This window comes from Ailuropoda melanoleuca, chromosome 2 (genome assembly GCF_002007445.2).
Source record: "Ailuropoda melanoleuca isolate Jingjing chromosome 2, ASM200744v2, whole genome shotgun sequence".
In the NCBI taxonomy this organism is placed as follows: domain Eukaryota; kingdom Metazoa; phylum Chordata; class Mammalia; order Carnivora; family Ursidae; genus Ailuropoda; species Ailuropoda melanoleuca.
In genome coordinates, this window is record NC_048219.1 from 93,476,164 (window position 1) to 93,548,050 (window position 71,887).

At 45.1% G+C, this 71,887-nt stretch overlaps 1 protein-coding gene and 1 pseudogene across 1 annotated transcript; one reads left to right on the forward strand and one right to left on the reverse strand.

The window, feature by feature from the left end:
• Positions 1-20,888: 20,888 nt before the first annotated feature.
• On the reverse strand, positions 20,889-59,939 carry GYPC (glycophorin C (Gerbich blood group)). Its single transcript, XM_034654379.1, has 3 exons — positions 59,504-59,939; positions 22,542-22,598; positions 20,889-21,611 (listed from the first exon to the last, which is right to left on the reverse strand). Exons 1-3 carry the CDS (start codon positions 59,538-59,540, stop codon positions 21,415-21,417), a joined length of 291 nt encoding a protein of 96 aa, XP_034510270.1. The 5' UTR covers positions 59,541-59,939; the 3' UTR covers positions 20,889-21,414.
• LOC100476245 lies at positions 43,961-44,448 on the forward strand (annotated as a pseudogene).
• Positions 59,940-71,887: the final 11,948 nt, after the last annotated feature.

The following is a 71,887-nucleotide window of genomic DNA, read 5'->3' on the forward strand; positions in this document are numbered from 1 at the left end:
GCTCCATTTGAGTCACGTGCTTTGTCTGGATCAATCACCTGTGGCCAGAGGGTGACTCTGGTTGAACTCTGAAGATTCTATGTAAATTACAGGACATGGGGCTGGAGGGTGCCTGTTTTTAAAGAAGGGAGATGTGCTGGGCAACCAGGGTCTGGGACATTCCTGATAGTAAGAAGGAGACCCTGCCTATCATGACCTGGATATTTGTGTCCTCCCCAAATTCATATGTTAAAGCCATAAGCCCCAATGGGATGGTATCTGGAGATGGGGTCTTAGGGAGGAAATTAGGGTTAGATGAGGTTGTAGAGGAAGAAGGAGTTTCCCTCTCTCTTCCTAGGTTCGATAGCTGGGTCTATAAAATAAACTTACAACAGGCAGATTAATAAGAGAAAAGGTATACAAATATATTAATTTTTAATCTTATGTGCATGGGAGCATCACAGGAAAGGAAGTAAATACACAAAAAGTGGCAATACTTAAGAACTTATGTAGCATCTTAATAGGGAGTTGCGGGGAGGCTGGAAGTCACCTACAGGAAGATAAATGATTTTGAGGAAGGATGCACCTAAGGAAGGGCCCTTAGAGGAAGAGATGGGAGGTGTGAAGGTCTTTGACAAAGTCTCTCTGGCTGAGGTGTAGACTTCTAGTCTCCTTTCCTGTCATAAGAGTGGCAGTGCTTTCCCTGGCTCACACTGCCAATCCCCACCCCAGCCCCGGCCATGTACTACAACTGAGTTCCTTTTGAAGGAGGATCTATTCTTATATAGATAAAGAGCGTTCACAGAAAGCTTCTCCCTGCATTTCCTCTTATTCAAGTGCCTTCAGTTCAAAATAATTACTATAGCAACGTGGCCTGTTTTGGGGTGGCATGTCCTGAATTCCTTCAAGGTAGGGAGCGTGGGGCCCCTAGGATGGAGTTAATGCCCTTACAAGAAGAGATCAGAGCTTGCTCTCTTTCCTTTTCTTCGTCTCACTGTCCCCGTGTCCACCAGGTGAGGACACAGCCAGAACACAGCCATCTGTAAGCCAGAAAGCCTGTCTTTACCAGAACCTGTCCCTGCTGATACCCTGATCTCTGGTCTCTCAGCCTCCAGAGCTGTGACGTTTGAATGCATTTTTTTTAAAGAATCAAAATCTTTAATGTCTTTATTCAGTCCCCAAATTTATATTGCACAGTCTTTATTTTCTTCATATCATAAAGGCTGGGATTTGAAAAGCCAACCCAACTTCTTTTTTTTTTTAATTTTTTTTTTATTATATTATGTTAGTCACCATACAGTACAGCCACCCAGTGTGGGGTATTTTGTAAGAGCAGCCCAAGCTGACTAATACATGGCCCCGGGAAAACTAGACTTGCTAGGACACTCAGTTCTTCAACAGGAACTAACTGCTGAAAATACTCTTTCCTAATGTGAGGCCTTGCCACTTCTGGCTCTGCCATCTTGGGTGGGTTTTTGTTTTGTTTTATTTAGTTTCTGAATGTCAGAGCTTTAATTTCTCTAGTGAGGATAATTGTACTTAACTCCTTCCTCCTTACCTTTAATTCCCCTGGAGAACTAAATGAGATAATGCTATGGAGTACCCAGTATAGCTCTTAGCACATTAAATAGTAGCTTGCCCTTGCTCCTGTTATAATTATTACTGCCATGGCTTTTGTTGACATTTTTTTCTTTTGTCCTTATGTCTTGGGGGATGTTGCCAGCAAGCTGGGGTTTAGGTTCTATAAATTGTATCAAGGGCCACTGTAATCCACTTCTTTTGCCTTGTTTGCTAACTCATTATTACTTTGGAGGAAATGTGGTATTGGTCATTGTGCCAAAGGTCCCATAGCCCTTTGGGGAGATAGACAGAAGGGTATACAGAACTTGGTGGAATCATATTTGATAGTGAGGGTGTGCAGTGATTGACCAGTGTCAGGAGAAGTCTTGTTCACCTGCACTGCCAGAGTAAAGCTCATGCTGTCATTCAGCCCAGGTTGGCTGAGGCCCATCTTAATATTAAGTGGGAAGAAATAATGTTTCTTGGTCACATGTCAAGACTGCGACCTCTCATTTGAACCTATGCGTCCTGGTAGTTGTGCCCCCCCCCAGCCCACTCATGTCAAGGGCCCACCACCTGCCTTGAGAAGGCAAAGGCTGATGCACATGGGGAGTGTCCAGAGCCAAGCACCAGAAATGTCTGGGGAAGGAATTCCAAGTATGCTGAGGCCACCCTGGGAAGGGAGTGACAGTTTGGCTTTTACCTTAAAGAATGAGCAAGACAGTGATGGGGCATAAATGAGAGGGACTCAACCCCACATCACTGGGGCTCTTTAGTCTCTGGCCTGTGTCAGTTTAACACCACGCTCTGGCTTCTCAGCCCCAAACTGTCCATCTGTAATTCAGTTTGTGATGCTGAAGTTGGGACTCTGCAGATCCCAGTTCTGCTTTTGCCAGCTCCTGCTTGTTAGGGTCTGCCAATCAGGGTTGGGGCCAGGCTGCAGTAGGGAGAAGGGGCTCGCTCCTTGTTTCCTGTCAACACCCTGTGTCTGCTCCCCTTTCTAGAGAACATCTCCCAGAAGTGCTTGTAACAGAGCAGAGGCAATTCCTTCATGGGAAGCCACCATGGCCCGTGTGCAGTTTTCCACCATCCTCGTTATTCTCTTAGACTCACCATATGACAAACAGCACCCCTCCTTAGATCTGGGCCCCAGGTCCCTAGGGCTGTCCTGCAGGCTCAGAGACACCAGCACCAATGGCAGAAATTAGGTAGTTCAGATAAAGATGGAGATGCATGGAAACTATGTGTTCTTTAGTTCCTCAAAATCCAGCTTTCTCATGGAAGAGCAGTGTTAGTTCTGTCATAAATTACATTTCATGTATGAGTGGGTCTGCTTCTTGGCTCTCTCTTCATTTCCATTTGTCTCTTCCCCCTCCTGCACCAATACCTGATTGCCTAATTACTTGAAATTTATAATGATTCTTAGGATCTGATAGGATAAATCTTCTCACTTAATTTTTCTTCTTCAGGAATATATTGGTTATTCATACTCTTTGCTCTTCTTTCTAAACATTAGAAATAGCTGTTCAAGACACACAACCACAATACAGCACAACAAACACAAATCCTCACCACTTCTGTGTATTTTGATTGGAATGCATTGAAGACATAGCTAACTGGGATTTTTTTGATTGAAGAATAATTGACAGACAATATTGTATGAGTTTCAGATGTGTGACATAGTACATATTATGCATATTATTGACTATTCCCTATTCTGTACATTACATCCCTGTGTTCTATGTATTTTATAACTGGAAGATTATACTTAACCCCTTTCATCTATTTCATCCATAACCCACTCCTATCTTCTCTGGCAACCACTAGTTTGTTCTCTGCGTCTATGAGTCTGTTTCTGTTTTGTTTGTTTCTTTTGTTTTTTCGGTTCCACTTTTAAGTGAAATCCTATGGTGTTCAATGTAAGTGATACACGTGGTCTTTTACCTACTCCTAACCATAAGGAAACACTTTCAACTTGTCATTGTTATATATGACGTCTTTCTTTGTCTGATTTATTTCACTTAGCAAAGTGCCCATGGTTGTCACAAATGGCAGGATTAATAATGTCCCATTTTGTGTGTGTGTGTGTATACAACACATCTTCTTTATTAATTCATCTATCTATGGGCATTTAGGTTGCTACCATATCTTGGGTATTGTAAATAATGCTGATGAACATAGGGGTACATATGCTTTTTCAAATTAGTGTTTTCCTTTTCTTTGGATAAATTCCTAGCAGTGGAATTGCTGGACTGTAGGGTAGCTCTATTTTTAATTTTTTAAGGAATTTCCATACTGTTTTTCACAGTGGCTGCACCAGTTTACATTCTCAACAACAGTGCACGAGGGTTCCTTTTCTCCACATCCTCACCAACACTTGTTATTTTTTGCCTTTTTGATACTAGCCATTCCGACAGGTGAGGGGGTGGTATCTTATTGTGGTTTCGATTTGCATTTCTCTGATGGCGAGTGATGTTGAGCATCTTTTCATGTGTCTGTTGGCCATCTGGATGTTTTTTGTGGAAAATGTCTATTCAGCTCCTCTGCCTATTTTTTAATAGGATTGTTTGGTTTTTGATATTGTTATATGAATTATTTATACATTTTGGATGTTAACCCCTTATTGAATATGTCATTTGCAAATATCTTTTCCCATTTAGTAGGTTGCCTTTTTGTTTTGTTGCTGGTTTCCTTTACTGTGCAAAAGAATTTTAGTTTGGTGTAATCCCACTTGTTTGTATTTGTTGTCCTTGCCTGAAGAGACGGAACTGAAACATATCACAAAGATCCATGTCAAAGAGCTTGTTTCCTTCTAGAAGTTTTATGGTTTTGGGTTTTATATTTTAGTCTTTAAATAATTTTGAGTTTATTTTTGTATATGGCATAAGAAAGTGGTCCAGTTTCATTCTTTTGCATGCAGCTGACCAGTTTTCCCAGCACCATTTATTGAAGAGACTCTCTTTCCCCCATTGTGTATTCCTACATCCTGTGTCATAGATTAATTGACCATAAAGTGTGGGGTTATTTCTGGGCTCTCTATTCTGTTCTAATGATCTGTGGGTCTATTTTTGTACCATTAACATATTGTTTTGGTTACTCTAGTTTTCTAGTATCGTTTGAATTCCAAGAGTGTGATATCTCCAGCTTTGTTTTTCTTTCTCAGGATTGCTTTGGCTGTTTGAGATCTTTTGTGTTTCCACACAAATTTTAGGATTATTTGTTCTAGTTGTGTGAAAAGTGCCATTGGTAATTTGGTAGGGATTGCACTGAATTTGTAAATTGCTTTAGGTAGTAAGGACGTTTTGACAACATTAGTTCTTTCAGTCCATTAGCACAATATATATAACTGGGATTCTTTAATATCTTTTAATGCAGTTTCTAATTTTGTCCACATAGGTCATCTACATCCCCTGTTAGATTTATTCCTGTGAACTTTATATTCTTGAGATAATTTTGAATGATATTTACAAAAGTGTTATTTAAAAACATTTGTTGGTAGTCCATAGAGATGCAATTTAAAACACTGTGTATTCAGTAATCTTGCTAAACTCTCTCATTAATGCAATAATTTGGGTTTTGTATATGGACAATAAAATTATCTGCAAGTAATGACTGTTTTGGTTCTTCTCGGCCAATCTTTATAACATTTGTTTCCCTGCCTTTCTGTGCCACCTGGGAGCTCCAGTATGGTGTTCAATGTAAATAATACTTTACCTATTCCTAATCTGAAGAAAACACTTCTAAAAAATTATTTAAATTCAGTTTAATTAACATATGCTGTATTATTAGTTTCAGAGGTAGAATTCAGTGATTCATCAGTTGCATACAACACCCGGTTGCCCATTACTTCAAGCGCGCTCCTCAATGCCCATCACCCAGTTACCCCATCCCCCTAGTCACCCCCCCTCCAGCAACCCTCAGTGAGTTCCCTAGAGTTTAGAGTTTCTTATGGTTCGGCTCCCTCTGATTTCCTCTTATTTTATTTTTCCCTCCCTTCCCCTATGTTCACCTGTTTTGTTTCTTAAATTCCATCTTGTCACTATTATGTATGATGTTTGCATATCAGGTGAGGAATTTCCTTCTATTTCTGACTTGCTGAAGATTTTTATAATGAATATATGCTAAATGTTATCAAGTGCTTTTTCTGTATCTAGCAGATAAGTCCATGGTGTTTTCCCTTTGATATGTTAATGGATGATTTCCATTCACTGATTAAGTTAAAGTAACCACACATTCCTATAATAAGTCCAATGTTGTCATGACATAAGTTTTCTTATATATTGCTGGACTCATGTTGCTAATACACTTTTAAGGATTCTTCATATCTATATTCATAAAAAAACAGATGGCCTATAATTTTATTTTCTTATACTGTTGTGGTTGGATTTTGGTATTTAGTTTATGCTGACCTCAAAATGGGTCCATTGCATTTTCTCTGGAAGAGTCTGAGTAAAATTAGAATTGTCTGTCTTTTAGATATTTGGGATAGCTCTCAGTGGAACTCCATGACCAGGTAGTCTCTCTGTGGGGAAGTTTTAACTATTGGTCAGATTTTTTAAATGATCATAGGACCACTCAGAATTTCTGTTTTTTAATTTTTCTTGTATTAGTTAATTGTATTTTTCATGAATTTGCACATTTTATCTAAGTTTTCAATTTTAGTGGTATAATGCTCCTCATAATGTCCTTGCATTGCCTTTTTAATATCTGCAGCATTTAGAGTTATACTTTCTGTCTTATTCCTAAATTATTTATTTATGTCTTTTCTCATGTTTTTCTTGATTACTTGTGCCTAAAGTTTTAAAATTGGCCTTTTCAAAGAACCAGTCTTTGGCATTTCTTTCTTTCTTTCTTTCTTTCTTTCTTTCTTTCTTTCTTTCTTTCTTTCAAGCCAAGAGATGATAGTTTAATAACTAGCCCAATGAATCTAGCGCAAATTCTTTACCTTTTGAGACACAGTTTGTCAAATTAGAACACTAATGTCTAACACAAGAAGATGTCTTAAGAATTAGACAAAATGTATAATTTTTATACTTCTTACAGTGCTTGACAAATAAAATGCATTATTTCACAATTAATGGTTTCTGCTCCTGATTCATCCTCCCAAGTACATCTGCCATCCCCAGTGCCTTCCTTTTTTTTTTTTTTAATAATTTTTATTTTGTTATATTAGTCAGGAGGGCACATATTGCATGGTGCACTGGGTGTTATACGCAAATAGTGAATCATGGAACATTGCATCAGAAACCGGGGATGTACTGTATGGTGGCATTATCTTTCTCTCTATTGTATGTGCTTATTTTTTTCATTAATTTTTTCAATAAGCAAGAAGTGTTTTTATTCATTCTTTTTAAGTTTTTTTTATTCAGTTTTCATACAGTGCAACATTAGTTTCAGGTGTGCAACATAGTGATCCATCACTTTTGTACAACACCTGGTGCTCATCATGACACATGCACTCCTCAATCCTCAGCACTATTTCACCCATCCCCCACCCACCTCCCCTCTGGTAACCATCAGATTGGCTTTGTAGTTAACAGTCTGTTTCTTGGTTTGCCTCTCTCTCTTTTTTCCCTATGCTCATTTGTTTGGTTTCTTAAATTCCACATATGAGTGAAATCATATGGTATTTTTCTTTCTCTGACTGACCAAGTTCACTTGGCATAATACACTCCAGCTCCATCCATGTCATTGCAAATGGCAAGATTTCATTCTTTTTAATGACTGAATAATATTCCATTGTATATATACACATACTTCTTTATCCATTCATCTACTGATGGACACCTCCTGCGTCAAAGATTAATTGACCATAAAGTTGTGGGTTCATTTCCAGGTTTTCTATTCTGTTCCTTTGATCTATGTGTCTATTTTTGTGCCACTACCATATTATGTTGATGATTTTTCATTAATTTTTGTGTTTATCTTTAGTATACTCTTTCCATTTTCTTTAGGTATGTTTCATTGTTCTTTTTAAGACATATGTTTAACTCATTCAATTAATACCTTTCTTGTTCTTAATATGAATATCTAAGACTATAGATTTCCATCTATTTATCAAATTCGTATTTCATTACATTTTGATGTGCAGTTTTTTATTATCTTCCAGTTTGAAATGTTTTCTAATATCCATTGTGATTTCTTCTTTGACTTGTGCTACTCAGAAATATGTCATTGAATTTAGATACAGTAATTATCTTTATTATTAATTTCTTTTTTTTAACTTTTTTATTATGTTCAGTTAGTCAACATATAATGCATCATTAGTTTTTGATGTAGTGTTCAATGACTCATTTTTTATTCATTTCTAACTTAATTACAGGGGAGTTAGAGAATGTAGTTTGAAGATACCATGATACCCAGGCCTTTACAAGTACTTGAGACATTTGTTTTGTTTGCTTTGGGTCTTAATATGTGGACAACTTTGTAAATATTCCATGTAAACTTGAATAGAATGTGCATTTCTTAACTGTTGAATGCTATGAATATTGTCTATCTATCATCTATCTGATTATCTATCTATCATCTATCTATTATCTATCTACCTCTGTTATATCAAGATTTATGTGTTTTTCAAATCTTTTGTCTCTGGCTTTTTGTTTTTATTTTTTGCTTGTTTAATCTAGCTATTCCCAAGACGGTCGTGTCACTATCTCCTGAAATAATGCTGGATTTGTCTATGTCTTCTTGTAGTTCCATCAACTTTTGCCTTATATATTTAGAGACTATATTTTCAGATGCATACGAATTTTTAAGTGTTGTATGAGATTTTGGGGCAATCAGTTATTTACATTTTTTTTACTGTTTTATTTTTATCTTGTGTGTGTTTTTTTTTAATAATAATTTTTATTATGTTATGTTAGTCACCATACTGTATATCCTTAGTTTTTGATGTAGTGTTCCATGATTCATTATTTGTGTATAACACCCAGTGCACCATGCAATATGTGCCCTCCTTAATGTGTTGTTTATAGGTGTTTTCCTATTCTCTTTCGACAATCTTTTAGTGGAGAATTTAGTAAATTTACATGTATTTTATTTCTGATAGAACAGATTGATTTCCAATAACCTCCTTCGTGCTTTCTGTCTAATCTTTTCTGTGTTTTTTTTTGCTTTCCTTTGAATTGATTGCATATTTTTTCTTTTTCCATTTCCTTGCTTCCAGTTTAGAATTTATACATTTTATTTTTTTAAGAATTTATACATTTAATGTAATGTTACTTAATATGTATATTTAACTTATCAAAGTCAAAGTTTAATTAATGTTATTATCATTTTCCCAAGCAATGCAAGACCCAAGAACATTTTAACTTCTCTTTTTAAATATGGTGTTGATGTCCAGTATTTTAGTCAAACCATATTTCTAACTTCACAAGACATTGTCATTATTGTTTTATAAAGCATGTATTTGTTTAGATTTACTTATATATTTGTCACGTATTTTTGCTTATTATTTTATTTTGCATCTTATACTTTCCATCTGAGAATCTGTTCTCTGCCTTAATTTTTTTTAGGGGTGGGAGGGGCAGAGGGAGAGGGAGAGAGAGAATCCCAAGCAGGCTCCACCCTGGGATGGGGGCTGAATCTCAGGACCCTGAGATCATGACCTCAGCCAAAATCAAGGGCTGGATGTTTAATCAACTGAGCCACCCAGAGTCTGCCTGAATTATTTTAGAATGTCTTTTATAAGAGTTTCTTGTTCATCTGAAAATGTCTTTCTTTCATCATGTTCTTGAAGGGTAGTTTTGGTAAGTATCCAATTTTGACAGTTTTCTCTACTTTTTCTCTGAAAATATTATTTCAGTTTTCATGGCTGCCTTTTTTGTTCTGTTAAGAACTTATCTGTCAAATTAATTGTTGATCCTTTTGAATTTAATCTGTATTTTTCTATCATTATTTCTAATACATTCTTGTTATCTTCACTGTTTAGCAATTTCATTATGATGCTCCTAGTTGTAGGCTCCTTCTATTTTCCTTCTTGAGAATCCTTGGGATTCCTATATTCTGAAGATTGGTGACTTTTAATGATTCTGAAAAATTGCCTCTCTCTGTTTCTCTCCTCTCTTTCTAGAAATGTGATTAGATGTGTATTAGATCTCCTTACTGAATCCTTCATATATCTTTCATCTCTGAACCTCTTTTGCCATTTTTTTGGTATCTATTTTTCATTTCCTGGATAATTTTCACTCAGTACATTGTAGGTAATCCATTGCCTTCTGATTTTCTTGGTGTTGTTAAGACGTCATCTGTTAGCCCAATTGTTACTCCTTTGGAGGCAATCTTTTTTTCCCCCTGTTCTCTGTGGTTTCACTAGGATGTGTCAAGGTGTGAACTTACTTTTGCTTATCCTTCTTGGTTCTCAGAGGACCAGTTTTCTCTGGAAGGCTTTCTAAACTGTGTGTCTCCCTTTCTAGGTGGATACTTTCACTTTCTATTACCTGGCCAGATTCATCTCTAAGCCAATAAGCTGGTGCTTCTCTCCACCTCTATTCCTTTTCTGACTCCAAAGAAATGTTTTCCTTGCTTTTGAGGCTGCTTTCTCTCTTTTGGGCTTTACTTCATATTACTATCTGATGGCTCTAAAGAGGGAATTAACTTGTAGGGAATTAACTCTTGACTGGAGCCATTACTTCTTAAAGTATGTAAAAATAATATTAAAAATAAATTAAATGAACTTTCTATGCTACATGATCTTGGGGCCTTGATTTGCTTTGTCACTTAGTCTGAGAAAGGGATCCAGGCTAATATACTCTAGGTGTTTTTGTATTGGTGGATGCTAATGTATTAGGAAGTGAGTGTTAAGAAATTACCGAGCAAGATATGGTGAAACCCCTAGGGAACATATTTGCATGCTGTTAACTCCTGTTCTGGAGATAAATATTCTTCTCAATTTAGGATTTTAAAAAATAGTGATAATTTCCATGACTTTGGCTTGTGCTAGGGGAAGAGTCCATCTTGCCCATCTGTCATGACACTAAAAGTATTTTAGTATTTCTAAGTTTCAAATCTGATTAGGCCTCTCCCTGCTCAGAGTCCTCCAGCAGGTCCCACCGATTATTGAGCAAAATGTGCACTTTGGAGCTTGACCCCCAAGGCTATTAATGAGCATCCTTTTAGGACTCTGGGCACACCATATCCATTTCTGCCTATCACCCACCTCTTTCTGAGATTCTCTTTTGTTAATTCAAATGGTGATAACTCAGTAATTCCTACTTATTCTTTCAGACTGACAAGCGAGTTCTTCCTCCAGGAACCTTTGTCTGACCAATTTCTCTCTTCCCTTCTACCCCTTCTTATGCCTTCCCCTTGCTTCTCTCCCCCATCCCACTCTCCTGGGTCACGTATGGAAACATCCTAGGATCTCCTCTGTCTCTGTATTTAGTAAGCTGTGTTGACATTTTTGAGTTCCTTTCTATCACCATCTGTCTTTGTGAACTCCCTCATTCATCCCTGTAGACCAAGAGTACACATAGGAGAAGGCACATAGAAGGTTCTCTGTACATGCTCTGTGACTCAGAATGAAGGCATGTTCTCCCACCACGGTATATAAGTGGTGCTCTGCCCACTCAGGGCTCCAGGGTTTTGTTTTGCCATGACCATTGAACAAAGTTTCCTGACTTAGCTCCTAGGCAACGTCATCTTCAGCGTTTTCCATTATTCTGAGAATTGAGTGTTGCATTCGGGTAGAATGTTTCAAGGCAGTACCTTTCCCTCCTACAGTGCCCCTCCCATGCAGACATCCCTGGGAAAGCAGGGATATCCTGAAAGAACAGATACCTTGTGGGGTATCTCTGAGAATCTATTTGCCTGGTCCTTAGGAGTTTGATTGGGAAAACGCTTACATCGGTTGGATTAATTGCCAGTTCAGTGGATAGAGATGCTGGCTTGGCTGGGTCAGGTTTGCAGATGAGCCCACTCACTTCATGCCAGACAGAGAGGGTATCTAAGCTAGAGCAATTCTCCTGCAGGCTCACAAGCCCCATGTTCCCAGAAACTCAGTGCAGCTCTTTCATTTCAGAATCAGCACTTTCTGAAAAACTGTGTGGTGATAAAGTACATGGGCTGAAGCCTGGGTTCAATTCCTTGTTCTCTGCCATGTCATGCTATGCAATCTGGATGACCTTCCTAATGTCCCTGTATCTTGGTTTCCTCACCTGTAAACTGGAGTCCTACCTCAAAGGACTGTTGTGAAGATTAAATGAGGTAATGGATCATACCTAGTATACACTCAGTGATTAGGAAACTTAGAAAGGTTAGTCATAGCTCAGTTCCAGTGCATTGTGTTTTATCCAGCAAGTCCTTACCCCATCCCTCCTTGGTGTCCCCATCTGTTCAATGAGAGAGCTGGGCTGTATAACGTCATCAGTGCCTTCTAGCAGCAGGAGCCCCAATTGTCTTCCATTTGCTAGCTCTGTGCCCAGTGCTACCAAGCATGGATGGTATGTTCATGGAATAGTGTGGCTGGGCATTGGTCTAAATCACTTTTCATATGGCCTTGTTTGTGGAATGGACAATACTCTTGCATTGTTTCTCTGTTGGGCTGTAAAGACTACACCTTCTGGGGAGATAACCTTCACTAGGGGAATTCATACAGGTGTTTGTAGCCTTGGGCCTCAGGGAGGAGGGTGGGCTATAGAATGCTCTGAATTTTACAGCAGAGCCAATTCTTGGGTGAGGTTCATTTAATTTATATTGCTTTTTTCCTGATTATGTATTTTTTGTGGAAGACTTGGAAAAGTTCTTGATAGGGAGGAAATAGCAGAAAATGATGACTCAGACCTATTACTGTCTGCTGCAGAACCCCTGCTTCTCCGGAGGAGCTGAGCTCCTCTGCAATTGCTGGGACAGAGAGGGAGATGTTTGGTTTGCCGTCTCTCAGCGTGATCACAATGCCACAGTGTGGACCCCTTGACAGGAGATACACAGCAGGGTAAGGGAACCTGTGAAGGTGCCATACCCTGAGGGTGGAGAGGGAACAGGCCACAGTGAAGCTCTGGTCTCAGCCTCCCAAGGGTGAGGAGTCTCAGAAAAGCTTCCTTGAGAGAAAAACTTCTCTCAATGGTCTTAGCACCCCTGAGTGGTGACTGTTAATGTGCAGATGGGCTTTCCAACCTTCTCTGTGCACTTTAGCCTGCGTGATTTTGCACTGGGTGTATCATGTATTTTAATGTTTTTCACTTAACATTATATCACAAGCATTTCCTGAACTTATTAACAATTCTCTGTAACATTTTATTGCTTCAAAATATCTAATTGCAAGTCCATATCATAATTTTCTTAACATTCCCCTAATGATAAATACTTAAGCAGTTTTATATTTTCCTTACTGTAAATAGAGCTATTATGGGCACTATTTAACTGAAATCCTGGTCTGCCTTTCAGGATACTTTCTCAGGATAGATTTCTAGAGGTAGAATTTCAGGGTCAAAGAATGTGAACATTTATGAGATTCTTGACACACTGCCAAAGGGACTGCCAAGACTGCTGCTGCCAGCGTGTGCCCATTGCACCCTTAGTGGCTTTGGGTAAGCTTCTTTTAGATAATCTCTGCCTTAATTAATAAAATAAAATGGATATACATATTTCTTTGATTAGTAATTCAGCAGCACATTTTTTCCTCTCAGAATCATTTTTCAATGGCAGGTGATTAATAATAAGTGGGATAAACAAGTTACAGAACTTCCTTTTACCTCCCTGGGGGGAAGCTGCTGTTAGCTGCCAAGAATTTCAATTCAGGCTGGCTGTTGAAACTCTCTAGCTTTTTTATTTTGAAAATGGAACATGTCTGTGTGTGGGGGGTAACCCTTCATATAAGCAACCTAAACACATTTTTGGCATGGTACATTTCAACAGGGTATTGAAAAGGACCTAAAGAATCGTGGTAGAGGCTTACCAGCCACCACACATTAGCACCTGTCTCAGCACCAGCTAATTCTGACAGCTCCATGAGGAGGGGAGGCTAGGACTTCTCTCCCATTTTTACTAATGAGGAAATGAAGGCTCAAAAAGGCAAGCCTCCTGACTCTGTTCCATGTCAATTCCCAGGAACGAACTCATCTTCCTCAGCTAGTGAAAAGCAACTGCAAGATGCCAACAATTAGCAATTAGCAATATCTGCCAGGGACACAGGGAGTGGGAGGACTTCACAAGTGCCCATTACTGCCCAGGTGCTTAGTACTGCCAGGTATCAGTATTACCCAGATGCTGCTATGGCATAGTTGCTAGTATGGCACAGGTGTTGGTATTTACAAAATATGTGGAGCCCACCCCCTGTGGAGTCTCCAAGACCCCATTTTCCCTCTCCTAGGGAAATTAGAAGGCTGAACATAAGTATACGGATTGGTTTTTGTGACCTTGTCTGGCACATGTCTAAGTTATTCTGCCTGACTTCAAGCATAGCCTCGTTTCTGTATCATAGTCCTATGCAGGCCAGAATGGAGTTCTGACCTAAGAAAGGTTTCAGAGCTGAGCCTTTGTAAAGTAATGAAGTCAGAAATGTCTTCCTTCTCTTTCCCCCTGTCTCTGTCCCACCCTGCACCACACAAACATGTCTCAGCACTTCATTCTGCTCTCCTATTTCCAGGCGTTCACGTCCTAAATCTCTAGTCAGAGATGGGATGAACAGAGGCTTACGATTCCCTCTGTTTTCCTCGTGCCTGGAAGGATGTGTGTGGCAGAGGGGTTTGCAATGCTTCATCCTAAAGAATAAAATTTGAATGGTGGAATTTCTGACTTACTTGGAGTTAGAAGTTAGGGTAGAATGCCTTCCCAGGGCATCTCAAATGCCATATGGGTAGGCTTTAAGAGGTAGCCTTTCTGAATCCCTTGTTTTCCCCCTGAGGTTGTAGTCAGGTATTTTTTGTCCCAGAGGACTTCAGATGTGACTATAGAATGCTGAAGGCTTTGGTTCATTCTGGGCAGATTTTAGTGACAAAGGCTGATGAACAGTCTACATCCACAAACCCAACAAATCTAGTATGAACATCCCTTCCAGGGGCTGTAATGTTCTATATGCATGGTATCCCATAACCAGTGCAGAGTCAGGTGAATTCACAATTGTGTCAAAAGAGGTTTTTGCTTCCATCCCAAGGGATCTGTTACAAGGTGCTTTTCCCTATTTAGGCCTCAACAATTTCTAGGCCATCTTTCTCCCCAGAGTATACCTCTAATTCATCTTCAACACGGAGTATCCGTGTGATTTGCAAACTGGACAGCTGTGCCTCATTCCCTCTTGTAAGTCCCTCCAAAGGCTCTCCACCACCTGTAAGGTAACATCCAGGCTCCACAGCATGACAGCCAGGCCCCTCATTTCCTGGTTCTTTGTAGCCTCATACTTCATGACTTCTGCAAAAACTACATGCCCCAGGAATAGCAGCACACTGAAAGTTTCTGGACTCGCCTTTATTTCTCTGCATTTCTCACCCTTCTGACTGGCAGACTCCTTCAGAACCAGGCTCAGAGTCCCTTCCTCAAGAATGCTTCCCCAGCGTCCCTTAGGCTCTTCAGTATTCTACTGTGGACCCTGTGCAACTTGAGCTGTTTTAATACATTTCCTATTGTGATGAGTGTCCTCCAGAGCAGTGACGGGGCCTTGCTCACCCTGTCTCTGGCACTGTGCCTACCACTTGGGATAAACTCGGAGAACATTCGTGGACTGAATGAAGGTATATCACTGCGTAGATGCTGAGGTCTGGATGGTCACCATCATTTTGTCCTAATTTCTCCACTTGTCACCTTTAGAGGACAATGTCCGATGAACAGCAGCTGTGAACTAAATGGTCCTCCCCTGCAGGAAGGGGTGGTCTGCCCTTGGGGCATCTAAGGGGGCCCACAGAGTGCTTTATCTTCAGAGAGCTGAATGTAGAACTCTTTCTTACTTTTTGACTTGGAGAGAAAAAGAAGAAGAATTTCAGCTATTTGAAAAATAAAAGGTGGCCAAAGTGTTTGGTTTAAAGTTAATGACTGGATGGGAGTTCTGCCTATCTTAAGCATCCTAGGAGATCTATAATGTTGGCCAGAGAGACCTCTTGATCACTGGATGACCTTAAAAATAGAAGCTGGAGAATTCCATCTAGCCACATCGTCAGGGCTCTAGATTTATGAGTTCACCCATGAACTGAGACATTCCCATAGTGTATACCTCTATTTGTTTCTGCGACAGTAAACCAATAAAACCCGGAAAACCTGCAGCCATATCTCTCAGGGATTAGCAAAAGCATGGAGAAAAGTTTTCTCCTTTAAACTCCCTCATGTGCCTTAGAAGCAGAATATGCTTTTTGGTTGGCTGGTGACAAGGTAGAGATACTATAATGAGCTCTGAACCCAGCTACTTAGCACATTGCTAGTGTTTAACGTATGTGCACACTTACTCAACAAGTATTGAGCACTCACAGGCACCAGGCACTGTTAGCGGACAATGCTCCGTGGGTCTCTCAAATGTCTCACATCTTGTGAGGAGTGAAGTGGTTGTTCTGGGCTATGTTTGCAAGGATATTTGCATAGCAAGCAGCTTTGGAATGTGGAGGTAGTGCCTTTCTCCAGAGCAGAGGGTCAAGCATGCTTACTGCCCATCAAAAAAGACTCTGGTTCTCTCAGCTCAGGGCTCTTCTGGAACTCAACCTACCTTGTCGGCAAATGTCCATCAGGGACCATCCCATGTGGGGCTAGGGGACAAGGAGTGCTGACACAAGTATGTTGATGTTCATGCCCTAGCTGTGAGCCATAAATCCTCTGTCCTGTGTCTTCTGTCAGCATCCATGGAACAGTTACAGACTTGGCTTACCTCACAAGCAGGTAAAATCTCAGTGCCCTCATAGTTCCTGACCAGCTTATATCCTCATTGAATTTCATATTCAAAATACCCTAAAATTAAAATATTTTAATCTTCATTTTGTGGATTAGAACTGAAGTGGAGAAGTTAACTCTTCCTAGGTCACAGAGCTAGTTAGTGCTAGAGGGGAGATTTTTGCTCAACTCTGTCCAGTTCCAGAACTACATCTTTCCATAACATGTTGGCTTGATTGCAGATGTGAAAGTGCCTGTAGTTCTATGTGTGGCACTGCCCCCCACCCCCACCCTCCCAACCCCTTGTCTCCTAAATCACTTCTGCTGCAATAATGATAAAAAAGCTCAGGCAAAGAGTGGAAAAGAATTGAGCAGTATCTCCTCCAAAGGAACATAAACAAGATACCATCAGGAGTGGCTTCCACTGAAGAAGTTCTCTGATATTTACATAAGAGTTGGCTCAAAGCTCAACCTACTGCCCTTGCTTCTGGTGAGTGGATGAGATCCATTTCCCCATAGGCAGGATGGGCTGAGTTATGTGAATTTCAGACAAAACAATGTGTAGCTGGAGTAATGGGCGTGCTCCAGCATGACAGATGTCTCAAGCCCTTTGGCAGGGTCCAAATCTTGATAAGCCTGTAGAAGCCCTGTTGTACCTTTCTGTGGTGCATTTTCACCTGTGCCCTGTTTAATTTGATCATTGCCTTATCTTTATGATAGTGACCTGCTCCTCCAGTGGCTCCATATGGTCTGTGGCACAAAGCCTCATTTCTTAGCCTGGGGCCCAAGATCCTCTGTGGTCCAGCCCTAGTCTACTGTGGGGCCAAACCAAGCTTCCCTTCCCATCTGAAGGCTTCCTAATCCATCCTGTACCTTAGGTGGAACCAGCCTCTCCTTCCATGGTGTTCACAGTTATCTGTATTCCTTCTCTCACAGCATTTGTGACACTTTAGGGCTGTATACATTGACATGTTCATCTTCTCCACCAAGTCATGAGCCCTTGAGGCAAGGCCTGCTCTATCTAGCTATGCCGCCCATGTTGTGGATTGTAGCTATATGCTCACACACACACACACACCCACACACACACACACACACACACATGCTCTCTATCTCTGGGTTTGAAATTTCGTCATTAAATACCCTTATTTGGGGTTAAACACTTTTTAAAAGCACAAGTCATCCCAGGAGTAGTACAGATGTTTCATGGATGTTTTGACATCATGTAACCTACCTGATTGTTTTCCTCTTTGATAAGAGTAACCTGGCTGGCAAGATTTGTGGGTACTAGCACATGAATGAGGTATGATCAACATGAAAGCACTTGCTGTCTTTATCTTGCTAATCATCCTGCAGAGGGTCAACAGTTCAGGACTCCACTTAGTCACTGACTCCCACCACTGAGAGCTGCCTCTGTCTCAGGCCAGCCCTTGCCAGGGATGGGGATATTGGCATAAGAGCCCAGGTCATTGCTGGTAGAGGTGTGGCCTGGGGTGCTCTGACCCCAGCACTGGATCATTTCAGGGCCCCTGAGTCCTGGTGCCTGCTCTGCTCCCATGAAGAGCTCTCGCTAATTTGCCTCAGCCTGCAGAAGGAAGTATCCTCCTCTCTCTAGGCTGCTGGTCAGATAGGCCTGTGTTCCAATGCTCCCATGGCCATTCTAATGTGTGACCTCCAGTGATCACTCCAAGCTTTCTGAGCCTCAGTTTCTACAGGGCTGACAGGTGGATGAGGCCACTGGCCTGGGAGGACTGTGGTGAGGATAAGAAGAGCAGATGCAGAGTAGCTGGCATTGCATAGAGTGTGCTAGCTCCCCTTCCCTCTTCTTTGAGCCCCCCTCTCCACTTCTCCCATTTTTTCCCCCTTTCTACCTTTCCTCTCCACTTCCCTCCTTCCCCCTTAACAGCTTTTGGAGAATTGGTACATGCATATTTGTGCATATTTGTCTCCAGCCACATTTGTGGCAGACATGCTACATAGTGACTCTATGCATTGTTCACTGGGGGAAGGATCAAAGATAAAGAAAGTGTGCTCCCTTACCCGATAGAGCACCATTTATTTGCAATACCAGTTTGTACTAGATGCCTGTGGGAAAGTGTGCGTGCACGTGCTCACTGGCATGGTGCTCTTGCCTCTGCAGTTAGCCTGTGACAGCTCCCTTCTCCTGGGGGCATCTGGAGGGCCACCTTGGATGAACCAGCTTGGCAGCCTCTGTCTGATTCTGGCTGGGCCTGAAGGCTGGGAGTAGGCCGTGCTTCAGTACAGCTTTCCAGGACATTGGGTGGACATGGATGGCAAGAACCAGGGGAGGCCAGTTCTCAGAAAGCAATCAGTACAGTGGCTCTGGGCCTTCTGCAGAGGAGTGGGGAGGAGCCACCAGCCTCTTTTTTCCAGTACAGACACCTGTGGTGGCATCAGGGAGCCCAGGTACCCTGTATTCATCCTTTCCCTGGAGACTTTTTTAAGAGAAAGACATGCCTGTGTGTGGGTTCTGGGTGCCTCCTCTGTGCCCACTGGGCAATGATCTGTGCCCACAATCTTTGAAGATAAGGCCATATACCCACATTTTCTCAAAACCCCGAAGTGATGTCACAACAGGAAGGGATGTTGGTAGTTGGTTAGTTCAGTGTTTCCCAATCATGTTCCAGAGACTCTTGGCCCACAAGTTTGTAAAAGGTGTTCTGGGAAGAAATGGGGTCTTTGGAAAAATACGTTTGAGGAATGCTCCATTCATCCTCCTACCCCCCATACTCCAAGAGTCACTGCACACATCGGAACATTAAGGATTCCTGGAAGTCTTGCACAACTTTAACTTTGCTTAACACATCATTTGCACATTTATTTGCACAAAGAACACCCTTTTTGTTTGGACCGTTTATCACTATTTTGCCAGGCTGGTATTTTATAGATCAGAATTTGGGACATATGGACGTAGCTAAACCCTTGATTTTATAGACGGAAAATGGTGGGCCAGTGAACTCAGGTTACTCAGGGAAAGGTCTCACCTTTTGACTATCACCAGCTTCTTTTCTTCTATTTCGCCCCCCACACTCATGACAACCCTATAATTTCTAGATTTTTGCTTGGTAGCCATTCCTGGCAGAGCTTGGATCCTCTTATTCCCCTAGCAAGAACGATGGGGGAACTTTCTGCTGACTTCCAGGTGTAGATGGTGCAGCCTCAAGTAACCTAAGTCCTAGGGAGTTCCTGGCAGCCTGGGCTGCAGTCTTAAACCTGGACCTGTTGGTCTCTGAGTGACTGCTGAGCTGCTGGGAGTCTTAGAAAGACCCTTACAAATGAGGATGGTTAGTAAGTTCATCTTCTCTCCCTCTTATTCATTTTAAATGGCAGTTAACTCCTCTTCAGGAATGCTTATAAGTGGTGCAATGAGGAACTTTCATTAGCAATACATATGTACTATATATCTAATACCAATTATTGACACTGGAAGGCAGCACTGAGCACCTGACACATTTGTTCTTGCCATCAACCCTGAGACTTGGGGTTCAGAATGAGTCCCTCAGCATGGAACACTTTGACATGCAGATTATTTTGAGCTGGAAACAATCAAGGCCCAAAAGACTCAGGAAGAACCTCTGACCTTCCCCTCAACTGCCTAAAAGAATTTAGACAGAGGACGTGCTCCAGGAAGGGAACTATCACCATGGATAACTACGTTATAGTATAACCAGAGGAGGTGGACAGGGAGGAGTTTAGCAAAGTCTTCGTTAAAATTCCTTTCTGTGTCCCACTGTTCCTGAGGACCACAGCAAACATTTGTTTACCAAGCATTTACTCTTTTTCACCTTCCTATGAATGAATCTTCCTTCCCTTCAAAGTCCCAAACCCCTACCCTCTTCTTAGTCAGGATGGCATATATACCTCATTTTGCCTGACTGTTTTTGGAATCCCATGTTTATGTGGATTCCCAGGACTTATGAAATTAAATTTGATTTTTCCAATCTGTTTCATGTCAACTTGATTCTTAGACCAGCCAGAAGGATCTTGAAGAGTAGAATAAAAGTTTTCCTCCTCAACACTACCATGGAGTCATGTCCACTTGAAGGATGAGAACACTGAAGCCAGAAAGGTGAAGCGAGTTGCCCGAAGTCCCAGGACCAGGAAAGGGGGATCCAGGGCCCAAACCCAGAGCGATGGCACTCTGCAGTCTGTGCTCTAACCACTGTTATTATGGAAAGGATTGGTTTACTCATAGTTATTTAACAGGTGTAGTTTTTCTAATATTGCACATTAAAAAAATCAATGCTTCAGCCAGTGCCCTGGCAGCTGGGACAGCCTATTTCTAGAAGAACATTCCACTCTTACATTTGTTTCATGAAGCTGGTGCCTGCATAGGGAAAAAAGAAATCTGGTCACTGGGCCCTCCTTCCCTCAGGGGCCCAGGAGCCCTCTGCACTGTCTATGCTGAGGACAGGCCAATGGGGCTGGAAATAGATGGTTCCAGCCCCACGCATGCAGACTGTAGCAGAGAACACAAAGTCGCACCAATGAAACGCAAGGCCTGGGTGGTGGTTATCTTTCCCCAGACAATTACAGTAATGCTGTTTGACTCTGAATGCTTGGTTACATTTCAAATTTATTTCCAATCATTTAGAGCTGGATCAATGGGAGACAAAGGTGCCTTTTAGCTCTGGCACCTGCTGTTCCCCCCAAATGTCAAGGACTGACATTTGATGCCATTATCCCCCGTCAGCTTGCAGATGACTCACTTCCTTGCTTCCCCAGCCCCCAGGCCCACCCACCCAGCAAGGACTTTCACACCACGCTGATGACAAACTGCACTGTCCAGGAGAACCCAGACTTTCTCTCTCTGGCAGAGCAAAGGCAGGCCTCCTGGGTGGCCACTGCCTCTCTGGGTGCCTGGGACAGGCCTCTCGTGGCTTAGTTCCTCCTTCTTCCCTCTCTCTCCCCAGGCTGACACCTAGTGTTCCCAGGCCAGGTGTGTATCTTGGGATGAGGTGGGCGCTCTCATGGTCTGCCTGATGGTACAGATAGCAGGGTGGGGTTGTGGGGTGCATCTTCTCTCATGGAGTTGAAGGAGGCATTGGGGAAGCTGAGGCCTGGTACCCCTCAGATAAAGTACTCCTTTCTGCTGTTTTCACCTGTGTCCTGGAGGGAGGGGTCGTCCTGCAGGGCTGCATCCGCACTTTCCGCAAACTCTGTGCCCTTGGCCTCATTGGTGTGGTATGTGCCCTTGTGCCGGTACATGTAACGTAGCATGACGATAAGGAGGCAGATCAGGACAATGGCTATCGCGGCAATCATGCCTGCAGGAGGGAAGCAACGCATGGTTCTGTCTGGGGCAGGCATCTGGGACTAGGGGAGGGAGTCAGGACACAGGTCCTGTGGCAGGACAGACACTCTGCTACAATATACACCAACCCCAGACAGGCTGGCTCATTCCTGCGCAGTGTGTGCTCACCCTTATCTGTGCCCATCTGAGTTACCCCTCTCTCTCCTCCTGCTCCCCCTCCCTCCACTGAGGCTGGAATAGGATCCCAGAACTGACCCTTGCTCAGGGGTGCTCAGTCTATGGAGGAAGACAGATGTCTGCGCATAACTTGCAGAATGAACTACGTGGGTGTACCTAAAATTGAGGGGTTCATGGGCCTCAGGACTTTCAGTTTTAAAACCAGAACAATCCCAACTGAGAAGTTTCCTGGGGCACAAGACTTGGTACTAAAGCTAGGAAAGTGCCCAGAAAGCTGATCCCTGGTGGCTGTCCCCATGCACTACTGGGGGAACATGACAGAGCCATGGGAAGCCCTTGAGACAGGTTGGGTGGAGTGGGGTTCACTGCTCATCTCCTTACCTTAGCTCCAGCACGCTCTCCAGAGGTGAGGGCTGCATGAGTCTGGCAAGGGAGAAGGGATCAGCCAAGCAAAGGACTGAAGAGGGAGAGGATTCTGGAGGATGCCATGCAAAGGCATGGGGTGTGGGCAGAAGTCAGCCCTTCATTTCTGTTTGGGCTCATAAGCAGTTGGGAGAAGAGGCTTGAAGTCTGGGCAATACAGCCCAGGTCACTGAGAGCCTGGGAGTGATGGGGGGAGGGGGACTCTGGCAAGTTTTAGAGGGGCTTAGGTATGGCCTCTCACGCAGCCTCACTCTCATTCAGGCATTTGCTCTGAAGCCTCAGGTGGGTTCTCCCCTGGGCATTTCCTCTGACCCTCCTGGCTTGGAGGCCCAGGACAGCTCACCTGCAATGATGGCGATGTTTGCCCCCAACGAGGGGAAAAATGGGCCAGGATCCAGTTCTGTGAACAGAAGAGAAGAGCCTTAGTGGGGAGAGAAAGTCTTCCCATACTTAGCAGCACCCCAGCCATGCCCGCACCCCCTGCTCATAGGCACACAGCTCCGTGAACGGGCCGAGTAGACAGGAGGTAGTGTGTGCCTAGACAGGCTTCTGGCTCTGCCTGGCCACTGGCAGATCTGGAGAAAACGTGTGAACCACAGTGGAGGCAGACCCAGTTCTGGCATCTCTGCAACCGTGCAAGTGGGTGAGGGATGGGTTCCTGCACTGGGCAGACACTGGGCAGACACACTCGGTGGTGGGCATGAAGGTGGGCAGTACTATGCCTGGTGCCAGCACCACCTGCCTTTGGGCCTCAGCTTTTCTTACCATAAGGGTAAAAACAGACCATTTGCGAGGTGTCCCCACATGTGGAGGGCCTGTACATGCCAGGTGTTGGTTTAGTTGCCTTTCACCCACCATATCATGCAGTCTTTGCTGCTGTCCCATGAGGTATGTGGTTTTACTAGCCCATTTCACAGGTGTGACACTGAGCATCAGAGAGTGACATGTCCAGGGTCACACAGCTCGCCCAGTGGTGGGCCCGGACTTAGCTCACACTCTCACCTCTGGGGTGCACTTTCTCTTTTCTCTCTTGAAGATGCCCCTCCCAGGAGGGCTCCTGTCTGGAGGCTCCTCCCCATGTCCCCTGGGTGGTCTCTGATTGGTTCTTCTGTGGGAAGGGATGCCCTGGGGCACTACCAAATTACTGAGTGCATTTTTCCAAAGTGCTACAGTCAGGCCACAGGGCTAGCATCTCAAGGACAGCAGGAACCTGCACATCACCTCCAGCGCTGCACAGAGTGTCTCCTCTCTCCTCTGGGAGATGAGTGAGAGGAAGGATTTATTAGACCACAGAAATATCACTGTTAACATGGAAATCCCATGTTCCCATTACCATGGCGATGCATATTAAAACAGAGAAGGCTACTTCATAATAGTCCTTTCCGCTCAGATAATCACTTTAATTATACTGGGATGAGGTCATTCTCCCCAGTGCAACTTCCAGATGCCTTTTCTGTTAAGAAACCAGCTGTGGTGCCAGGAAGGACAGTGCGGGGAGCCAAGCAAAGGCTCCAGGCTGGAGGCAGAGGAGGAGAGGAGCCAGCCCGGAGCCTGGAGGTGGGGAAGAGGTTAAAAGAGGTGCTCAGGTCAGCAAAGAGACAGAGCAGGCACACAGCAGGAGTCAGGGCAGGGGAGGGAAGGGGAGGCAGGAGGAGAAGTCAGGTCAACTTCTAAGTGCTTCACCACAGTGAGAATCGAGGCCGGAGGGGCAGGAAGTTCAAGTGGCATTGGACTCTGAGATCCAGCTGGACAAGAGCAACCTAGAATTTAGCACCTAGTCCTCAGTAGGCACTCACTAAATATTTACTGAGTAATACTGCATAAATAAATGCAAATATGTGTGTATACACTCATACATGAGTGAGTGGATTCAGATGCTGGCATTGTAGACCTTCCCCAATCACTAAGCACCTCTGGCTTCAGTAAGAATAAAAAGTAGTCCCTTCCTTAAGTCCGAGTGGATGGTCACAGAAGTTCAAATATCCAGAATTGCCACTTGGAATGTTCCAGGTGAAGACCAGCATTTTTATGCCAGTTTGTCCAACCCAGTCAGGGTTAGAAGGGACTGCTGTTTCCTTTTCTTTTAAAAATAATTCACAATTGTTTACCATGTGCCAGGTACCATCTTCAGCATTTACCAGGTTTTAACCCATTTAGGCCCCATGGCAGTCTCGTTCAGAAGCAGGGATTATTAGTCCCATTGTACAGATTTGGAAGCTGAGTCCCAGAAAAGTGTTACTGTTTTCCCTGGATTATAGAGCTAAAAAAGAGTCAGGAGTCCATCAACTCAGGCTGAGGCAGCCTGGAGTCAGTGTGCTTAACCCTTCGGGCACTGCCCAGTGAGGAGTGTGGGTTGGGTGCTTAAGGACTAGATGAGGCATTTGGTTTGAACCCCTTGGGGTGAATTCCTTAGCTTGTGTTTGGGACCCTGTACCCAAACCTATATACTGGAACACTGGAAGCCCTCCTAGCAGGCCAGCAGACTAGGGGGCAGGAGGGACCTCTGGCCTCTGAGTGGTCACCAATTGAGCCTCTAGCAGGGCTCCCTCTAAACTCACACACACTCAGGAGCACGGTGGGCAGGGATGCCTGAACTCCATGCCCCACCCCTCCAGGTGTGTGGAGCTGAATTTGTACACTGTGATCGCCTTCAGGGTGGTGACCCTTCAGCAAGGCTAGAATGGCCACAGAGGTCAGAATTGGCACAGAGGGGGCACCTGGGTGGCTCAGTCATTAAGCGTCTGCCTTTGGCTCAGGGCGTGATCCTGGCATTCTGGAATCGAGCCCCACATCAGGCTCCTCCGCTAGGAGCCTGCTTCTTCCTCTTCCACTCCCCCTGCTTGTGTTCCCTCTCTCGCTGGCTGTCTCTGTCAAATAAATAAATAAAATCTTAAAAAAAAAAAAAAAAGAATTGGCACAGAGGAGGAAGCTCAGTCCTGTCTGGCAAGATGGGGATGGTATAAGAAGTGGTTCTCAAAGTGTGGTCCTAGGACCAGCACATTTCCTAGAAGTCTGCTAGAAAAGCAAATTCTTGGGCCCCATCTCAGACCTGCAGAATCAGAAACATGCGCTGGGGCCCCACAATCTATGGTAACAGGCCTCTAGGTGGTTCTGATGATTGTTCTGTTTTGAGAACTACTGGTGTACAAAAAAGTTCCCAGAGGGAAGTCATTAGGATTGGCCCTTGAAAGATGAAAAAAATTTGCTGCACAATCAAGAATGTAAGCATTCCAAGCAGAGAGCTCAGCACCCACAACAATGCGTACTTCTCCCCAGCTCTCACTTTCTCCCCGAATATTTGTTCACCATCCATGGCACTGAGGCTCCTGAAGCCTGTGCTTTGATCTCTCACCTCTGGAGATGGTGGGGTGAGCACCCTCATTGGCTCTACTCCCTTGTCCTGCTTCCCTTTAGCCAGCAGCAATGACAGGGGATATTTGGAAAGGCTAGTTGGAGTGAGCTCCATCCCACCCAGGAAGTTGATAGGTTAGTGTGCAATCAAATTGGGACACTGGAATGAAAGCCCACTGCTAGCTGGGGTTGAAGGGTGAGTACGTGATTTGTGTTAGCATCATTCTGAGCTCAGGAACTGGGGTGGAGGGATTGATGGGCAGCCTTAGGGGGTGCATTTATGGCAGAGCAATGTGTTGTTTATGGCTAGATGTGGGTCTGAGATCAGAAATAAGCCACTGTGTAGCCCTCAGATTGGACAGGCATGGAGGCCTCAACCCTTTCGTAGAGATCCAAGGTACCCTGTGATTTTCCTTACTGGCTCCCCTCAAGATTGCAATGCTCCCACCACAGAGAAAGCTCTACAAGCCCCATAACCACTTTAGCCCCAGTCACAACTCTATGCCCAGCATTGGCTATGCTCCTGGCAACCCAAAACAGTTGTTGAATGGTATTTGAAAGCTTGGTCCCTTCGGGGGAACTGAGAATCAAGCTGCACTTTGCACTATGCACCTCGTTGTGAAGGCAGCTTTTGGTTCAAGTCTTGGTATAAATTACACAGCAGTGTATTCAGCAAAATATTTAATATTGACTGGCTTTAGTTTCTGTGTATGTAAAACAAGAGTAACCATACCCCTCTATGGTAGGAATTAGAAATGACATGCCCACACATAATACATTTTTTATATATATTATGGAGACAATACCCACATGGCACATAGCTCAGAATAGGTATTTACTGAGTTGTTGTCACTATTTTTTTTTTTTAAAGAAAGGCAGACTGCCACATGCGGCACATGTGTCTGGAGTCTTGGAAGCTTGACCACCTTACATTCTCCTAAAAACGAGAGAGATTGTTGTTAGAGGTTCCAGCAGGGGAATGCAGCTACTTGCATACCGTTGACTGAAGAATAGTCCTCCTCTATCAGGGAAGGTTGTTCTCTTCTACCGAGGGTGCGGCTTTGGGAGGGACACACATGGAGCTGTGAGGGAGGAAGGGGACACCCGCCTAGATAGCCAGATCCGCTGAATCAACCCTCGCAATCAGTGGGGTGACAGATGTCACAGCCACATCGCCCTCACATCCTGTCACCAGTAGTTTTGTCTCATTCTTATTATTATTCTGGTTTGGACATAATTCAATGCCAGTCACCTAAATGACCTGCTAACAGATGTTGTGAGTCCAGGCACAGGATGGATGCTGGTTATGGATTCCCAGCACAGTCTTGGCTGACAGTAAATCAACATCTGGGTGCTGAGTGTCTCTGTGTTCCCAGCATTACCATAGGGATGGAGGACATTCCAGGAAACAGAGAATGAGTCTCTAACCTCAGGGGGCTTATGGTTTCCCTGGGAGATGTGATTGTTACATACAACTTATTTAGGGCAGTGTTTGTCAAACAGTAAATCCCAACCCACTGGTGGGTCCCAACTGGGTGGGGGGGGAGGGGAAGAAAAGAAGAGGGAGAAAGAGAGGGAGAGAAGGAGTAAGAGAGAGAAGGAGACAGAAAGGGAGAGAGATAGGGAAAGGGTGAGAGAGAGAGAGAGAAAGAGAGAGAGAGAGAGAGAAAGAGGTGTCCAAAAACCATCAGGCCCTATCATAGGCAGCCTGGGTAAATTCTGTTTGGTGGAGCTTTGATTTCATTTGTGCACAGACACCAAAAGCATTCACCATACTATCTGGAGGCCATGGCTTAAACCACAGCACTATAAGAGGGAATAAAACAAATCCCCAGTCCTGCGGTGTTGGGTTCAAGGGAGCTCAACTATGAGGGGGCAGATGGCAAAGAAAGCATGGCTTCACTCTGACAAAAGCTGTTATGGGTCATGGCGGTAAGGTGGCCATGTTGTGTGACAACTCTAGGCTTCTGAACCCCTGATGTGGCCAGCCACAGGTCTCACCACAAGGCTAGGGCCTGGGCCATGTGCCAAGTGCAGGGATGACAGATGCTTCCTGTGAGCTGAGCTGGTGAATCTCCAGAGGGAGAGGAAAGGGAAGGGCTGTTACTGCCCCAAACTCCTATTCAGGGAAGCTGCCCTCCCACGGGGGCAGGGGTGGGACAGTGAGTGTGAGAAATGCTCCTGGGTTATGGAGATGAGGCCACATAGCCTGGGGGTTCAGCCTTGTGAGCCCCTGGAGGAGGAGGAACACGCCGCAGGCTCTCTGAGCATCTACTAGGCACTGGGCAAAGTTCCTGTGGAAGCTCCCTCACTACTCCTGTTGCAAGCCTGCAAAAGAGAAGCTTCTTCCTTTAAGTTACAGATAATGCAATCCCTGCCCAAAGAGCTCAAATACCATGTCAAAATCTCACCACCAAAAAAGGGCAGAACCTGTGTTCAAACCAAGGATTCCTTAGCACCAGAGTGTGTGCTCTCTAAATAACTGGAACTGGCTTTCCTCCCGTGCAGTCTGCAACCTGGCTGTGGCCACACACCTGCCGAGTCTACATACGGTCCACAGGGTGGCGGCCATCGGTCCTCCAGTCAAAGGCAGCAAGGCACACAGGTGCCGCCCCTCATTGAAGGCAACATTCCCAGTTCCAGCTGGCAGCTTGGGCACAGCCAACAGGACCCAGGACTTTAGCAGCAGCTGGACCCTGGGGGTTCTCAGAGGTTGACAGAGAGCAGTGGTCAGGAACTGGCCCCAGGGACACAGGACGACCCTCTCTTGCCACCAAGAGCCTCCCTTCTTCTGTGTTTTCTGATGAAGCTGTGCCAGGAGTTCTCTTCTTTCCTGTGAGGTTTTGTCTTTACACCTCTTGCCCGCCTCTACTGGATTGTCCTTGTGCCTCAGGAGTTATGGAGGAAGTGTCTGCTCCCTGCTTTCCATGTCCACCTGGGCCAGCAAAAGGGCAAGAATTCCGGCCAGGGCAGAGGCCTCTGGGGGACTGAGTTCCTTTGAGTCAAGAGGGAGAATGCCTTTGGACTAGGAGGCCTAAGTGTTGTGGGAAGAGGAAGAGTATTTCAATTTTAAAACCATGAAGGGGAACACAGGTTTGTCATGGAGTCCTTGGAGAACTCCCACCATGACAACGGTGTCAAGGACAGCAATGCAGAGGCAGCCACACCACTGCCTGATGATTTGCCAAGCTCTGGGCCACTTACCCAGAGCATTCTATTTCAAAGAAACTACAGATCTGGTTAGAAAAGTCACTCTCCCATGGCCATGACTTTGCGTGAGTCTGATTTGGGTTCAGGAGGACAGCTATTGGGGGAGGGACAGGAATCTTTGTGGCCACAGAAAGTTCTCCTTGGCTCCCACTGGAGTTTCTTCCTCCTGTGCAAGATTCTTGCCTCCAAGTTCTTATGCCGGTCAAGCAGAAAGCAGTTGACAACTGAAGTTTATTAACTGACTTTTCTTTTTTGGTAGGAGAAAGGTCAACCATGTTTCCTTTTCTCTGATGGTTTGTTGTTACCACACCCTGAAAGGATATAGCATTTAAGCTACAACTGGGGAAGAATTGGTCTCAGGACAGTAGCACTGCAAAATAATAAATGGACAGGTTATTATTCACTGTCTGGCCCTCTCTCTTGAAAGCCAGCAATGTTGACTGAGCAGGTAGTGTTTATCCAGCCACAGGGATGTGGAGAGGATGGGTTGTGCCCCCAGAAGCTTATGATTGGGTTAAGGAGATTTAATATATTTATGTGAAAAGAGACCGCCAACATTGTCTGTGTGGTAAAGTGTCAAAATGAGCAATAAAGATATGCCTGGGGTGTTACAGAGGGGACTCACCCATCAGACTCAGCCCCAGGACTCCCAGGTTCTCCGACAGTGTGGACGCTCATGATTTTTGTTTGTTCTTTATGTCCTCAGCAACATTTCTCTAGCACCTACTAATTTGCAGTGGTATGCCCTCTACTTAAGCCAGGGCCCTTACCTTTAAGGAGTTTACATGTTAACAGAGACAAATGCATGTGGGTAAGTTTAGAAAGGGTAGCTCTCTGATGTTCTCAGGAAGGGCTTCTTGGAGAAAGAGGGGGCCACCAAAACTGACCTACTGAGATGGTGAGGTGGGCAATGCCAGCAGGGGGAACTGGGTGCAGTGGTGAGAGGACATGGAGGGTAAGTCCATAGTGGAGTGGTCATGCCTTATGGGGGGGCAGGAGGACCTCTGCATGGGCCTAACTGCTGTGGTGCCTGGTCATTGTATGTCAGATATGATGCCCCTTGAAATAGGACTACACCTGTGCTGGAGGGCAAAACTTCTCAGGCAAGTTAGCTCACCTCTTGGAGATTCCTTTTACTTTTCTTTACTCTAAAGTATAGAGTAAAACTTCTTCCTGATAGGGTTAGTGGCGGCTGATAGCTAAGGCATGAGTTCTAGATCTGAGTATGCATCAGGATTTCCTGGGGTATTTGTGACACCACAGATCACTGCACCCACCTCAGATTCTGACTCAGCACACGGAGAATGGGCCCGAGAATTTGCATTGCTAATTATGTCCCCAGGTGCTGCTGATGCTCCTGGCCCAGGAGCCTGTCCTTGAGAACCACTGAGCTCATGACAGCAAGAGTGGCTTAGTTCCAACACCATCACATACCTCCTCTTTCAAGGAGGTGATATAAGGCTTCAGTAAATGGAAGTTGTGGGGGGGTGATCCTCTCTTAGCAATGAAAATAAGAAGTCACACTCCCAGCTGCACTGGCCACAACTCTGAGCTTAGCGTCCTTTCTTTCAGGAGACAGCTGATGTAGTTTCAGACCTGGCATAGCGGCTACTGTGAGAATTTGTCACCTGTGCTGGCTCCCTTGCCTGCCCCCATGACTGCAGCTGGATGAGAGGACAGAGGGCCCTGCGCCAGCGTCTGGTAGGTGCACTTGGCCTCTGATCAATGCTCGATCAGGGGACTGTAGTCTCCTTTGCCTTGTTCGTTGGAAACTTTGAAAGTCTCAACTTCCCGCTGGATGTCCATTTGCATACTAAGTGCCTACGGTGAGACCTCTGGAAGGACAAACAACCTCTGCTGATTTATTTCAGTATCCCTGGGCTCTCATGTTGCAGCAGGAAAGTGGTTTTCCAAAGATAGGTGTCTGGGGCACCAAAGTGGCAAAGGGAATGGATGCTTGGGGATATTTTGAGAAGCCAAGAGGGGATAGTGTATCCCAATCACTGTTTTCTTGGCTTCCTAACTCTGAGCTCCAGCAGAAGTGACTGGAGCACAGAAGGCACTGGATACACTTATTCCAGCCCCAGCTCCATGCAGACGGGGGGAGAGTGAGGGCACAGGAAGCCTCCACCTGCCAACCTCCACCTGCCAGGCTTGTGGCTGGGTGCCTGCTTACTTGTATACCTGCGGGGTTGCACATTGGCTTGTCAGCCAGGCTTGGGAGTGAACAGGTGAAGGAGTGAGGTCCAGAGCAAGGGGCAGTCCCACGGCACGAATGAGTTCCTGCCTGGACCATGCCCGGACCCTCCTGGGGAGCGCTGTGGCCTTTCTAACCTCAGCTTCCTCACATCTGAAGTGTGATGGCACGGCTGTGTAGGCTCCTTGGGAGTTAGTGTGTTGCGAGCATCTGGTGCAGGGGCCAGCACAGGTTGGCTGCTGGATTGTCACCATTAATGTCAAAATAGCCTCAAAGTGAGAGTTTCAAAAATGGCCACTAATTTAATTCTCTTGTACGCTGTTTTGGAGATGTGTCACCCTGAGAATCAAAAATTTCATTTCTAGTCTGATCCTCGTGAAATAATCTGAAAAGGAAACAAAAATTCATGCTCAGGAAAGTATACTGCAATTTGGTTTAAAATGGAAAATAAAAGAGAGAGAACAATCTAAATGTTCTACATTAGGGAATTGGTTATGTAAATTCCAATATGCTTATATGATAGAATATTATGCAGTTATTGAAGTGATGCATGGAAATCCTTAGTGACAGGAGGAAATGCTTACAGTATGATTTAAAGGGGAAAAAAGGGACGCTGAAAATACAAATTACATTAAATATTTTAAAAAAAACTATGAAAATGGAATCAAATGAAATAGCATGTTGGGTTAGTGGCTTTTGGATGGTAGGTGGGGATTAGGGGTGGTACTATTTTCTCTTAACATACAGTTTTCTACACTTTCCAAATCATCTATGAGAAACATGTTATTTTTAAGGTCAAAAAATGGGAGTGGGGGGCGCCTGGTGGCACAGCGGTTAAGCGTCTGCCTTCGGCTCAGGGCATGATCCCAGCATTTTGGGATCGAGCGCTGCATCAGGCTCCTCCACTATGAGCCTGCTTCTTCTTCTCCCACTCCCCCTGCTTGTGTTCCCTCTCTCACTGGCTGTCTCTATCTCTGTCAAATAAATAAATAAAATCTTTTAAAAAAATGGGAGCGGATCTTCAGAACTGGCTATTGTCACAGAATCTTCAAAGCCACAAAGTTCCCTCCTAACTCCCCCACCTGCCTGCCCCACCCCACACCCCATGGGGTGTCTGCATCCCCTCTGCAGTGTTCCCCACGAAAGCCACAGTGGGCTGTCACTGGACAGTGGGACTATGGCTGCGCTTTCTCAATGATCTGAGTCTTGTGTTCACATACCCTTTGCCTGACCTGGTAGATGTTTTTCCTTCCAATAAAGAGGTGCACACTGGGGAAAACTGCAAGTGCATTCAATGCCCCCAGATCATCTTGCCTTTTCCCTGGACTGCAGATGTGGATGGAGGAGTTCCAGATGTGGCTTGAGTCCAAAAGTCCTCACAGACACCCTTGTTTCTGCAGGTGGAAGCAAAGGCAAGCCCTGGCCCTCTAAGGGAATGAGTCAGAGCCTGGATGTGAGAAATCCTGCAGCTGCTGGACCACAGGTTTTGCTTGTGTCTGAAGGAGTGAGTCCAGAGCAAGGGGCAGACCTGCAGCATGTCTGAGCTCCTGCCTGGACCACACCCAGACCCCCTGGGGAGTGCTGTGGCCTTTCTAACCTCAGCTTCCTCACATGTGAAGTGTGATGGCACAGCTGGATAGGTTCTGCATAGCTTCTTCATAGAAGCTGTAGAGTTTCTCTTGAGTCGTTGTGGGTGTTTTACTCAGCTGGCCTCTTTCAAGGATCCTTGGACTTGAGCGTCTTCCTAAAGGCACTGGAAGGGTCCCTCTCACTCCCTAGACTGGTTGAGAGCCCTCTGGGCAGGATTCCTTGAAGGGAGGCCTCAGTTGTCCCTCTAATTTCAGTCTCAGGGGAAGGGATCTTAAAATGGAAATGCAGACTCAGTTTCCCCTCTTGGCCTCCTCTTTCCTCCATCTCTTCCTTTTTTCCTTATCCGTGTGGTCACCTTCAGTTATTTCATGTGCATCTGTATCTCTTGCTTCTTTTTTTGCAAGTACAGTGAATCTTCCAACAATGATTTTACCCCCACGCTCTGGAGTCTTATCTATTCTTGTATTTATAAAGAAGTAGTGGGGTTTAGGGTTGGAGGCAATGACTTCTGGTTTGCCTTGCAGAGAGGAACACTTAGCGTGTGGGTGTCAGAGAGCACCAGAATGTGGGAGACTTGGAGAGAGGGGAGGCAGGGAAAGGTGGTGATTTGCTGGACAGCACACTCTGGCTGTGGTCATGGTGCTGAGGTGGGGCTGGTCAGTGTGAGCGCGTGTGAGTGTGAGAATGTGCAAGCGTGTGTTTTTGTGTGAGTGAGTGGGGTGTGCTTGCAACCATGGCCACGTTTGGGTACAGGCATGCAGCGCAGAGGAGTTGGCCATATCTGGACTGAGCCAACAGGAGAGAATGAGAAAGGACGAAGAGAGCATTCAACCCAAACCAGCTGGGTGATAGCAGTAGACAAATAGCTCAGAGGTCTTGTCCTCCTGGAGTTCTAGGGAAGAACTACAGACGACGCAGAGAAGAACTAAATAAGTTTTGTAGTGTGCTAGATGGTGCTAAGAGAAAAAATGAAGCAGAAAAGAGGAGGGGGCTCCAGGTAAGGGCTGCAAGTTTAAACAGTGCACCTGGGAGGGCATCAGGAAGAAGGTGGCATGTGGCTAGGGCCTGAACCAGGCAATGGGGGGAGGATGAGAGTGTCTGCGGGACAGTGCTGCAAGCAGAGGGAGGAGCAAGTGCAAAGGCACCAAAGTGGGGGCAGCTCTGCATATTTCAGGAACAGCCAGAAGGCCAGTGTGGCTGTAGTGAAATGAGTTGTAGAAGACAGGGCTGGGGTGTGAGCTGGGGTTAGACCATGTAGGGCTTTGAGAGCCCTGTATGGGCATCAGCTCTTACCCTGAGGTAGATGGGAACCATGAGAGGATTCTGAGCAGGTGAGTGACATGAACTGAGACGTTGACAGGATTACACTGTGCAGGGGAAGGGGACCATGGCGGTGGGGCGGGGGGTGTTGTGGTAAAACCCAGGGTGGAGAAGATGGTGGCTTGGACTCTAGGGGAAGTGGTGGGAAGTGGTGGGCTTGAACATACTTTCTAGAGATTACTGGCAGGAGTTGAGGACATACAACAAAGGACGACAGCGATGGGCTGAAGAATCTGAGCTGCAGAAGGGAGGAGGTGAGAAAGAAAGGGAGGAGGCCTGGCAGCGGAGGTGGGGGCGCTCCTGCTCTGAGCAATTGCCTGAGTGGAGATATGGACTGGACATGGGCACAAGCTAGGAGTGCCAGGGGCCCTGGAGAGCAGGGTGACTGAAATGGAGAATGGGTTCACTCGTAGTGTCCCCTGCCAGTGAGTGACCGTAGAAGTTGGTGGCTGATGCCAATTGCAGGAGTTGAGGTAAGTCCCCTGTGTGCATGCACAGCATTGAGAACAACGGTGGCCGTGTGGGAGAGAGGCAGCAGGGGCAATGGCCTCACCCCAGAGAACAGGATGTTTGCATTTTAGAAGGAAAGGGCTCTTGGGGAGGAAGGAGTGACAGTGCCTCAGAAGTAGCCTCTGTCTCCACACTGTGCCCAGGGGCACAAGAGTGTGGGAGAGAAACGCAGTGTGCTTGGGGGACCAGGCTGATCCTCCCCCACAGGAGAAGATGCTGAAGGAAGGGGGCTTGGTGATGCAGTCTGGGGGCTTAGGGACAGAGATGCCAGGCTGTGCTGAGGGGCTGGTCAGCAGAAAAGCCCTGAGCCACACCGGAGAGTGCTGGGGCATCCCGTGTCCTTGGCGTCTGTGTGTGGGAGGCCTGGGCACTCTTAGAGTTGTGTGTATGTGCCTCTCTCTTCCATCCAGCTGCTCTTCTCTTCCCCGTCATTCAGTCCCCAGAGGGACCTTCTGATGATTCGAGGGATAAAGTCAGTGGCATCTAGGCTACAAGGGGCCTGAGAAGCTGAGTTGTCTGTCCCTTTCCTCGGATCGATGTTGGGGACAGGGTGGTGTGTCTGGCCAGATGCCTGTTGGTTCTTCTGCTGAAGATCTAGTCCAAGTTCCACTGCCTGACATTTCAGAACTTCTGGATGCCTACAGCCCTTATTTCAGGTACAAATCCTCCCAATTAGCCTTTAATCTTTGTTTTTCATGTTCTGGCTCCCTGGCTGCAAGGAAGCTCCAGGGAGGCCTGAGCGCTGCACCATGCCATCGCGACTCTGGGCCTTTGCAAACTCCTGTTCTGCCAACAAGCTTAGATCATGTCACCTCCTCTAGAAAGCCTTCCCTGACTTCTGCAAAGGGCCTGTGTGCTCCTTCCTCTATCCCTGCAGAAGGCGGTCAGCTTTCTCATAAATATTTAGGCTTTACATAGACCACATGTGGTCTCTGATGCATATTCTTCTTTGTTTGTTGTATTCATTGGTTGGTTTGTCTGTTTTTTTTTTTTTTACAATATTTTAAAAATGTAAAAACCATGACTCTATCAAAACGGGCCAGAGGCTGGGTTTAGTCTGAAGGCTGCAGTTTGCTGAACAACTTGTTCAAATCACAGCTGTCTCCACACCGATTTTTAACTACTAGAGGGCAAGGACTGTATTTTATATACCTCAACATCTGACACAATGCTCCGTGAACGAATAAGTGATGTTGCATAAAATATCCTCTGACATGTCCCAGCTGACTCTTTTATCATTTTTCTGCACACCTGCCTCTCACATGTTAAATAAATAATCTCCTTAAGAGTCTCCAAGTCAGCCATTGAATAGTCCTTCCACACATGCACACTAAGCTTTCAATGATATTAATGGATGTCATTTATTAAGTTCCTGGTATGCAGCAGGCCAGTGTAGAGTCCTGGGGACACAGAAGTGAAGCCAACAGATGTGTGTGTGTGTGTGTGTGTGTGTGTTTGTGTGTGCTCACACAAATGACTCGAGTACAGGTCACTAGGTCTCTGCGCAGCCCAGGGTCACACTGATGTGCCCTCTATGGTCCCCGCTCTCCAGGTGGATCACGTGCACTAATCCTTACCACTTCTCTGGAGGACTTAATTCACTTAAAAAATCATATAATTGCATTTTCAGCATAATTAGGTACCTAATTACATGACTAAATGTCCTCGATCAGACTGCATGTGTAAATAATGATGATTTAGTTAGCCATGCTTTGTTATGGCTTTCCAGAAGGCTCATCAGTTGGTGAACAGGATGTGGAAAATGTTTTTCTCCTTCCTTCACCAGGTTTGACGGACAGGAGTGGCAGAGCCTTTTCCTGCTGGGAGAGGAGCAGGGTGGGGAGGAGAACAGGAGGTGGAGGGGACTCCTATTGCCTGGGGTTCTCAGTTCAAAGCCGCAGGTAGAGCCTGTCAGATGAGGGCATGAATGCCCACATTCTAAAGACAGACAAGACCACTTCCCCCCAAGATGTGTTAAGGGAGGCCAAAGTGGCCCTGAGACAGCTGGACCTCCAGATTACAGACCAGAAGGGTGAGATGTGGTGAAGATTCTGGAAGGAAGGAAAGCCACAGAAGTAGGATGCATGCATGGCTCGTCTTCTGTTCCCTGGAATATTTCTCCTCCTCCCAAGCCAGTGAGGGCACCTGCACTGAGGGATGCAGCTTTCTCTCCACCCTGGGCGGAGGTGTGCTAAGACTCACAGTTCTTACATATGCAAAGGACCATGAGAGAACCTACCACGGAGGGCAGTTGTGAGGATGACATGAGATGATGCATGTAGATGGCACAGTATTATTTTATATGCAATACCTGTTAGCTAGTACTGTGAATGATTTTTCTGTGGTTTGTTTTTTAAGCTGGACTAGTGTTTGGAAAGAAGGGTACATTTTGACCTATACATTGGGATGTATTGCTTGGGGCAGTGAAGAGAAGGGCAAATGCACCTCAACACACTGCTCTACAGAAATCATCTTAATGTGATTGAAGAGGGCATTGTGATGCACAGTACAGGGAGTGTGGATTGTGGTGCCAGAGAGGTTTGGCTATAGGACCTGGCTCCTGAGTCTCACCTGCATGTGACCCTCTCTAATGCTCAGCCAATTCACCAATACAGAAGGATGCATCTACATGGTTCCAAGACAGGCACTGCTCGACACATGCAAACTCTTCTTATCATTCCCAATTATCTGAGCATAGTTCCTGCACATGCGTGTGTACACACATATGGCCCCTGGATGCAGGATCCCTATGGGGGAAGAAGAGGGCAACAGTGCTTGTGACTTGAGGGTAGGAGTGCTTGTTTATCTCCTGGTATAGTTGGGCTTCCAGATGCTTCCCACTCTGCTGTTAGCCCTCCTTTGTCCTCTGGGTATCAGAGCAGAAGAGCAGCTTCAGGAAGTTACCAATTCACCTCATTTTGCATCTAGCACCAGAGCCAGGAAGCTGGCTGCCCCCAGTCAAGCCCCTGTGCTGTCTTTGTGCTTGGGGAGGAAAAGCTATTTCTCTTCACTGCACCCGCCCCACCANGCCCCACCACCCCTCCACCCCATCCTCCCACTGTATTTCTGGCTGATGAAGATACGTCTCAATCCATCACCCTGGCACGCTCCTGTTCTGTCTTCCCAACCCCCCGTTCAGGTCTTGTGATTTATATTTCCCTAACATTAATCTTTTAAAAGCAAAGAAGCTATAAACACATACATAACTCTTCCTCCTGTCAGTTGAAATCCCATGACACAAATCAACTGCCATTTAAATTAAATGTTTCTTTCACAGAAAATGATAAATGCCCTGGAGACCAATCAAGAAAGCCAACAAACTTACACTTTGTTTCACTTTGGAATTTTGCAGGTAGTGTGGTTAAAGTCCAATAACTGGTTATATCTCATGACCAACATGAGTGGTGAATCGGATGTTTTAATACAGCTGATATGGACAGGAGACTTTGTGCATGTTTCCTCATCAGGGATTTTAGCATACCAGTGCAGGGTTGGAATCTAACACATAATCTTAGGGGAAAAGGGCAAGTACAGACACTATTTACTATTCTATCAGACTGATATACTACTTTCTTAAGCAAACCAAGTAACAGAGTGGAAACACAGTTACCAAAAGAGGCACCAGCTTGTTATAGAGTTGGATCTGTTTGACTAGTTAGGATTAAGGCTCCCAGATATGTCAGGTCGTCTAAGAGCAGATTTCAAATAATTTTATCCTTTTTATCAGGGATGGTTTCATATTTTTAAAAATGCAATTTTTAATTCTACACCTTTCAAATATCTATTTTGGGCGGAATATAGAAGCTATGTTTTTAGGAGAAGGAAGGAGAGATATGAATGGCTAATCCAATACATATCTTGGGTTTCTTTTCCTCTTTTCCTTTTCCATGTCTTATTACTTCTTCTACCATCACTACCACATTCAATATCATTAATGAACTTCATTATTCATCTCATTATGGGAAGAAGAGAATCTTTTTTTTGGGGGGGGGGAGAGAGAGGGCAGAGAGCATGAGTAGTGGTGGAGGGGCAGAGCAAGAGGGAGAGAGAGACAATGATGGAGCCTGACTCTGGGCTCGATCTCAGGACCCTGAGATCATGACCTGAGCTGAAATCAAGAGGTGGGTGCTTAACTGTCTGAGCCACTCAGGTGCCCTAGGAAGCAATCTTAAAGGTCAGGTTAAAGAAACTACGTCTTCTATTGTAGGCCATTAGCAAGTGAGAGATTATGGAAAAGGAGATTCTCTGGAAATTCTGAAACAGTACAGGGATGGAGAGGAGAGCCTTTTCTCTTCCAAGTTTAGAAGAGCACTTGGAAGCCACCGAGAAAGGATCAGCATGACACAATGAAAAGACTAACATGGCTGAGAGTAGTGGACATGAGCAGAGAGGTATGGGTGTGAGGTGGGAGGTCCAGGAAGTCACACTTGACAAGGCTGGGAGTCTTGAGGGTTAGAGAGTTTGAGGTTCTGACAGGAGTGTGATTAGAAGTTAAGTGAAGGAGATGGTGTGATAGAAGAGGTAGGAGAGTTATGAACACTGATTTATTATTTTGTATTAAAATAAATAGTTAATGAATAACTTCCATAATTATACAATAATTATATTGTAATTATGTAAAATAAATTATTACAAAATAAATATATCACTTGAAGTATTAAATATTAGGATGTTTCAGATTTTCAAATTTATGTAAAAAATAGGTTTTTAATGATTGTGGGAGGCATCCATATATGGATGGGATGAATGAGTAAGAAGGGGATCTTGAAAACGCTTGAAATAAGGATGCTTTTTAAGACTAGAAGTGCTCCATTTATCCAGAGGGCTTTGCACCCAGGCACCTGGCCTGGGAGTTGAGGCACTGAGTATGTGGGTTCCTCCCTCAAAGCCGGAGCCTCTTGTTTGTGGTTCTCAACTCTGGCTGAACATCAGAATCACATGGGACCCTTTAATAAACACCCATGCCCAGGTCCTATCCTCCTAGAGTTGCCAGATAAAATGCAAAGCACCAGTTAAATTTGAATTTTAGATAAACAACAACAAATTTCTTAGTATAAGTATGTCCTGAATATTGCAAGACAGCTCCATAGACTGCTTGGTTCTTTTGTCAGCTTACCAGATAGACTGGGAGTTTTCTGAGTGGGATACACCTGGGGGAGAGCCCTGGGATCTCTTGGGCCCCAGCCCAGAGCCACAGGCACAAGCTAGCCTGAATTCTCACATTATTATATCATATGTTCACATCCCCCCTGCTTGTCCCACAAGAGTCCATTGTATGTCACATAGATTCTAATTTTATTTCACACCTCTAGGCTTTGGCTCATGCTGGTCCCTCTGCCCAAAATGTCCACTCCACCTGGCCTACCTGGTGAACGAATGTCTGCATATCAAGAAGGATGTCTGTCCTGACCTCCCAGTGGAAGTGACCTCTTGTTACTATGGAAAGTCTCACCAAGTATGTCAAAACAACTCTGGGGGTGCAGGAAGGCCCATGGCATCTTAGTCTTGGTATCCTGGTATTCTGCAAGGTGGCTTGCACATGGTAAGTCAGTGGTCATCAAAAGGTTACTGACAGAAAGGTCTTCTCAGCAGACCAGATTGAAATGCAGCAGGAAAAATCATCCAGAAGAGAGCTTATGAAAGCAGGAATTTGCAGTGACTGCTAAAACAACTGCTGAGCACCTACTAGGTGCTAGGTGGTAAAATCATCTTTTGCATTTATCTCTCTACACCACACAGAACTTTTACATACACTAATCCTTTGGCTAATCATTAGAGAATGATTACCAGTGATGGTTTGGTTAGTTTTAGGGAAGAGATTGGAGAGAGATTGTTTCCCCCAAACCCTGGCTACCCTTGTGCCCTTACCCTTGATCTGTCCTTTCTCTAGCTCTTCAGGCTTTGTCAAGCTTGGTGTCTGAGAGTTGCTCATTTCTTGATATTCTGGCGATAATCGCAGGCCTTGAGCTCAGTCTCCAGGTCAGGGCACATTATCGGCACAGTCCAAATTTGGGTATTTGTCAGGAGTCGCAGCTTTCCCATCAGGTCTGCTTTGATGGAGCCATCCTGGCAGGTCATCTGAAGGCTCAGGCCTCACTCCTCAGCACTCATCCTCCCGGCCCACTCTGAGTGGCACCCCCTCCATGGAAGCTTCTAGTCACTAGGCCAGCTTTCTGGGAGGCCCTGCCTGACCCGCCTGCCTAGAGGCTGCCGCATCTGCCTTGTCTTGGAGGGCCCTTCAGACTCTGTTTGCACCCACGTGCATCAGAGACTGGGGCAAGGGGCAGCTGGAAGTCAGTGGGGCCCATGCCTCTGCTTTGTATAGTCTGTTCCATGCCAAGAATTCACTTGTATCATCTCCCACTCATGATGCTTCTCTCATTCAAAACCCACTCTCATGGGACAGACATAAATCATGAGTTCCTCTCATTAGCTGAAATCCCCCAAAGAACCTTGCCAACAGGCATTGCCCTCCCTACTTTATATAATATGAAGAGACTGAGTCTCAGAGACATCATCAGTTGCCAGGATTCAAACCCAGACCTGAGCCCAAGGGTCTACTGCTGCTCACCCCTGCCAACCCTTGGCCCTGCTCCCAGTGTAGTGCTGAGCCTGGTGATGGGACCCTGGTGGCCGGTGGCAACGATATGCCCTCCATCTGTGGAGTTTGTGTGCTCCTGGCAGGGCACTGGACGCAGCGGCTCTCTGAGGTGGGGATGACCAGCCCATCTTACAGATGGAACAACTAAGTCCAGAGAGACAACTTTCTCAAAATCAGTCTGCTCCCCTAAAGATGGGAAAGTTTAACAGCTTAAAGGAAAAGTAGTTAACTTTAGAAGATAAAATTGGTTGTCATCCAAAGGAGGGGTGTGTGTTGTTTGTGTGTGTGTGTGTGTGTGTGTGTGTGCGCGTGTGTGTGTGGTGGCAGGGGGAAGGGATGAGTCTTTGCTCTAATTCAAACTGGAGCTCCCAGGAGGGAGGAAGGCAGCCTGAGCTTCTGGGGCCAGCAAACCTGACTTCAAACCTGACCACACCACAGGAAATGAAATTTCTTAACACCTTCCCTCTCCTAGCCTCCGTGTCTGATTGAAAAATGGGAACAGTTGCATGCCTCCCGGAGGACTCTGGGTGGGCTTGACCCATATATGTAGTCCTGATATGTCCATGGGGGGTGCCAGCTCCCACTGCCATGTCCAAGTCCCCCAAAACTCTCTAGCATCCCCTTCTCCATCAACCCACCTTGCCAAAACTTTACCCCCAATTGCTCCCCATCGGGTCCTGCTGACTATGGCCAGAAGTCTGTTTGGTGCTTAGGAATGGAAAGAAGCTTCCTGGGTGTCACTGCTCCTATTTCTGAGGGTTTGGGCCCTGGGAGCAGGTATGAGAAAGCAGCTGGTGAGTGGCTGGGCCCAGACCCACTTTATCAGCCCCAGGCCCACCAGGTGGGGCACTGGATCTCCCTGCAGCTGCCTGATAAGAGGCTCAGCTCTGCTTTCATACTGCCTAGAGCCTTATCAGAGGCACGCCTGGGTGAAGGTTCTATTGCCCTCAGTGTGAATAAGGGGGAGGGAAAAAGGCCCCCGGAAGAAATATAATGTCCTTGCACTCAGACACAGTCAAGCCGGCTACTTGCCTGTGAGTCTGAGACCTACTGGTACAGATGGAGGGGGGCTCAGGACAAGGCACCACAGGCTTCCTTAGGCAAGAGTGAGTGGGGACCCTCATGCACACTGGGTCTGAAGCTTACAGAGACCTGAGCTCAGTGAGGGTGCGTGCTGCCTTTCAGATCTCCTGACTGGAGTGTCTGTGTGTGTGCATGTGTGTTGGGGGGAACAGGCAGTGATTAAGCCTGAAGCATTTGTCTCCTTAGAACTACAGCACATAAAGTGCATGATGTCACAGAGAGGAGCACACTGCCTGCCTGCCCGTGAGTCTGCAGAGTTCCAGATTATGGGATCAAGTTACATCTGAATCCTAGTGCTGGCTGGACCATGTGCCATTGCTGTGCCCTGGAGACAGACTTTACATTTTTCCAGGAACACTCAGGATACTGAGTTGTATGAGGACCCCAGGCTCCTCTTCTAAGCAGGTGTGTAACAGCACTGTCCTTCCCGGTGGGCACATGAACAGCCTGCCCTGGCACCCTGGCACAGAGAGAGTTCGATAAATGCTAATGCCCTCTCCACTCCTCCACCCTCCGCTGTACCAGGCTGGGCGAGGACAGAGTGAGATAGGAAATGTGAATGGCTTTGCTATGTGCCAGTGATTCCAAGCACAAACAGTTGCTCAGGGGGCCTGATTTCCAACAGGGTCCTCTGGTGGAGATGAGAAGTCAGTCACTTCCATAGAAGCTGGATTCTCGTGCTGGGATCATATTATGTGAGGAAAGGAGGCACTCCTGTGTCTGTGTTTACTTGGCTTTGGTCACTTAACTGAACTGCTATCTGGACTGCTTATCAGACTAAACAGAAAAGTGTGCAAATATAAAGCAGGTGCAAATAACCTCTTAACATCTTTTGCATTCTTATGAACCTGACTGCTAGTGCGACTTGCCGGGGTGGGGGAGTTGTATTAAAGTCTATCATGCACATGGGTGGTGGGGGAGGTGGGGGGAGAGTCTGAGGTGGTGGAATCCTGGGCTCTAACCTGAGGTTTCTGAGCTGGTCTCTTCAGTTCTCTGATTTCCAGGAGAAGGAGCCTGAATTTCTGGGCTGTGCTTTCATTCTGTTGGGGAAGACTGGGTGAGGCTGAACATGGCATGGGGGACCTCCTTCCCCAGCGAGGTGGCAGCTTGGACCCCAGGAGCAGCAGGCTGGACCACTCCTGTCCATATGCTTTCATGGTTCTCTCTTCACCCCCTTCTAGGCCAGACCTTCCACCTCAGGGGAGAAGGTTGTTGCTCTGTGCTCTCTGCTGGGCTGGTACCCTCAGGGCTTCCACGGACCCAGAGCTGCAGGTGAGGGGCTGATCCACATCCTTTTGCTCCAAGCTGCTCCATCAGGGGCCTGAGTGCCCTGTGAACTGCAGGTGCATGGGGCCTGGGGCTCTGCACTCACACTCAGTCCCTGCAGAAAACCTTCAGACCCAGAAGATGCAACTAGCAATTTCAGAGAGTCTTCTGGAAGCTGGCCTCTGTGTGTGCACACATCTGAGCGCTCAACTAAGGCATCTCTCAGGACAGCTGAGGACAAATGGGGTCTTGGTAGAGTCCCCCCTGGCTTCCATCCCCCTGCATTTCAGGCACTTCTCAGGAGTTCCCTACATTCTTCTCTCCCCCCCGCCCCGGTCAGGTCATTCCACCATATGCCACGGCTCATCCAGGGCCTCACTCTTAGTCTTTTGCTGGAGCATTAGCTCCAGCTAATTAGCATTTGCTGAGATGCTCAAGGGCTCCTCTTTCAGGGTCAGGAACATTCTACCAGGAGGTTGGAGGCCCCAAAACTTGGGAGGATGGTGGAATTCCACCTGCTACAAGTGCTAGGAGATAGTCCCATTGTCTCTTTTCCACATCTCCTGTCTGTCTTCATCTCCTTCTTATCACTTCCCATCCTCCTCCCCCAGTCACACTGCCTCTTGGTTGTTCCTTGATCAGGCCATGATCAAGTAAGTGCTTTTGCACTTACTATGTTCTCTTCCTATTATGTCCTCTCTCAGATATTCCTGCTTGACCTCCTGGCTTCCCTTAGGTCTTTCTCAAACATCATCTCTCCCAATGAAGACTTCTCTGGCCCTGCTCTTTAAAATGGTACTTCCCTTGCCTCTCTGGGCTCAGACCTAGTTTGTGGTGAGATGGCTAAATGCACCAAGAAGGTCAGAATCATGGGTAAATATGGGACCCATTTTGGTGCCTCCCTCAGGAAAATGATGAAAAAGATTGAAATAAGCCAGCACACCAAGTACACTTGTTCCTTCTGTGGCAAAACCAAGATGAAAAGATGAGCTGTGGGGATCTGGCATCGTGTAGCCAGTGGTGCCTGGACCTACAACACCACTTCTGCCGTCACAGTAAAGTCTGCCATCCGAAGCCTGAAGGAGTTGAAAGACCAATAGAAGCTCCACCATTTGAAACATTGCTAGCCTATAATAAATGAGTTAATTTATGTAAAAAAACAAAACAAAATTAAATAAAATGGTACCTCCCTCATCCCTGGCCTTCCTTATCTCCCTTCTTGACTTGATTGTCTTCTCTAGCACTTGGCACTATCTGATGTACTGAACATTATCCCCATGTGTCTAGTGTCTATCTGTCCAAGCCCCATAGAATATAAGCTCCCTTTTGTGATTATTGCTAGCTTGTTCACTGTCATATCCCCAGAACCTCACAGGGTTGGTCCTCAATACATGGACATGGAATGTGATTCCTGGCCTACCAGCTACCTGGTGTAGGTGACACTGGTAAAGAACATGGGTGTAGACTCAGGGACACTAAGGTTGAACTTGGATCCACCATTTTGTAACTGGTCAAATGTGGACACACTTCTGAGTATCTAGCTCCAAATCTGAAAAGAGAAGTGATAACCTCCCAAGGGGGTAAGAGGTTTCAGTAAGGTCTGGGGCAATGCACCTCACCCAACACCTGCCATGTGGAGAGTTATCCTTCTTCCCTGCCTGGGCTGTGGGTGAGAAGCACTGTTTTCTGAACTTGGGACGTGAGCTGGCTGGCCCTGTAGCTATAGATTTCAGGGGGAACCTATCTCATATGTTGCCTTTCCTCCCACCCCTGTCAAGGTGAGTGAGGTTTTCTGCAGGGCAGCAGCAGAGCCCCCAGTGCCTGTACTGACAGTCGGGTGATTGGAGGACAAGAGACAGTGAAGACTACAAGAGGGGCCCTCTCCTTGGTGGCTTGTGCACTGGCAGATCGAGTGATGGGAACCAAGGCACTTTGTGTGTCCCCAGCCTGGCCCATGTGGGCCTCCCTGGCTGATGTCTGGTCCTTGACCTTGACTGCAAGTCTTTCTTCCATGGCTTCTTATCCATCACTGGGGTGGTGGTAACCCCCAGAGAGAGGGAATGGGCCTCAGGTTGGCTCTAGTCCTGAAAGTTGAGCCATTAGAGATTCTCTTGTTCGTTTAAGTCAGAAGTTGACAAACCTTTTTGATAAAGGGCCACATGGTAAATAGTGTAGGCTTTGAGGGCTATATGGTCTCTGTTACAAAAAAGCAGTCATAGACAAATGAATGGGTATAGCTGTGTTCCAATAAAACTTTATTTATAAAAACAGGTGGCAGGCTGGATTTGAGCTGTGGGCCTTAGTTTGTAGACCCCTGGTTTAAGTCTCTATCACTGAGTCTCTCCCTTCCTGCTCAGGCTAATATTTACTGAATATTTGCCCCATGCTAAGCCTGGACTTTACCTATATTTTCTCATTTAAGATGCCCACAGAGAGGAAGACATTGAGTGGCGAAGCTGCACTTTGAACCCAGGTCTGTCACACTGGAGGCCTGAACTTTCACCTGTGCAATGCACAGCTGTCCGAATGCAGGCAGTGGATGAGTACACAAGCATCCGGGACACAGAGGCCAAACGGGGTGAGATCACTATCCTGAGGTGGTTCTCACAGCTTAGTGGTGGAGCCAACAGTAGCTGGCAAGGTGGCAAGGAAGGGTGATGTCCTGCTTCTGAGTTAAACCCTCCACAGGGTCAAAGCCATCTGTGCTGCTGAGGGCAGTGGCCCGGGCCTCTCTGACTTGGCTCTGTGTACCTTCTCTGGCCAATAGCACGGATTGTCCAGGCCCTGTCACAAAGGGACTTTCCAGGGAATCCCGAGCCCTGGGGGTGTTTTGTCCCAGAACAGGATAAATGGCCACTGCTGGCTACATTGTAAGGGCTTGGCGCAGGGAGGCCAGAAGAGGTCTAGGAAATGTCCTGCTGCAGTCCAAGCGTCCGTGAGATGGGGGTTGTTGGCTCAGAAGGAGATATCATGAACTGAGACAGAGGAGAATGCTACCCTGTGCTCATTCCCCCTTGGGGAGGGCCCTCTCACGGGAGCTCAAAGGAGAACCATGGGGGACCCTGGAGGCAGGAGGCAGGGCAGTGAGAGGTCAGCCTTTTATCTGCGCAGACAGTCAGACTTCTGTTCCCACAGCCCCTGGACAAGGAGGGCAAGATAAGGCCAGGAACTCAGATAATTGTGCCTCCAAGGCGATGCAACTTCAGAGTCGGCTTATCCCAAAAGCACCACCCTGGAAACCGAGGGGAGAAAGAAGGGTGAAAATAGGCAGGCGAGACCAAAGCCTCAGGAAATAAATGGCCCAGAAGTGCTCTTGAATGGGAAACACAGCCTCAGGGTGTCTGAACTTTGAAGGAAGACTGTGGATTCTGTCCCCCTTTGACTGTGCTCCAAGATGGATTTTGACTTTTTCCAGCATTGTTTGTTTTCTCAGTGAGTGACAAATATCATTTCACTCAAATAAGTCCTTTAAAAATAGCATGTTCCAAAAGGTCTTTTTGGAATTTACATAATTGTTAAATAGGAAATGTCCTAGGGGTAATTACCAGAGCCTGATACAAGGAAATGTAGTTAAAAAGCCCATTCGAACCAACTTTCTTTCCCTCCTCCTGTGAAAGAAAACTTTGTTCTCCTTGGAAACTCCCTATACTCTGCACATATGAATGGTGGTCATGTGCAGAGGTTAAAAGATGGCCCGGAGGTTGGATGTCCCCGGGCTCAAATCACAACCCCACCACTCACAGCAATGTCCTGTGTCCTGAAGATGGGATGCCACCCACAGCACCCCCCTCCCAGTGAGGGACAGTGGCTTCTGGTGAGTATGACCAGCAAACATTTGTGCAGCTCTTCAGACAGGCCAGCTCACGCTGCATAGCGTGGGTACCCCGTATATTTACACGATATTTTTCCTTTTTACGTCTTGCAATTTGTCTTTACTGAAGTCATTCCCCAAAGTTAGAACATTCTCAACAATCAACATGGATCATTGACAACTTGTTTCTTCAAGCATTAAATCTTGATACAAGATAAAATTATATCTAGCTAAGTAGAAACTCACCATAATTTAATATTACTTACCAATATTAGCTAGTATTGGTCATAATTTACATTTGGGGAGCTATATTACTTTAAGTTATTCTTTAGATATCTAGATATCTATTTATCTATTTCAGTGAATAATCACGAGACAAAGGCAATTTGATCTGCAGCCTGAATTCGTGTGATAAGAAATGTCTCCCTAGGAGGACTGGTTGTTTTTTTTCCTGTTATGATATGTGTCTTGCTGCTCCAAGAAGCCCAACAATGCTTTGAGGGCAGGGATCTTGTCTTATACTTTGTCTTCTTTATTAAAATTTAATTAAATTAATTAATTTATTTATTAATAATAATTTTTTATTATATTATGTTAGTCACCATACAGTACATCCCTAGTTTCTGATGTAAAGTTCCATGCTTCATTACTTGTGTATAACACCCAGTGCACCATGCAATACATGCCTTCTTTACTACCCATATTTGTCTTTTCCTTAATCCCTAGGACAGATGAGAAGGATGTATGTTTCCATTGATGAACCAGGAATGTATATGGTGGTTAGCAAAAATTTGTGCATAAATTGCTTTCATATTCGATTCTTCTGTCTAGCTTTCCTTTCCAGCTTCTCAAATTTTCTTCACGGAGTCTGAGAACTGGGGCTCTGAAGTTTGATAAAATCTGTCCTCATGGAATTAGTTGGTAGAGTGATTGTCAGCTGGGCATACATTACAGTCTGGCTATAGGCAAACATTTAACCACAGTGAGAACATTTTATGGCTTCATGGAATGGAAATGTCTACAATGGAAAGATCCTGAGATCCAAACTCCCAGGTATCATCACCGACAACCAACAATGACTAGATGTCAATGAACCACTCTGGCTTAAGCACTAGGCACCAAGCAGGAAGGAGTTCGTAGACTGGGTTCACAAAGCCCTTGGTGTCCAGCGAGAACTTGAACATGAGCTATCACAAGGGGCCCCTGAAGTGTAGTCACCTGCCTCTCATTCTCAGCTCGACTACATCAGATAGGTTTTTATCTCTTTTATATTTCCAGACTTCATCTAAGAATTTATTTTCTGGAAATGCCATTTCTGCCGGAAAAAATTGCAATGGAGATTTGTAGCCATGACACCACTTTCTCTCTCTCTCTTTCTGTGTGTGTGTGTGTGTGTGTGTGTGTGTGTGTGTGTGTGTGTTTGGGGTGGAGACCCCCGGTGAGAAGCTACTTCTTTTGGAGTTTCAGGGATACATGGCCTTTATTAGACCTGTGTGTCCCTGTCTGCCACATAAGGCGGGTGGTTAAGGGGATCTGGCCTGAACACTGCACTGACCTCAGATGAGATCACAGACAGAAGAGGGTTTGAGAAGCAGAACGGACTGCCGATAGGAGTACTGCAGAGATACCAGACTGAGGCAAAGAGGTGGAAGCAGTGTCTGAAAACCGGTGGCAGAGGAAAAAGTTTCACAAGCATGCCCAAGGCCAAAGATGCTGTAGGCAGCACTTCTCACATTTGTTTCCAGCTATCACTATGAGGTCAGTAGGGCCCATAAACTAAATGTCTGTTCACCCTGTCCCAGGCCAAACTAGAACCCAAGAGAGCCCCTCCTTGCCGTGAACCTGGCAGTGACGCCAGTCTGTTGCTGAGGACCGCAAGGAAGTGGTAAAGGGTGTGTGTGTGTGCATACTATATGCACCTGTGCATGTGTATGTGTGTGTACGTGCGTGTATGCCAAGGTACAGGAGAATGTAGGGCCAGTGTCAAAGTTTCTTCCTTTTAGTGACCCTACAGTCCCAGCATCAGCTCCTCAGCATCACCCCCATCCTGTCCCCCACTTAAGAACCTGAGGAATGAGTTTCTGAGGTACAAACAGTGCGCTCCCAAATCAGAGACCTGCGCCCCCGTCCTGCCCCCACCTACTACCTCTGGCTGTACAAATTCTTGTAAGTCACTTAGCTTCTCTGAGCTTTACTTTATTTACTTTTATTTACTTTATTTCCTCTCAAAGAGTAGTCTCTCTTGAATGAAGATGGGGAACGGATATGAAAAGACCTAGCAAACTATAACACACAATGCAGTAATGGTCCTGTGGCTTGAAATATTTTAACACAAGACAAAGCTGCCAGCCCAGGGGTGGTTCTGTGGTGGAGGCATTCCAGGAATTGGCTAGGAATTGGTGGGGTCTTTATTCTCTCCCAGTGCCCTTGCAGTGAACCTGGGAGGCAGCTGCCCACTGCTTCCCCAGGGGAAAGTGAGACCTCTGTGTGGGTTGGCCTTGGCAGGCAGGGCTCTCACGGGCACAGCCCAGCCCTTGTGTGCCACCATAGGCAGTTCATTAGCAGTTGCTGGGCTGGCAGGTGTGGGCCGGCAGAGGAGGGTAGAGCTGAGCACAAGTGGCCTGAGGTGGGTGGACCAAGAAAGGCCTTTTCTTCTGAGGCAGGAGAGTGACCTCAGGGCTGCACAGAGCCGAGCAGAAGGGCATGGGGTCATGGGCAACTCATCCCAGCATGGGGGTGCTGCATCCCACGGGTGGTGGGAGACACACCTAAATCAAGGCTGGACAGTGCCAGTGGTGCACAGTGAGGGCCTGGGGACACAATCTCTTGAACCTCAGTTTCCATATTTCTAAACTGGATTTAATATTACATCCGTGCAATGTTTTCAGGATGAAACAAGGTACACATATATCCTCACTGGGTATGGGGTAGGACAGAATGGGCACTCAGCAAGTGCTCTTCACCACCCATCCCTCTGTGCCTGTGTGAAGATCCATGCCATCTGGAATGATTTGTGCAGCCCCAGGAGGCTCTTTGTGCCCCTCCAGTCCCCTGGCTGCCCCCAGTCTTTATCTTTGCCCAGATCTTTCTCCCAACTGCCTTCCAGCTGTCATCTGGATGCCCCACGAGTATCTCAAAGTCACCTCCGCTCTAGAGAGAATCTTCCTACCCCTTTCCTCTCGGTCTTATATATATAATTCTACAGTGAACATGAATTATTTCTGTAATAATGAAACATGACAAAGAAAACTTATTTTTCTTTAAATTTTTAAGTGAAGATCAACTTAATTACATGGCTTAAAAAGCCAAGAGAGTAAGAGAAAGATACCGCGGGGGGAGGGGGGAGGAAGAGAGAGAGTGAGTCCTGGCTCCCCTCAAGCATTTACTTTTCAGTGAAAATCCTGAGGGCAGAGGTTAAGGGCAGGCACAAAAACAGCTACCAGGCAGCTGGCCAGCCCAGGGGGCCTGCAGGGTTAGGCAGGATTGCCAGGGGAGGAGTGTGAAGATTCCAGGTGGGGCAGCCATGCAGAAGTGGTCAGAGGGCCTGGAGCAGGACAGAGTCCCGTAGGGAGAATGGCAATGCAGGGACTGGCAGGTACCCAGCCCTTGGCCTCTGGCGCGCTGAGCCAGGCAGGGATGCAGGGCCTCTTGGGCCTGGGTGCTTTACCTTCATGGATTCCTTCTCCCCCAAAATATTAAAAGTCATATTTTATAGTGGCATTGGTCTAAAGACAAATGTAATGTTTAGTATTAAAAGTTCATTTTTTTTCTTTTGATTTTAAAAGAAATACACATTTTTGTGTATCTCTAAGAGCACCATGGGTCTTAACCACTTGCCTACTATGCAGGTTAGCCCTGGCTGAGCCCTTCCTAGAAAAACCCTGCCATCTGTGAGTGTGCGTGTGAGGGGTCGGCTGGCTCTCTGCAAGTCATGTTAGTTGCCTCTTGGGTTTCAGTATCATCATATGCAAAACAGAGATAAAAATACCTCCCATAGGGCGGCTAGAGGGTGAAATGAGATAACTTAGGGGAAGTGAAGCCTACTTTCTCTCCTTTGAATGAGGGAGACAGTCACCATAAGAGGAGAGTGGGTCAGGATAATTTACAGAATTTGTACAAAAGGAAAAAAAGAGACTATGAAATTGAAAAAAAAAAAAAAGAAGAAGATTACTCAGGATTTCCAGCCATAGCTGAAATTAATTCACTAAAATGAGAATTTGGTAGAAGCTGAAGGAGGGCAATTCAAATGACAAGTCAGTCTCAGGGTGTGATCAGAGGAAGCAAGGCCCAGGTTCCCTGCAGTTCAGGCATGGGGTGTATGCTGGAAAAGGGGGGAAGAGTCCTCCCAGGAGAGAGGGGAGCCTAAGCTTTAAGAAGTACCTGGCAGAATCCTCGCTGTGAACCTGGATGAATGGTAGCATTGAGGAAAAGAAAAAATGAGCCATGAGAGAAATCATTGAAAGGTGGTGGGTGAACCGGGCAGGGGGCTCCACGGGTAGGAGGCTCCACGTGCACACAGGTCAGAGTGAACAAGGAGTGCAGGGCAGGATGGGGACAGGCCAGTGCGCTGAGCCAAGAGGGGCTCTGAGGCCAGTGGGGGGTGGGGTGGGGGGAAGGCAAGGGATGTGAACACCGAGACCCACAGTACTCTGTGTAGATAAGGCTTGGCTTGCATTGGTTGGACCTTCACATTCACTCATTCATTCATTCATTCATTCACTCATTCAGTGTTTTTAAAGAGCCTACTCTTTCCCATGGAGAACAAGACAGCTGAGCTCCTAGTGTTCAGGTGAGGCTGGTGTTCAGATGAGGCTAAGGGAACAAGGATGGTCCCCCCAAGTACCATGTAAGGAAGCTGACTGCAGAGGGTAAGAAGTTTGCTGGAGCCAGAGCTGGTGTGAGAGGTCACAGTGGCCTGCATGTGTTCTCTGGGCTGCCTGACCCCCCACCGCACCCCTCTGATAGAAGCATGAAGGAGCCCACCACCCTGAGGGGTGTCACTCACAGCTCAGAAGGGAGCAGCTTGCCTTACTCTGGCACTACAGACCTGGGCAGACTGTGCCATCCTGTCCTTGGGTGCTATGTTTGGCACACTGGGACAGAGACTGGGAAGGGGGGAGTGAGCCAGCATTCGCTTAGGCCACATGCAAGTACCTGGTAAGTGGCAGAGATGAACATGTACCAGGTACTATACTAAGAATTTTATCTAGGATAATACATTTAATCCTCAAAACAAACCCCATTTAGTGGATCAAGAATAGCTATAGAATTTATGGGGCCCAGTGCAAAATGAAAACAGGGGCTCCTTCACAAAAATTAAGAATTTCAAGATGGTGACGGCAGAGCATTAACAGAGCACATGTGGGGCCCTCCAAGAGTGAGGATCCTGCGTAACTGCATAGGACAAAGCCAGTCCTGTCCTGGAGGATGAGCTGAGGTGCAGGAGGCCCAGCCCAGCAACATATTTGAGGCCATAGGCAGGTCAGAACGGGTTCAGACTCACACCCAAATCTTTGAATTGTAAAGCTGGTGGTCTGACCTCTTCATTACTAGCAAATAGGTGCAAAATGAATTTGAGCTAAAGGTTTTAGAAAGTATGGAAGGGGGACCTGAATGTGAAGCCTGTGCTTACTGAAAGGTGGTGTGCACGGTTCTAGCATTTGGTGAGCCTCTGAAGAGAAAGTACCATCTCATAGCCAGTGGACTTTGCTGCCTGGTGAATACAGAAATCACAGATTGGGGCTTAAAACAAAAGGCAGGTAGGCATGACTGCATTATCTGGTTTTGATTCAACAAACCATAACGTCCTTCACTTTAAGACTCTGGTGAGATTACATGTGCGCATAGCTAAGATGTGAAGTTTCTCCATTCCAGGAGAAAATTTTTCCAAGGGGGAGACATGGCAGTCCTGGGGCCTGGAGTTGGCTGGCAGCTGCACACTTGGACCCCTCTTAAAAATGTGCGTTGTATGCAGGAGAAGGGAGAGCAAGGGGCTCTGGCTGTCTGTGCTCTCTACAAGCAATGTGCTAGTCAGAGCTTCACATTCGAAGTGGACGTAAAAGGTCTCCATCAGGGTACGAAGGGTGCAGTAAGATGACCTGGTAGCCTTGCCCAGGGTCTTTCCCCATGAGTACTCTGAAATGCCAGCTTCTCCCTTAGGGACCTAGAAGGTTCCTGGGGTATGTCCACTGAGGTCCAAATAGTAGGTTGCCCACCATGTTTTGGCAATAACCGAAAGAAGTTGTGGCTTTAACTACAGAAGGACTTCGCTAGAGAATCAGAAACAAGAGAGAATATAAAAAAGTGTTGTAAAGGGCTATTAATCATAGTTGTTTCAAATTTCCAGTCTGGTAATTCCCTGCTACGGCTGGTTCTGATGCTTGCTCTGTCTCTTCAAATTGTATTTTTTGCCTTGTAGTATGCCTTGTAATTTTGTTGACAGCCAGATGCGATGCAGTGGGTAAAAGGAACTGCAGTGATGTGGAGGTGGGGTGGAGGGAGGGGAGGTGTCCCATAACCCTATGAGTAGATCTCTATCTTTCAATGAGCCTGTGCCTCTGAACTGTCAACTTCACGAGTGTTTCTATTCTTTTTTCACCCCTTAGGTGGGACAGGATGGGTAGGATGGGCTCGAGATGGGTAAATCCCTTCCTCCAGGTGAGATAGGTTCTGATGATACCCCTGCAGGTTAAGCTCTGGTTAACAGCAATTGACCTTGAACAATGTAGGGGGTTAGAGGTGCTACCACCCCCCCCAAACAGCTGAAAATCCATGTATAACTTGTGACTTCTCCCAAAACTTAACTAATAGCCTACTGTGGACTAGAAGCCTTACCAACGACATAAACAGTCCATTAACATATTTTGTATATGTATTATATACTGTTTCCTTACAATGAAGTATGCTAGAGCAAAGAAAATGTTAAGAAAATCATAAGAGAAAATACATATACAACACTGTACTGTATTTATCAAAAAAAAAAAAAATCCACGTATAAGTTGACCCACACAGTTCACACCCCTGTTTGTCCGAGGGTCAACTATAGCTTCCACTGAGGCTGGCCGGGTGCTCTGTTCAGAACAGGTGCTCTGGTCTATTTCAAGATGTGTTCTTTTTCCTTCTCCTGCTAGAAGCTTGAGGGGGTTTTCCTCTGATAAATACTGTGGGAACCAGGTTGAGCTCTAGGAGGTAAATCTCACAGTACTGTGGGGGTCCCCTATGACGTGGTCCCCATGGAGTTTCTAACTCTTGGAGTTGTCCACACTGAGTCCCCAGCAATTCAGTCAGCCTCACAGTCACTAATGAAAGGGGGTGAAGATGTCAGGTCAGGAAAAAGGGCAGTTCACAGTGCCAGGCAAGTGGACCGTGAGTCCTGCTCTGCTGTCACTCAGGCAACAGGGTCTGTCTGTGGGGTGGTGACAACCCCACACATTCTCTGGGGGACTCATGCAAGGGGCCTGCCAAGCCCACTCAGCCTGTGATAGAATCCAGTGTCTTGAGCTTGGCTCCTGCTAGCATGAGAGGAATCCCACTCTTGTCAGCATCTGCCATGCTACGATTTTGCACACTATTTGTACTGGAAGAATGTACAAAAATGAAAATGCCTAATGATGAAGGGCAGGAGCCAGCACTCCCTCAGAAGTTCAGATTACATGAAGATCTCAAGAAAACACTAGGCAAAGATGTTGGGGTGTCAGGGGAGAATAGGAAATAAGAAGTATGGGAGTGGGAAAGAGAGACGTGATGAGTGCTGGGGCCAGCAGCCCTGCTCTTAGAGTTGGTTTCATTTTGACTTTCTGTTCATTTTAATATTATTCACTGGCCTCCATGTACATGCCAAGTTATGGACTTGGAGCTACATTGTGTATTATTTTTAAAAGGTGTTTCCAGCATGTGGAACGGACACAGGCCTGAGATCATTCACCTCCCTGTGCCAGACCCCAGGGAGGGGGCAGGTGGGGTTATGGAGCCCCTTGAGAGGTCAGAATTTCTACGAAAGGGACAAGTCCAGGAATTTGTTGGGGTGGCAGTGTACTCAGGCCAAGGTGGGTGGTTTTCTAGTGTTCAGGGAGGGCCCAGGGAACTTCGGAAAATAACCCAGGTCTTAAGGGATGAGCAGGAGTGAGGCAGGCAGGCAGTGTGTGTGTACATGGGTGCGAATGTGCGTGTGTATGTGTTTATGCATATGTGCATGCAGGAGTACCCAGAGAGGACTGCAGGTGAAACTGGAGAGGCAGAGCAGTCCCAGGCATCAGGAAAGGCCATAGGAGAAGGCTCTAGGGGACAGCCCTAGCAGGCTGTGGAAGGCATGACGAAGGGCAGCAGCTGGCCTGGTGTGGGTCAAGCCCAACCACAAAGAGTGGGCAGTAGTTGGATCACAGGCCTGGCTGAGGAACCGTGGACTGATTGGTAGGTTCTGAGGATCTGTGCCACACACAGTTCTTCCGTGTGCAAAGCTACACTTGCGATTTCCCAGGCACAGCCCCTATGGTGCTGGGTGGCAGAATGCCCTGTCCTCATGCACCCTAAGCACACCTCAGCTGGCCTCTGCTGGCTCTGGGGTCTGACAGCCTATGTCCACAGCCTGGCTATGCCCTCAGTGCCAGAGAGCCCTAACATAAGCCATCCCCTGAACCTCCAGTGTTTCCTCTGCAAAACAGTTAAGAAAATGCCCATGGGACCAGGCAGTGGAGAGGTGACCCATGCGAGGCCCTACTAAAGGGCTTGGCATATAGGTATTGATATTCTTGTTATATTATCAAAAGCAAAACCAGCAGCTGCCTGTAAGAGAGACTCTGGAGATTAGCGGCACCCGCAGTCCAGGTTTACTTTGATAAATTTTGTTAACAACAACAGCCACAGATACCACTATTCCTGGGCATGATGCCAAGCCCTATTCTCTCGTTCGTCACATGACTCCTGGGAAGAAGCTGTTATTATTCCCATTTTCAGATGAGAAAACTGAGGCTCTGGCATATCGTGTACCTCCTCAAAGCTTGCAAGTGCTAGAGGTGGGTCCAAGCCCAGGTCTGACTCCACAGCTCTGACTGTGGGGCTCAAGCCCTGCTCTGCCTCCAGGTCACTATAAGAGAGAGGACACTTCATAAACTTCTTCCCTGGGGGTGGGGGACCTCATAGGAAATGGGCAAAGGCCATGAATAGGTACTTCTCAGAAAAAGAAATGCAATATGTTGTGGAGGTATGAAAACATGCACAACCTCCTCTTTCTCTCAAATAGATAAATAAATAACTAAAATCTTTAAAAAGCTGGAGGGGCAATTGGGTGGCTCAGTCGGTTAAGTGTCTGAGTATTGATTTCGGCTCAGGTCATGATCTTAGGATCCTGTGACTGAACCCGACGTCGGGCTCAGGGCGGAGTCTGCTTGTTCCTCTCCCTCTACTCCCCCCGCTCATGCTCGCTCTCTCTCTCTCAAATAAACAGATAAATAAAACCTTTAAAAAACAAGCAAGCAAAAACCACGCACAACCTCACTTATAATCACAGAGGCACATTCGGAAGTGACAATGTTTTACTTATCAGATTTGCTAAGATGCAAACTGTACAGTGTGAATGAGGGTGTGAGGAAAGTGACTTTCATTGGCTACTGGTGGGTGTTAGAAATTCATGTGACCTTTTAGAGGGTAATTTTTTAGTATCCACCAACATTTTAAATGTTCACACTCTTTGTCCCAGAAATTAAATGTGTGTGTGAGTGTATTTATCCTAATCATATACAAACACATATATTTACACATATATGTGTAAATACATAAACCCTACTTAATAGGCTGTAATGGCAGCACTGTGTCTGGTTTTAAAAAAATCAAATGAAGACTGTCCACAATCTAAATGTCCATTGGTGAAGGAACTAGTTAAATAAAAGAACCAATTTATTCATATATTCATACAATTCATACTATGCATACAGCCCTGAGAAGAATGAGTTAGTCCATATATGATGAGGAATTATGATCTTCAGCATATATTCTTAGGAAAAAAAGCAAGATGAAGTAGAATATATAAAATAAGTTTCATTTTGTAGAACAAAAAGGAATTGTATATGCATATGATATTTCTAGAAGGCTTCTCATAAACCAATAAATTGCTCTTGAGGTGGGATGGTATCTTTTCCTTCCATATGATTAAGTCTTGATTCATTGTTCAAATTTGTTTTTAGTTGGTGCTTGTGAGGCCCATTGTGTCACACAGTCTCTAGAAGGCGTTTTGGTTGGGGCTGCAGATGGCCATTGGATACATGTACGCATATCTGCCATCGAAAAAGGGAAACTGATTTGGATTGCCACCCTCCCCCTGCTGCCTCTTCCTTCTCATTGTAGATGGGCTGATGTGCTTCCACTGCAAACACAATGCCTCTTATCCCATACCCCTCTGTTTCCCAGGGTGCGCTGCAAGTCCCCAGAAATAGTTGCCCAACCATGGGCACCCTTGGAAAGGTCCAGCTGCTGACAGTGCCAATGCCATGTGACTCCTACTGCCTTGGATATCTGGAGGGATTGAGCAATGGTTGAGATGGAATTTCATTTGGCACTTAATGGAATCCTTCTGGCTTCTGCCAGAGGCAGTGAAATCTATATAAAGTTGACAAACCTGACCACCTCCTCACTGAGCGTTGACCCCTTCCATCCAAGGGCAAGGCAGTGGATTTCTGCACATGACTCCTTTGCAGTACCTGTTGCATTTGGGCTTCTGGGAGTTGGCTGAGGCCAGAGGGGTAGGGCAGGTCTGGTGGAGCAGGAGCAGAGGGTCTCCTGCATTCTAACCTCTGCTTCTGAGAAGCAGTGATGTAAACTGAGACAGGATATAGACACATCCTGCCTGAGTTAGCAGCAAGAAAGAGGGCCCCAGGGTTCTCTTACAGCAAAGAGCCTGCTGTAAATCAAGTCCTAAGGGGAATCTAGAATGGTATGCAAGCTAGGGCTGCATCCCTGTGAGCTCCGGAAGGGAAGTGTCTGCAGCCATTGGTCAAGGTCTGAAACTTGAATCTTAGAGAACTGCTGAAGAGAGGGGGCAGGGCTCCTGGTGAGCAAGCCTGTCCTCTCCAGCCAGGGGAATGGCAGCAGGCCTGCACTTCCTCAGTGCCTCTACTGTAATGATTACAGTGGCTTCACCCTTCAACCCTGGCCAGGACACACACATACAAGTTCACTAGAGTCTGACTCCCACACACTCACAGAAACACACATGCAAGCACGAATGCACATGAGCTTCCGGACTGGTCTAGTTTAAAATGAAAACAAAGACGCCTGACATTTACCGAGCCCTTAGTATGTGTCAATCTCTGTGCTGAGCCATTTGCAAGTTCTGAATTCTCACAACCCAAAGAGGAATACCCTATTATTCCCATTTTGCAGATAATGAAGCTGGAGCTGAGAGAGAGGCTAGCCTGCAGCAAGCCCCTGGCTAACAGGTGGCACAGGTGATCCCACAGCAGGCAGCGGGGCCCTGGCTCCAGGACTCTTGACCCGCACACCCAGACTAGCCCAGCACCCTCACGGGCACACACATGGCCATGCATGCACAGGCACCTAGCCACAGTCCACTATGCTCAAGTTCCACTGGTGAGGCCACATAACCACCTGGATTTCAAAGACTTGTAAAGGAGTGGGTGTCTCCAGTACCCATCTTATTATCATATTAATTACTTAACATGATTACACTATAGACTCAGAATGTCTCCCCTCTGACAGTTTCTAATGACCAGATCTAGCCAGGGTGGGGATAGAAGGGATAAACATTCACTGTTTTAAAAAGAAAGTTTTAGTTTTTTTAATTGCAAAAGCCCACTGGCAGGGCTGGGGGCGGGGGGGAGGCCCGGCAAAGTTTCCCAACATCCTCACAAAGAAGCTCAGGGTATAGATTTCCCATTAGCAGGAGAACATGTGCCCTCCTAAAAAGAAAGAGGAATTACAACGCCCCAAAGGGTCAAGGCCAGCCGATGCCTCCGCCATGTGTGTGTCCCTCCCCGCGGCCCTGAGAGCCAGTCAGGGCAACCGCGGAGTTTACTGAAGTTTATTCCGAATCCGCCCCCGCGTCCTGCGCGGCCCAGCAAACAGCGTGCTACGTCCTCTCCCTCCTAGTAGGTCCCTTACTTACTAGTCTAGGGGCCAGTTCCTGCGGCAGATACTTGGCGGCCACCGCACAAAGACGCAGAGAGCGGGCGGCGAGCGGGGCGGTGGTGGCCGGGCGGCCCCTCCAGGCCCGGGGGCGCAGAGCCGGGCTGGGCTCGGCGGCGCCGGCTGCGGTCCGCCGCTGAGCCGGAGCTCCTGGCCCCCGTGGGCCCGGCCAGGCGTGGGGTCCCGGGGACCCCGCGGAGCGGCTGACCCCTGCGGGCGGTGGGTACTCACCAAGGCGGGGCCGCGACGTGCCGTTGACGCTGTTCATCGCCGACGGGTGCGGGGCGCCGGCCGGACCAGGGGCCGAGGGGACAACCGAGTGGTGGCGAGGGTCGCGCCGGCCTGCTCCTGACCCTCAGCAGCGGGGAGGAAGAGGCACCTGTGTCACGCTCCTCCGGCGCGGGCCGAGGGGAGGGGCTCTGGCCCGAGATAGGCAGACTTCATTTATTTTTTTTCCTGCAGACTTGGCTGGTGGGGTTTCCACCTCTTTCTTTCTTTCTTTCTTTCTTTCTTTCTTTCTTTCTTTCTTTCTAACACACACACCCACCCACGTCTGAACTCTTCTCTGTTCCAACTTTCTTGCGCAAGAATCACGTTTTTCTAACTACGTTTCTGTTTCTGTCTGCAGCTACCAGACTCAGAGGTTGTGGTGGAGAATTCCCCTGTGTGTGGACTGAAAACTCCCAGATGCGACAGGATGGCCTGCCCCGGCTCTGACAGGGCCGGTGACCAAATAGGGTCAGACCTGCGTTTGAATCTTGGCTGGCTGCTTTGTCACTCCGTAGCAGGGTGGCCTCTCAGAGCTGAGGGACGTTGGTGGCCTGGGAAGTCCCTGCATGGCTGGCCCCTCAAGGGCGCTGTCCCAGTCCCAGTCCGTGCGTTAATGCTTGGAAAAGATTCTTAGAAAAGGGGATTGCTTGGACAAAGGCCATGTAATTTATGTGGATCACTTCTGTCTGAGGCTTCCAGACATTGTAGAGTTTGTAAATGTTTCATTTTACGTAGGCAGTTAAAAACTTGAAGTGGATTTTGACACTCTGGTTAGTTAATGGAGTCTTCCTACATACCCAGAAAGAATGCTATGTTATATGTCGCATTTTATCTCTCCCCTCTCCCCACCAGAAAGGGCAGGGAACTTGAGATCATGTCACCCTTGTTTTAAATCTCAGACCCAAGAGACACTCTGCACTTTTCCTCTCTGATGACTGGTCCTTCCTGTGGGGCTTTTTGTTGTTGTTTACTTGACAGTCTTCCAGTGCACTGCTGTGACACCCTCCCGGCTTCTCCCATTAAGGTTGCTCTGCTGCAGTCCGGGGGCCCCCTTCCAGATGTCTGCACAATGTGTGTGCCCTTGGGAGTATCATCCAAGTTGAACACAATGTAAGGCTGCCCCCTGGAGGTGTGCAGTGCAGACACCTTTCCCAAGGTGTGGGGTGGACCAACTTATTATTAGGATGACCTGTTTAACACAGTGGGCAAGCGTTCATAATTCTCTTTAGTTAGTTAATGAAGAAACTCACACTGCTTGTCAATCTTTAGTGAAACTCCCATGCTGGACAAATACACGTTCATGTGAAGGGAACTATTCACAGAACACTTTTGAGTCTCCGTTTCTTCGCTTAGAAAATGGGGACAAGAACATTTGCACTCCAGAGTTTTGCAGAAGCAATGTCTGTAAAGTAACTGGGACAAGACAGGCATTTATTAGAAACTAGCAACAGTTGAGCATTTTGTTTTGTAGTACATATAGGACCATGTTGGCTAACGGTATCCTCTGTATTCAGAATTCATAAATTAAACAACTTCAATTATCTGAAATGCAGCTGGGGAACTGGAAGGAAGCCAAAAGAGCCAGTAGGTAACCAAAGAACAAGTCCCCAAGTCATTGCACCTCACTTATGGGAAGACTTCTTAAGGCTCACTGGCAGCCAACTGGCCTTTAGACATAATCATAAGACATTCGCTTATGTCATTTCCCAAGGTAAGACAGGTTAAAAGCACTGGAATATAACAAGAATTCCTTACAAAAAGGAAGCCAAAAAATTAACTAAAGAAAGGTAAAAAGCTCCACAAACTATAAAGTTAGATACAGAAAAAAAGTAGCATTTATTATACAATTAAAGCTTCTTGGATCCAACCAGAAGTGGAGGATGTGACTGCACAATGGGCTGGCCCAAAGCACCCAAGGCTTTGGGATACCATCTGGGTTTGAGTCTTCACTGCCTTCTAGGGGACTGACTGTCGGCATTTTATTTAACTCCTCTGAGCCTCAATTTTCTCATCTGTGAAATTCAAACAGTCTCCAAAGTTAGATTGCTTTGACTAATACATTAGATAATAATTTGATAATACAATGTCTTACTCAGCAAATAGGTTAAAGATATTAAGTTTAAGTCATTGAAGATATTGGTCCCCTTCCCCTGATGGGCACACTTACAGTAAGCACCCCAGGATATTCTGAAAAGAAGATAAATAGTGTTTAATGGTGAGTGTTTGTTTAGCTAGCAGGGAAATGTTTGATATATTTTAGAAGATTTAACCATGGAAGTGTCTAATTTTAAAGAAATGAGGAATATTTTAAGAAAGCAGAATAATTATATGAAAAACTAGATTATATGGTAAGGGTCTGATGTTAAGTCACAGAAATGCAGTGTGTCTTTCTCTGTTGAATATTTATTAATGGAGTAGCAAGAACTCAGCTATATCTTATAACAATAAAACTGCTATCTCATTTAATTCCCATAAATACCACCAAAGAGGATATTGCCAAGGGCCCATTTTAAAAGTGAGAAAAAGGAGGTTGGGAGGAGTGACAAGAATTTGTGTGAGGTAGTGCAGCCAGGCCTGGGACTCAGTTCTGGCAGCCTCAGGAATGTGTGCAGGATGGGGCTGGAATAAGCTGCTGACTTCCCCACACAGTGAGAGGGTGTGATGGAGGCTCAGAGGGGAAGTTTTGCTTCCTTCCCAGAGCTACATAGAGCAGGAGTTGCCCATGGGAGGGGCATCCCTGCCCACTTTATCCCCACTCAAACACACACACACTCAGGGCTTGTTCCTTCTTGGAGGCATCCTATTGCAGTCCTTGTCCATCAGCTCTTACAGATAGAGGCAGGCAGATTTTACTTGGGTCCTTTAAAATTTCTAATTAGAAGTTTTTGCCTGTATCAAAGTGACAGATGTTCTCTCTCTCTCTCTCTCTTTCTCTCTCTTTCTCTGTGTGTGTAACAGAGAGGTTATATATATATATATATATATATATATATATATATCCCAAATTCTAACAACTGCTTATAGTATCTAGCACATTCAGGTACATTTATTTCTAGTCTTTTACACATTTGTGGACATTTGCTTTATACTACGGAGACGTTACTGAATATGTGATTTTAAGTGCTGAGTTTTCACTACCAAACATTATATGAGGACCATTTTCCCATATAAAAGTACAAAAGATCTTTAATTTGTTTTAATCACTAAGTTGCTTCCTTTTCTTTGCTGTGATAAACCATATGAACACAAATATCTGCTTTCATATTTTTTCCACAAAGATTTTATTTATTTATTTGAGAGAGAGACAGAGGCAGCGAGAGAGAGCATGAGTGAGGAGGAGAGGAAGAAGCAGGCTTCCCACTGAGCAGAGAGCCTGAGACAGGCTTGATCCCAAGATCCTGGGATCATGACCTGAGCAGAAGGCAGACCTTAACCTACTGAGCCACACATGTGCCCCTGACTTTCATATTTTTTCCTTAGCTTGTATCCCAGTAATGGACCAGCTGGATCAAAGGTTGCAAGACTATGTTTCAGGCATTTGATACATTCACGAGTTGTGGCTGTAACAATTTATATTCTCCCCAATCAAGTGTTCATCTCAGAGCCTCTTGCCAGAATCAAGCATTAGATTTTAAATATTGATAATTCTGTGGATGAAAAATATGTAATTATTTGACTTTGCATTTTCTTGATTACTCGTGGGATTGAATATACTGTTATATGCTTATTTAGAAATTGCATGTTCTTTTGGGTGAATATTTTGTTCATGCTGTTTCTCATTCAGAAGTGTGGTTAATGTTTTTCTTATTGATTTGTTTGAGCTCTTTATACAGAAAAGACAACAACACTTTTTCATGTGTGTTGCAAATATTTTCTCCTTGGGCCTTTTTCTGGTTTTTTTCTCATTAGCACAGAAACATGGCTTGACTTAACTGATTGGCAAGTTGGAAGCTTTTAATAAAACCGAACTGTGGCTCAGCATATTTTAAGAGAAGAAGAGAGAGGAAGCAGGGGTTTGGTTGGTTAAGGCTGCCACAAGCTGTGAGTAATGAGGAGCATGGGGTGGGAATGGGGAGGGTGGGGTCCAGAGAAGCACAGAGAGATCAGTGATAGCAGATTCTGCAGCCCTGGCCAGGATCCTCTCCCCTTTCCCAGCGGCACAGAGAAGAAACCATAAATGAGGAGGTTTGAAGGCTTTTATTCTCTTTGGCCAAGAGAAGGGAGGGATTTGGGGTGTGTAGCTATGACTAAGAAGGGGGAACCAGAATGGTAATCACATTTGCCAAACTTTTGCTATGAGCTCTACATATTTTATCTAATTTAATCCCCAGAACAAGCTCATGAGCAAAGAAAAAACAGGATTTGGAATGTGACAGACGTGGCTTCTCATCCCTGACTCAGCAGTTGCAACTTTGCTAAGTGATTTTGCCTCCAGATTTTCTCCTGTCAAAATGGGGTTCATGACACCTATATCTGATGTGCTCTGAAGAGGCTGCTATGGGTACTTCTTGGAGTTTCACACATTTATCAAGATGGTAAAGACAGAGACTTCATAGCACCAAAGAAAAAAGTCAAAATATCACCTGTAATACACAGAACAGACATAGATATAACTATGCCCACTCACAGATGGGAACAGTCTTGCCAAAGGGACAGGGGTACAGGTAACTGTATATCTATTTACCTCATTATAAGTCCCTTCAAGTGTATGGCTCAAGACAATAGACTTAGCATATTTTGTACTCTTTTGATAACCCATTACAATTACATTAAAGGAATAATTAAAGAAATAAGCTCACAAAGTGAAGAGGTTCTAAGGGGATCCTTCAGTATGTGTGAGATTCCAAGAATTCCAGGAAGATGGATGAGGTATGGGGTGTGTTGGGGGAGGAAATAGAGAGATGGAGACTCCAGTCCAGAGGAAGCTCAGGGAGGCTGCAGGGTGACCAGGATGTGTGTGTGTGGTGGTGGTGGTGGGGGGGGGGTGAAGGCTGGACTAAGCCTGTCAGAAATACAGGGGCCTGGGCTCAGAGATGGCAGGTTGGAATGTGGGGGTTGGAAGTGAGGATGAAGACAAGGAGATTGGTTGATGTTTATTTGGGGCAGAAGCAACTCCTCCTTGCTTCCCCACCTTTGGGTACAAAATGTCAGGTCTGCCAGAGAAATTTGCCCCTACAGACAAAAACGTGTGAAGGGCTTCTAAGGAAATTAAGAAACTGTGTGAGTCAAGGCTACTAGTGTGGGAAGCAGCTTCTTTTGGTGAAACCCTCCTCTTTCTGAAATTTGGTGGCCCTTAGCCTGTTGGGAGGCTCCTCTCTACACACGCCACAGCAGAGAACATTTAGTCCAGAAACAGATCTCTCAGCCAGATTTCTTCCTCCCAGAAGAAAGACTAATTAGGAAACAAATTCAAACAATAGAAGAGAAAATCCTTAACAACTCTTTAGAATGATCGGCCTGGTCTTTGGTTTTTAAACATTGATAGACAACTGTATATGACAATCAAGTCACATACAAGAACCAGAACGTGGAAGAAAAAAGCCAAGCTGAACAAAGGGAAAAACTAGCTTCAATAAAAGAAACAAAGATAAATAAGGAGAGAACTCAAAGAAAACAAAGGGACAAGGCAGAACTTTAATATGCTCAGAAATTTGAGAAAATAATAAAAACATAAAATTAAGAGTGATGTGCCATGTAAAAGGAAAAGCAAATAATGAAATAATTTTTGACAATGACAATAAGAATATACAGATTACACAATTAACAATATATAGATCTTCCTCAACTTAAACCCATTGTAAGATGAAAATATAAGTTGTCAATGCATTTAATCTACTTAACCTCCTGAACATCATAACAGCCTCCGGTACCTTAAATGTGCTCAAAACATTTACATTAGCTTACAGTTGGGTAAAATCACCTAACACAAAGCCCATTTTTATCGTATTGAATATCTCATATAATTTGTTAAATACTGTATAGAACGTGAGAAACAGAGTGGTTGTGGGAGGACAGAATGATTGCAGGTGGGTTGTTTGCCATCATGATCACGTGGCAGACAAGGAGCTGCTATTGCCTAGAATCATGAGAATGGATCAATCCCACATATCACTAGCCTGGGAAGAGGTCAAAATTCAAACTTCCAAGGATGGTTTCTACTGAAGGTGAAGTCTAAAAATCCTATGTTGAACCGTCCTAAACTGGGTGTAATGGTTAGTAAGATGAAAGTCCAATTAAAGAGAGGAAACTTACAGCTGAAGGAATTACCAATATATATATTTTTTTGCTTTTGTTTCCCTTGCCTCAGAAGTCATATCTAGAAAGATGTTGCTATAGCTGATGTCAGAGAAATTACTGCTTGTGCTGTCTTCTGTGAGGTTTATGGTTTCGATTTTTCACATTTAGGTCTTTAATCTATTTTGAGTTTATTTTTACGTATGGTGTAAGAAGTGGTCCAGTTTCATTCTTTTGCATGAAGCTGTCCAGCTTTCCCAACACCATTTGTTGAAGAGACTGTCTTCTTTCCATTGGCTATGCTTGTCTCCTTTTGTAAGTTAATTGATCATATAAGTGTGGTTTTATTTCGGGGCTCTTTATTCTGTTCCATTCACCTATATGTCTACTTTTGTGCAGATACCATACTGTTTTAATTACTACAGTTTTGTAGTATAGTTTGGAATCAGAAATTGTGATACCTCCAGCTTTGTTTTTCAAAACAAAAGAAAAAGAAGACATTGTTCTTCGGAATGAGAGCTAAACTTGTTCACTTTTTACATAGCCAAAGATGTCTTTATTCTTCTCTCATGACAATTGGATGGAACTAGAGCGCATTATACTGGGCAAAATAAGTCAATCAGAGAAAGACAATTATCATATGGTTTCACTCATACGTGGAATATAAGAAACAGAGCAGAGGATCATAGGGGAAGGGAGGGAAAGCAGAATGGAAAGTCATCAGAGAGGGAGACAAACCATGGGAGACTCTTAACTTTGGGAAAGAAACTGAGGGATGCAGGTGACAGTGGGTGTGGCTGAAGGACAAGACAGGGAGGATTCAGGGCTTTCTCTGAGTTCTGGAGGATGGTGAACTTCAGGAGGGATAATGCTGTAGGAAAAAAGATGATTGAGCAGCTGGATATAACTGAAGCTGATAAGAATGCATACGTTGCTTCTTCACAAAGGAAAAAATGTTGACTAAAAACCCAGAAAAACAAACAAAAAGCTGTAAAAATAAGCCAAATATGAAGCTCACTAAAATATGGCATTATTTTGGACCATTGATGAAGTGTGAGAAAAGATCACTCATTTTCGCCCTCAGTCCCTCCCCTGGGTGGAAGTAGGGGAGAATGGGTCTGGAAGGTAGGTAAATGGAGAGTAACTGTCACAAGAAGTCAGGACACATTACTTACAGTTGGCAAGTAAAAAACTAGATAATAAGCATTATCTAGAATAATGATGCGACCAACTGGAGACCTACCATTCACGATGGTAAAAAGAGCTTTTGGAGAGCAGGCCCATGGGTGCGGGAATAGGGTGGGAGAGGTTAGCTTTTAAAACAAAAGCCCTCTGTGCTATTTGAATTATTTTTTTAATTATTATTTTATTTTTTAAGAACACTTGTAAGCCATGGGGAAAACCTAAAATATCAAACAAATAAACAAACAAACAAAAACCCAAAATCTAAAAACCAAAAAAACCTTTGGCTGGATGAAAAAATGGGCTTAACCTGGCAAGATGAAATTTAGGAGCAAATTAATTTAATTAACTAAGCTCAGTCCCCAGCCTCAACTCTGCTTGCAGCATGATTTAGGGTGTGTGTGCCAAGGGAGATGTCTTCATCTCTGTGATCTTGAAAGACTGACCCTGACCCTCCTATCCCTACCCTCCAATCAATTCCAGCTAAGTCTCTAAGCAGAAACAGTAATCTACCTTCTCCCAGTATACCATCCAGATCATGTGCATTCTCATTTCCTCAAGTCACCACCTGAAGTTCAAGCTTCCCGGGCTCTTCATCCCACTTAACTCTTAAATCCTTAGTGTGAGCCCATCACCCATTCCTCTGACTCTCTGAACCCTTCTGCAGGTACTCCAACACTCACATTCCTACCAGCAAATTTCCTTGTATTCTGCAACTTTTCATTAAGTGTTACTTTTCTGTTCTTGCTCTTTCAGGAGCTTGGCTTTCTTTAAGGACATTTCTTCCTCTTAAGTGGAGATTTTTTTTTCTTTAATTATTGTTTCCTTGTATATCTATGTCTGTATGAATATATCACATACTGTACTTAGGAGGAGTGGACTCACTGGGTAATAATATAGTATGCATTTGAATCTAATAGATAATGTCAAACTCTTCCCCAAACTGCCAATTTCCATTGCCACCAGCAGTGTAGGGAACTGTCAATACTCTACCTCTTCTAAACACTTGGTATTTTGAGTCTTTTAAATTTACTTACTCAGTTTGGTATGCAGGAGTATTTCATTGCCGTCTTAACTGGCACAAATAAATACATCAGATAAGATGATCAGTGAAGTTGAGTGCCCCAAGATATTGAAAAGAGCCTATGGGCAGTGAGTGGGCTTCTAGAATGATCTTGATATCTACCTCTGGTATGCATTTAGTGATACTGGATGAGATACTTTCTCTCTTTGATCTGTAGCTTTCTTTTATGTGATATATATAACATATATGTAACAACACTTTCTTTGTAGATCTGTGGTAAGAATTACAAAAGATACATATAAAGTGACTGAAGCATAATGGGTACTCCCTAAATAATTAGTCTTTTTCTTGTTATCTGTACTCACGGGGTGTTAAAAGCCACCAAAGCTTAAAAAGCAGACAGAGTTCCAGGAAATTGTGAGGAAGCAGCAGGGGCTTTGAGAGTTAGCTTTTTTTTTTTTTTTTTTTTTAAGATTTTATTTATTTACTTGAGAGAGAGAGCATGAGCGGGGGAGGAACAGAAAGAGTGGGACAAGCAGACTCCAGGCTGAGCATGGAGCCTGATGTGCTGAGCTTGGAGCCCGATGTAGGGCTCTATCCCACGACCCTGAGATCTTGACCTGCGCTGAAACCAAGAGTCTGATGCTCAGCCACCTGAGCTACCCAGGTGTCCCAAGAGTTAACTTTTGAATGACACCCTGTGATAGTTTGTATTATTATCCAGTAAATATTTACTCTTCTCTTCCCCAGCAAAATCCCAGTATAGTGTCCTGCCCTATGGATCCTGGGCTTGGTTATGAGATTTATTTTGGCCAATGGAATTTGAGTGGACATGACCTAAGCCACATCCCAGTGGAGGCTTTGAATGTGTTTGCATGGTTTGGCCTGACTTCTTGTTCTCCAGTCCTCCACCATGGGAAGAGCATGCCCCTGGTATCTGCTGCTGCTTTGGCCTGAATCATGCTTTGGAAGTTCCACTGGCTCTTACTATGCCATTTTGATGCCTTGATCCAGCTGTGAGTGCCTGTGTTAAGAACTGCTGGCAATGATGACAGTCTGAAACATATCCGAATTTCATTGTATATGGCAACAATAAAAAAATAATAAACATGAAATAGATTTTCTTTGCAGAGGGAAATTAATATGACACTGGACAGATACTCTAATATTCATTCCTGAAGCTGTTAGTGCTTATTTTCTCAAAAACATGAAACAATAAATACAAAGATCTTTCTGCTTTGAAAAGAGAAAAAAAAAACCAGCTAAAGGAAACAGCACCAATTCAATTATAGTTTTCTCTGTGCTGATGAAACTTACAAGGTAGAAATATATTCCACAAAATTGGAATCTTGAAGCATGGAAAAATGTTCGATCAGAATATACGACTGTTTTCAGAACAATAGACGTTAGACATTATCTGGTGTGACTCTCTTATCTGTCTATCATGAGGAAAGGGTTTATATTTGATATGAGGTATTCACTTACCCTCCCATCCACGCATCCACTCAACTATTCATCTACCCATCCATGGGTCCAATCATTCACTTATTGAACTGATTGTCCACTGTGTACCAGACACTGTGCTAGGCGTACTGGATACAGAGAGGAGTCAGACATAGAGCTGCCATCAAGAAAAGCAAGGACAAGCATTGGAGAGAGACACTTGACAGAAAATCCCCACAGAGTGCTGTAGATGCTGCTAGATATCTGGGCAGGGCTCCTCCTCTGGGAGGCTGGAGCAGAATGTACAGTGTTCCCACATCATGTCCAGACTTTTAGAGACAGACTGGTTTGTCATTCTTTCACAAGTCCCACAGCAGTTGGCACAGGGGAGCACACAGAGATGGCAGGTAATTGAAGTTATATGGTATAGAGGAAGTGGAATCTTCTCCCAGAGTTACCAAATTTTAGGGATCTGGCTAGTCCATCCCGGTGTCTTTATCCACCTGGTTCCATGTCATTGACCTGTAGCCACCTGGGCAACACTGTGATGTCTGCCTGATATCCTCCACTCAGCCATTCCTTTTAAAATGTTTGCCTCTTCTACTTAGTGGTTGAGGCAAAAACAAGCACTATATTCCCTTTTTAGCTTTAGTGTCCTGCTTCAACTACCATTCAGACTGGGAAATATTTATTGCCTCTATGTCATCTTGACAAGTATATGAGTTAATACACATAAAGCACTAAGAACAGTATCTAGCAAATAGTGAGCTCTCAAAAAATGTATTGATATTATTATTGATATTACTATTAGATAATATCTCTTTGTTTGCTTCTATGAAAATATCTGAATGACAGAACCTTAACAATTGAATTGCTGAATCAAAGAGTAAATAAATTTGAAACACAGAGAGATACCTGCCAGCTAAGAATTATCATTTCCACTTCCCTAAGATATGAAAGTCACAGCTTTACCACCATAGGTCAATGATGTATTAATTTGTAACTTTTAATGCAATGTATGAAAAATAGCATCTTATTGTTATCTTAATTTGAATGTTTAAAAAAAGTGAACCTGTACATCTTTCAGATTTATTCTTGTATCGCCTACTTGTGTTCTCTTTGTGAATTGCCTGTTTAGAACTTTTGTCCAGTTTTTCCTTGTGATTCTCTCCAATCCTATTGATTTGTTAGAACTCTTTATATATTGTTAATAACTATTGTATCTCAATCTGATGGGGGCTACTGAAGATATGCATGTGTTAGCACCATTAGAATGTACACCTAAGATTAGTGCACTTTATTGTATGTTAGTTATAATCAAGTGAAACATTTTTAAAAATAGGAAATCAGACAATATAAACAGACCCACAAAAATTCAGGTATTACATTTATTAGATGTGAACTCTATAATAATATGTTCAAGGAGTTAGCTGACAAAATTTTATCAGGAAACTGATAGGAAAAATTTTATCAGGAAGCTATAAAGAAGTTTCTATGAATGTTCTAGAAGTAAAAATAAAATAATAACCTATATTAATTAAGAACTCAATAGATGGGTTTCACAACAGATTGGACAGACTTACAACAGAATTAGTAATCCTGAAATCTGGTCAGTAGAAAATAAATAGACTGAAGCATGGAGAGAAACAAACATGCAAAATACAAAAAAAGAATATGGGGCAGATGGAGCATGGTAAAAATATATGACAAAGAGTTACTGGAGTGATGGGGGGTGGGAGTGGAGAAGAGAATGAAATGGGGTAGAAGCTATAATTGAAAAAAATCATGACCAATAATTTTTGCCAAATGACAAAAGATATCAAGTTACAGTTTCAATAAGTGCTTCAAATTTTAAGCAAATTAAGTGTTACAAATAAACCTATGTTTAAAACATCACAGGAAAACTGGTGAGAAACAAGGCAGAGAGAATCCTAAAGGCAGCTAGAGAAAAAGGGCACATTACCTTCAAAGGAGCAATGCTTAAACTGAAAACTGACTTCTTTTTTTTCTATTGGCAGTGGGATTAAACTGGATTTTCTTTCTGTCTGTATATATTTGAAATGATAACAGAAAAATAATATGAAGGTATTCATATTTAGGGGAAATTCCAGATATAGAGGTTGTAATTATATGCCAGTGATGTGGCCCTTCTTTGAAATGAATTTCCATCTCATCTTAACTTTGCAAATTGTAGATTTATTTGGGCCTCTTTTTCTTTAAAAACAAACAAAAAATATATCTAATCAGCTATGCTATTTGTTAGTTTTGTTTCAGAAAATCTGTTCACTGCTCTCTCAAGTCAAAACCTCCTAGAAAGGAGACCTGTCAATGCAGGAGGCACAAGAGGGCACCTGTAAGTCTGACAGCAGCTCATGTGAACACTAGACTAAGTGCCAAGCTTCAAAGGCAACTATTTGAAGGAAAAAAAATGCTTACTAGACAAAATATTATAAAGTGTGAGA

Excerpts from the sequence above, each read along its gene's own strand:
- GYPC (XM_034654379.1), bottom strand. The coding sequence starts at position 59,540 with ATGAACAGCGTCAACGGCACGTCGCGGCCCCGCCTTG. Across the intron at positions 22,599-59,503 it reads CACGTCGCGGCCCCGCCTTG|AACTGGATCCTGGCCCATTT; the intron begins GTGAGTACCCAC and ends TTCTGTTCACAG. Across the intron at positions 21,612-22,541 it reads AAACATCGCCATCATTGCAG|GCATGATTGCCGCGATAGCC; the intron begins GTGAGCTGTCCT and ends TCCCTCCTGCAG.